At 32.9% G+C, this 72,089-nt stretch overlaps 3 protein-coding genes across 3 annotated transcripts; all 3 read left to right on the top strand.

Annotated features, from left to right (window-relative positions):
- Window positions 1–29,289: 29,289 nt before the first annotated feature.
- Window positions 29,290–33,897, top strand: LOC134723152 (uncharacterized). The gene is made up of 3 exons (XM_063586789.1): window positions 29,290–29,399; window positions 30,642–30,758; window positions 33,703–33,897. Exons 1-3 carry the CDS (start codon window positions 29,295–29,297, stop codon window positions 33,883–33,885), a joined length of 405 nt encoding a protein of 134 aa, XP_063442859.1. The 5' UTR covers window positions 29,290–29,294; the 3' UTR covers window positions 33,886–33,897.
- Window positions 33,898–47,256: 13,359 nt separating this feature from the next.
- Window positions 47,257–49,981, top strand: LOC134723151 (carbohydrate sulfotransferase 11-like). The gene is made up of 2 exons (XM_063586788.1): window positions 47,257–47,338; window positions 48,335–49,981. The coding sequence occupies exons 1-2, from the start codon at window positions 47,264–47,266 to the stop codon at window positions 49,454–49,456; spliced, it is 1,197 nt and encodes a 398-aa protein (XP_063442858.1). The 5' UTR covers window positions 47,257–47,263; the 3' UTR covers window positions 49,457–49,981.
- A 4,552-nt stretch (window positions 49,982–54,533) lies between these two features.
- LOC134722277 (forkhead box protein I2-like) lies at window positions 54,534–69,734 on the top strand. The gene is made up of 2 exons (XM_063585887.1): window positions 54,534–54,556; window positions 68,537–69,734. Exons 1-2 carry the CDS (start codon window positions 54,534–54,536, stop codon window positions 69,717–69,719), a joined length of 1,206 nt encoding a protein of 401 aa, XP_063441957.1. The 3' UTR covers window positions 69,720–69,734.
- Window positions 69,735–72,089: the final 2,355 nt, after the last annotated feature.

The following is a 72,089-nucleotide window of genomic DNA, read 5'->3' as shown; positions in this document are numbered from 1 at the left end:
GTTACATACACGAGCGAATCGTACAAGTTGAGATATATAAACTCTGTAGGATGGTGACAAGGGAGCGTCACCATCTATAAATGGATAATTAACGATAGGAAATAAAAAATCATATCTTTTATCATAAATTTTAGTATTAAGGCAGCAACCATTTGATTTTCTGGGGGGGCTATGGTTTTTTTTGGAGAAAAAAATAATTTGTTTTGAATTCCCCCCCCCCCCCCCCCCCCCAGAAAATCAAATGGTTGCTGCCTAAGCTTTCCGTTAGTGATATAGATATCAAGACCGTGGAAAGGGCAGTGTTCATTGTTAGTATTAGCTTTATTTAAAGTAAGTTCAACAGGATAAATTTCTTTAGTATACATACTGAAGCCGTCATTATTGAAAGCCAAAATGTCATCCAAATATCTAAAAGTATTATTGAATTTGTTTATCAGATGTTGTTTCGATGGGTCTTTGCTGATTTTTGTCATAAATTGTAACTCATAGCAATACAAAAAACAGGTCCGCAATAAGTGGTGTACAGTTAGTCCCCATTGGAATTCCGATAATCTGACGATATACGGAATCTCCAAAGCGAACAAAAATGTTATCTTGTAAAAATTCAAGGGCATATATAGTATCAAAGCATGTCCAATTGACATAGTTTTTTTGTTTATTGCTACTAAAAAATGACCTAAAAGAGTTTGAACATATATATTCATATTCTGACTTTTTAAATGCCCATTAAATTAGGTGGGTGATTTTTTTTTACAGTCTATCAGTCAACATGGTTAGTAAAGCTAGCATTTGTTTCATAAAAGATCGACGACAAATACAAGAGGGACAGTCAAACTTATAGATTGAAAATAAACTGACAACTCTATTGTTAATGATAAAAAGACAAACAGACAAATAATAGTACAGAAGACACAACATAGAAAAACTAAAAACTAAGGAACACGAACCTCACAAAAACTTGGGTTGATCTCAGTTGCTCGCTTCTTATATGCAAGAATGGGCATTATCTCTTTTCCATGGACAAATTCATAATTTACCCTACACAATTTATTGCGAAGGGTTTATATCATCTATAATGTTTTTTTATCTGTCCGTCTGTCTGTCTTCCTGTCTGTCAGTCCGTTTCTTGTATGGCAACTCCTCTGAAACCGCTTAAGGATTATGTACCATTGTGTTGATTTAATGCTAAACATATGGAAATCTTATAGAAAATCCACAGCCTTTATCCTAATACTCTCATATTTGGCAATATGAGAATAAATAAAGTCATATGAAACTTGAAATAAAAAAAATGATGCACATCATTTTATAACTTAATTACTTAATTTTATTATAAAGCATGTAAAACTTATGTTCATATACTTTTTTTTTTGTTCCTTATTTTGAATTGTTTGCTTCCAGTAAACAATTCATCGATATGTTTTCTGTATGCAGTGAACTCATCGTGACCTTACTCGTAAACATCTGGTGAATGCAATACGCATGGATCTGTCTTCTCTGTAATTGTTTACTTATATAGGTGGTAATCGGTAAACTGCAGCTTCAAAACGGGACAATTAATTAGCTGCCATATTTTCAAAACATATCAGCCTGAGAGAAATATTTTTTTTGAAAAATTATACGATATCACTACAAACCAGAAAAAAGTCTGAAATGGCCTACATCTGTACTCGAATGTACTGATTTTTACTCGACTAGTCTGAATTGGTCTGAAATTTACTATAGATAAAACTTTTTTTTTAACCATACTTAACAGTCGTACTTGTAATCGACCTTAACACTTAAGACTTTGAATTTTAAGAAAACTAAGGATTTTTTTTTATTCCAGGCATAGATAACCTTAGCCGTATTTAGCACAACTTTTGGGAATTTTGTATACTCAATACTCAATACTCTTCAACTTTGTAATTGTTTTGCCTTTAACCATATTTTGATATGAGCGTCACTGATGAGTCTTATGTAGGCGAAACGCGCGTCTGGCGTACTAAATTATAAACCTGGTACCTTTTGATAACTATTTACATACAACTTCTTAATTCATAGCCCATGTTATTTCAATGATCGAAGTAAAACTTTTAGTGCAGTAGTAGCCTCCTTCCTACTTTCCACAATATTCATATCTTTATAAGATCTTTACAAAATACAAAGTGAAGGTACAAATTATCTTTTAATGACACATTTTGGTATACGATACTTCTGTATGCATAGGCTTAGCGTGAACTGATAGCTTGGCAAGTGAAAATAAGTAGTATCATATGACCAGCTAAACGTGAAATCTAAATTTAACATGTAACTTCAATTTGTATAGTAAAACACAAAATATGGTAGACATAATTGTCACTTGACTTCTTTTAACATGCTTGACAGACATATAACCTTTCAGACGCAGTAGTAAAACTAACCTGTTTGAGCTAAACTGCTTACTATACCTATGGCTTGCTTTTCTTTGTGCTGACATACAGTAAACTGTTAATAAAATGTTGAAATCGTTCGAACACTTCGGGTTTTCTTTTCAAAGCATTTATTTCTTTGGTCAGATTTGGAACGAAATTTTAGAAATTCATATTTTAAATTCTCAACTTTACAATCATTGTAACTTTTAACTGTTTTTGATTTGAGCACCATTGATGATATTAAAAAAAAGATGTGGTATGATTGTCAATGAAACAACTCTCTACAAGATACCAAATGACACATACATTAACAGCTATAGGTCAATGTGCGGTCATCAAAAATGAGCAAAGCCAATACGGCATAGTCAGCTATAAAAGGCCCCAACATGATAAATGTAAATCAATTCAACCGAGAAAAATAACGGCCTAATATATGTACAAAAATGAACGAAAAACAAATATGTAACACATCAAAAAAGACAACCACTGAAATCACCTTTATACGCTATATGGGGTCACTCTGATTCAAAGAAAACCAACTTCTCTTCTTCTTGTCGACTTGATTCATATAAGGCTGACTTCATACAGGAGTTATTTTAGTTAGAAAGAAAATACATATCATTATAATTTAACTTCACTTTCCGCTATATCGATAATGTTTCTCACTATACTGTTTGCAGTTGGTGACTATGTTGAACGTACTTTGGTTTAAGGATACAACAGAAATAGACAAGTCCCCCTCATAGCTAGAAATTTGCAATGAGGGTCGGTTGAAAACCAAACTCTACGATCAAAGAAATAGTTTTATCTTCCGGATTGTGAAGTTCCAATTTCTATGTAGCAACATTTCAGCAGGACATATTTACGGAGACTTGTATTACAGTTGATACGAATTGTGTTCTACTTGTCGCAATCACGATTCCTTCCCCTTCCTAATTTGACCTACCGAATTAGACCTATTACTGGGGTTTGTACTATCATGGACAACATGACGGGTGTTGCATATAGACAACGATCTGCCTACCCTTCCGGAGCACCCCTGAACTTGTTTAGGGTGTGTTTGCTTTAGGTTTCTATGTTATTTTTTGTGTACTGCAGTTTTTCTTTGTCTTAGCCTTTTTTCTGCAATGGCGTTGTAATTTTAAAAACGTCATTTTCATAAAATTACTGTTTGCAAAAGTATAATTTTATTTGAAAAACTAAGGATTTTCTTATCCCTGGCATATACTACTTTGCCGTATTTGGCACTAGTTTTTCAAATTTGTGGTCCTCAATGCTCTTCAACTTCATACTTGTTTTGCTTTCTAACTATTTTTATCTGAGCGTCAATGATAGGTCTTGTGTAGACTAAACGCGCGTCGAACTTAACAAATTATAAGCCTAGTACTTTTGGTAACTATTTTTATCACTGGGTCGATGCCACTGCTGGTGGACATTTCGTCCCGAGAATAACATCACGTCCAGTAGTCACCACTTCGGTGTTGACATGAATATCACTATTAATTTATGGTCATTTTTATGAATTAACTAAAGGTTTTCGAATCCTAGGCATAGACTACCTTAGCCGTATTTTCACACGTTTTTGAAATTTTAGTTACTCAATGATCTCCAACTTCACACTTGTTTTGCTTTCTTACTACTTTTATCTGAGCATCACTGACGGGTCACGAAAGGCGAGCCTGGCGTATCAAATTACAAGCCTGGTAAATCTGGTAACTCTGATAACTCTTTACACCACTAGGTCGATGCCACTGCTTGGGGGTGTTAAAACCCCAAGGGTATCACCAGCCCAATAGTCGGCACTTCGGTTTTGACATGAATATCCCTTTTATGGTAATTTTTATAAATTAAACTGTTTGCAAAAGTATGATTTTTTTCGAAGTTGGGAGAATTTTCTTATCCCTGGCATAGATTACATAAGCCGTAGTTGGCACAACTTTTTGGGGGATTTTTCGGGTCCTCGATGCGCGATATTTTGATCTGAGCGACTCTGAAAAGTCTTATGTAGACAAAACGCGCATTGGATGTAACAAATTATAAGCCTGGTACCTCTGATTACTATTTACACCACTAGATCGATGCCACAGCTGGTAAACGTTGCCATATGCGAGTTAGGAGTTACGACCAGATAGCTTAGTTGTACTGTTGTTTGTTTCAGATATATGACCTTTTTTTGTTGTTGTTTCAACAATATCAAAAGAATCTGCATGACTCCACTGTCTTAAATTTGAAGAAAAAAAAATGTCTAGTTTCAGCTGGTCTTACGATACTACTTATTTTCGCGCTAATAGCTAACTGATGAGCCCATATGATACAATGTCACATAGAGCATAAGCGGACCTACTTTGAATACTATGAATTTAAATTGTAACTAATTCATTCACATGTTGATGTTATTGAGATTGAATTAAGATTAAAATATTGTTAAACGTTTCTGAATGGAGGAAATATGCTATTACCGCTGAATTAGTTTCGCTTTTACGATCAAATTATCATGTGAATCTAATTCATGTGTAGTGAATAACATTTCAAATAAATAAACCAGATCCCATATTAACTGATGTTTTAAAATGACATATTACATGCAACAAGATATCCTAGATAGATTATATCCAAAGTACAAAACGATATCTTGGAGATTGCATGTACCTTTACGCTAGGTTGTTTTTGTTCTCGTAAACATGAACGATATAACAATTAGGATGTTCAAAATTCGCTCTCAATATGTTCAAGTTTGCCTTGATAGTGAAGTATCATTTTGTTTAAAAGTCCAGAAAATACCATTTCAAAATGTTCGTATTTAACACTGATGGAGATCATTATAGAAATAAAAAAATAAAAAAAACCCACTTCAGATTCGATGGAAATATGTGAACTGCACCTTATATATAAAAAAGAAGATGTGGTATGATTGCCATTGAAACAACTATCCACAAAAGACCAAAATGACACAAACATTAACAAACGACAACCACTGAATTACAGGCTCTTGACTTGGGACAGACACATACATAAATAATATGGCGGGGTTAAACATGTTAGCGGGATCCCAACCCTCCCCAACCCTGGAACAGTGGTATAACAGTACAACATAAGAACGAACAATAAAAATCAGTTGAAAAAGGCTTAACTCATCAGATAGACAAAAATTAAAAGTGGACCTGGCCGGGTACTTATACATCCCGACACAAAAAGACACAATAACAGATCGGAGAGTACTCGCAGTTATCTGACAGCTAGTTCAAAGCCATTAACAACTAATAAAAAAATCACGCCTCTAGGACTAAGCAATCAATCCGTACACATACAACATACAATGGATTTAGTGTAAAGACGTCATAAACAGTCAGAGAAAAACATGACCTTGTGCAATGCCAAGTTACAGGTATCGACAGATTGTAGATCCATGAAAATGTATATGTATATAACATACTAGTAATATTTAGTTAGCTTTTAATCTATTTATAACAAAGTCAATATTTATACCAATAAAAACAATATTCAATGATCTTATCACAGTGTTGAATAGGGAACATTTAAGAATAAGTTTATTCAAGGAGCAACAAGTTTACATGGATCATTTCTTAATTTCCGGGCACGGTTAACAACATTTCCGTAAAAATGAGGATGTGATATCCCGTTTGAAATAATAAGGTACAATCAAACTTCAAAACCAAATCTTTATATCTATGGAAAAATTTAGTAAAGGTTTTAAGTAATTTATGGAAACGATATCCCTGGTTTAATAATTTACCAGTAATACATAGGTTGCGTTCGTTAAAATCAAAAACGTCACAACAGACACGGGCATAGCGAACAAATTGTGAAATATAAACACCGTAAGATGGTGCCAAAGGAACATCACCATCTAAAAATGGAAAATTAACAATAGTGAACGAAAAATCGTCTCTTTTGTCGTGAATTTTAGTGTGTAGTTTCCCGTTTAAAACCGAAATATCTAAATCCAGGAAAGGACAGTTATAACGGAATACTTGTGATTTATTTAAAGTAAGTTCCTTGGGGTAAATTTCAGCAGTATATTGAGAAAATTCTTGATTATTCAACGAAAAAATATCATCAAGATAACGGTAAGTGTTGTTGAATTTATCAATTAAATGCAATTTCGACGGGTCTTTACTGAGTTTAGTAATAAACTGTGATTCGTAACAGTACAAAAACTAGTCTGCTATTAAAGGGCACAGTTAGTGCCCATTGGGAGACCTACAACCTGTTGACTCTGAACTTGAGTTCACTTACCAAATATTATTTTATATGATATTATCTTTTGCTTTCCATGTTACTCTCCTAGAGGTTTTTTTTAATTGTGATGTATGGTTATCTTTATCAATTTTCACTGATGAAGTTGATAAGAGACGAATAAGAATTCATAAAACTTAATTTGCCTCGTTGCTGAAGTCACTTTGTCAGAAAGGTCGATGCTTCAGAATGTTTTGCTTGTTCTTTAAAAAAAATATACAGTTCGGCATGTGAATGAACTGCATACTCTATACATTAACCACAAGTGTAAACTAGTGATAATTTAGAATATAAGACATTTGTTTAAAGGCGTCATGTTAACCTTTCATTGAAGACAATGCATGTCTCTGCTGAACAGTTCTTAGTTTTGGCATGAAGTGACTATACAGTATAAACTTGTTTCCTGTCCTTTATCTGTTTGGCTCTGACAGACAACAAACTTTAAGGTACTTGAGATATCAGTATGTGGCAAGGGGAAGGACCAGACTACTATCCCAGATTACTATTTAAAAATCTCTAGGTTCTTATTTTTCATTAGTTCTGGTTAAATGTGTTCATTAAATGTACTTATCATTTTCCTTTTTATAGATAAAATGTGAGTGCATTTTATAATTTATTTTGTTCGTACAGTCTGGCAAATGTAAAGGTAAACTGTTTATTTTAAAATTCCAGTGCAAAGTATAGATTATAACAGTTTAGGATATTACATCTTTGAAAAGCCTATTATCAGATTGATTTGAAGTTGTGTCTTCAATACATCATGCAAAAAGTTTATGATATTGCCATTATTTACTATATATATCTTGATAGACAAAACGAAAATTATCGCTAGAAACTAAGGAGGCACGTTGCGTTGCTACCGAAATTGACATGAAGTTGACAACGTCGTCATGGGTAAAATAGCGATAAACAGATTATCATTGGTCATCTAAACTCGATTGCTTTTCTCGCTTTCGTCGTCCCGGTGTCCTATAGCCATTCTTCCCCCCATGCCAAAATTTCCGGGGGGGGGGAAAACTGGATCGATCCAATATTTCCCCCCGGAAAAATTGGCATGATCCCACTTTTCCCCCTGAGCATTATAAGCGGAAAACTAGGATCAGACCAATTTTTTTCCCCGTAAGTAGCATGATAAGCTAAATTTTCCGCCTTGTTATATAACGTCGGCGACGTCACGATAAGATTTTTGAAATGATAGTAACTTTTTTCTCAGTTTATATTTACCAAAGCTTCATCGTGTGAATATACATTTGATATGTTTTTCTATGTTGTGATGTTATACTATTGTTTCAGAAAAAGGGAGAAGGTTTGGTACCATTAAAACGTATCATCCCGCTGCAAATGTTTGCACCTGTCCTTAGTAAGGAATCTTATGCATGTAGCAGTTGTCGTTTGTTTATTTATACGTGTTTCTCGTTTCTCGTTTTTTTTATATAACTTAGACAGTTGGTTTTCCCGTTTGAATGGTTTTACACTATTAATTTTAGGGCCCTTTAAAGCTTGCTGCTCGGTGTGAGCCAAGACTCTATGTTAAAGGCCTATTATGGTTTACTTTTATAAATTGTTATTTGGATGGAGAGTTGTCTCATTGTCACCGGATCACATATTCCTATATCTATATACATGTTATATATTTATTCACACGGAGCACATTCTGATGTGGCCAGTGATCACATCCATTCCCTTTCGTGGACCCTGGGTATCACTGACCAAATAAATACAATTACTTTAACCACTTCTTGTCAGTCAGCAGTGTTTTCTTGCATGCGGACATATATAGACAGTTATTTAAAAATGTAAAAAGGCTAGTTGACACATAGACAAACTGATAAACCTGTAGACAGATTTGTGTAAATGTAAATCTGAGACTACTATAACACATAGTTATAGTAGTCTCTGTGTAAATGAACAACACATTTGTATATTTATAAATAAATCAAATTTTAACACTGTTTGGTTTAATTTCCAGACTCTATATAAACATAGTGAAATCTATGATGGGGGAAAGATTGGCATGGGGGAAAAGTTACTATATGTATATGTATTGTCAACTTTCCGCAGGGGAAAAATCACAATGATCCAAAATTTCCCTGGGGGAAAGATTGCCTCATGCCAGTCTTTCCCCCGGGTGAAAAATTGCCTCATGCCAGTCTTTCCCCCGGGGGAAAAACTGGCATGGGGGAAGAATGACTATATAACACCGGCTCAAAAAAGAACACCAATCTCGTTGCGATGATCAACGATAATCTATAAATACGACCTATTCAACCTGTTCTTGTTTCCAATGTTTTCAACGACTTAAACTTATTTCTTAGAAAATAAACATTTTTTACTAGCTAATATTTTAGGTTTGCGAACTATAAATCATTGTGTTTTGTAATAATATTGATATTTTAGTTCATTCTCGAACAAATTCGTTCGCCATCGCTTACGGGTTTCAACAGGTAATGTAAATTTTATTGTGATGATTTGAGGCCTTTGTATAAAAGGGGAAGTTCCCCATTATTCAAATAAAATAATAACATTAATAGTTATCAAAGGTACCAGGATTATACTTTAGTACGCCAGACGCGTGTTTCGTCTACATAAGACTCATCAGTGACGCTCACATCAAAATATTCATAAAACCAAACAAGTACAAAATTGAAGAGCCTTGATGAACTAAAATTTCAAAAAGATGTGCCAAATACGGCTAAGGTAATCTATGCCTGGGATGAGAAAATCCTTAGTTTTTAGAAAAATAAAAAGTTTTGTAAACAGGAAATTTATAAAATTGACCTCATTATTAAGACATTAAACAGCATTTGAAAATGTTTTTTGTTAGATTGCAGTATAAAGACAATAATAGTGCATTGACGTAACATATCAATATAAGGTAAATGGTTCACTACTGACACCTAGATATCCATAGAGGGTTATTAAATCCATAGGAGGTGACATTTTACCCGCGGTGCGATAACGATATAAGGATTCGGTCCGACACGGGGAAAAAGCTCGACAGAGTCTCGCATTTCCCAGTTTCTAAGACTCATCCTTATATCGTTGATATGCCAAGTCAATGCACTATTATTGTATATTTGATTGCCGAATGGTTGCTGGTGATCCGAAAAGATGATTTGCTTAGTCAAAGGTCATAACCTTTAACAGCTCACAGGATGAATTGAAATGTGCTAACTGTTTTTAGAAAATTAGAAAAATAGTGTGAATTATGCAATGTGGGAGGCACTCGAATGGGATTTTCGTTAATCAAAATTAATTTATTAAGAGAAACCGATTCTTACATTGATTATACTAATGTACAGTCACACATGTTTTAAGAGACCACTTAAGGGAGAGAAAAACAGTGGTCTCCTAAGACAGGTGGTCTTTTCATTTATAACAATAATCAAGCCCTTAAAGCTTATACATTATCTTTGAAATAAATTACATCTGACTACTATCTGGAAAAAAAGATGTAGTAGAAACACCAAAAATACATTTAAAACCCGTGCGCCTGTCCCAATTCAGGAGCCTCTTTCCTTTGTTAGTCATGTATGATTTTTAATTATAGTTTTTTGCCTGTCTTACCAACTGCATCTGCGCCAAAAAGTATACGTGTTATACATTCACTATCTTATTTTTCTTTTCGATGTTCAAATTTAACAGAATATAATTTTAACAGTCGTACATATTTTGTAACCACATGAAGATTACTGATTTCATCGGAAAAAAATCGAGAAATATTAATACTTGTTTACATATTTTCTTTCATTTCATCTTTATATAGGTCATGACATCAGTTAAAAGTTGTGTGACGCGTCTAGAATGCCGTGTTTTGTGTCTTTGTGCTTATTACTTGATCTCTCAAGTTATTATGCAGATAGTTAGCTAATTTAAAAAAAAGAGATTTAAAGGAATTTGGGTACACTACTAGTCTTCTATGTTTACGGCGGGCTCTAATTAGTTATCAAAAGTACCAGGATTATAATTTAGTACGCAGGACGCGCTAAGTGCCAGTTTGGTATTCAAAATATATAGTGAAAACATACATTTAAATCACTTCAATGACGGTGAGAAAACCCGCTCGTTCAATGTTCATAAAATTTAAGGAAATTTTAGACTACGTATGTATATATACAGTTGGTATCAAAAGGATTTTTTCGAATAATTTCATCTTCGATATATACCAAGGGCTTTCGTAAAGATAGAAAACAGTACGTGTATTCAAATTCTTTTTAGTCACGTTTGTATCTACATATATTAACTATCTGTCTACATAATACTACAGGGAAGATTTTGGGATCAGAGGGGTCTCACCATTACCCTGTGCTCTTTGTCTTGAATTTTGAAATGTATTAGCTGAAAAGTGACAATCTAAGCCCTCTGTAAATATCGAAGATACGGGGAAATCCTATCGATACCATCTTTATAAATACATAGTCGAAGATTTCGTCGAATTCATGGACATTGAAAGACCAGATTGGTCTTACCTTGTTGCTTCATTTAAGCAGACTCTAGAAGTTGTTCACTAAACATTTTGTTTAGGGGAGGCTTTCCATAAATATTTCTATTTATACATATTTCTTAATGTTTCTATTGTGATTAGTTTTTGTTTTAAGAAATATCATATATAAAATAACATAGTCATAGTCGTTTTATTGATTAAAATATATATTACATAAAGACAAATATGCATTAGGATTTATGTTCGGTTTATATTATGGTTTTCAAATTCATTGGAATATAGAATATCGAATAGCGAGCTAGCCACTAGCTTCACATTCATGTTGGTAATTCCGTTTGAATGGTTTAACACTAGTCATTTGTTAGGGCCCTTTATAGCTTGCTGTTAAGTGTGAGCCAAGGCTCCGTGTTAAAGACCGTACTTTGACCTATAAGTGTTTACTTTAACAAATTATGAATTGGATGGAGAGTTGTTTCATTGGCACTAATACAACAACTTATTATATTATGTCCATTTAAATATAGTTCAAATAGCAAATATATGTATCAAATAAAGTACAAATAAACGAAAAAACAGTAATTCCTGAGCTTCAGTGCTCGGAATACATATGTTCCTAAGTTGCACAAGATTTTTATGCGATTAATGATTGTTAAAGTTTATAAACAGATAGTTTATGCCAAACATATGATTTTATCAGGCAAATCTCAATACAAAGGACATATTCGGTAAAAGGAACAGAATATGTCACGGTACTTATCTATCTCAAATTCATGTATTTGGTTTTGATGTTATATTTGTTATTCTCATAGGATTTTGTCTAATGGTTAGTCCGTTTCTGTGTGTGTCAGATTTTAATGTTGTATCATTGTTTTCTTCTTATATTAAATGCGTTTCCCTCAGTTTTAGTTTGTTACCCCGATTGTGTTTTTTGTAAATGGATTTATGAGTTTTGAACAGCGGTATACAACCGTTGCCTTAATTTATATGTTAAGAATATAGTACTTTGTTTCATTAATGCATAACAGCAAAGACCTGAAACCTTTGTGTTCTTGAAACCAACAAATGAAAAAGGTGTGTGTAGAGTGCTAAACTTAGATTTTGATTCGTATTAGCTTGTTTATTATGTTTTATAACCCAAATTTAGTTAATGACGATGCAATTGACATTCAAAAATTTTAAATTAAGTGAGTACATTTATTTACGATAAAATCTTGTCTGTACCAATTATATAGTGTTCCGACGGATAGCAACTAAAAATGCATTACAAAAGTTAAGTGGGCTTTTTCGTTAATGTTTACTTTTTGTAACAGTTACTCTTAAAGCATATATTAAATATGGTTTGGTTACCATAGCGACTTAAATTATTTTTGCATTAATGTGCTTAAATCATTCAAATCAAGTATTATAACACCAGCTTCTGTAGACGAAAGGTAAATTGTCTATATATATAATTTGATATTTAATTCATTCTGCATTTCAGTCAGTTAAGTATTTTCTTTGTTTGAATTGAAGCTGTATTTAACGTATTGTATATCAACATGGATATTCCACTTAAAATATAAAAGTTAGAGATACCCTTTATTATAATCATTAAAAAGAAAAGAATTAGGATAAACCGTTCTTGAACAAGCACCAAGTTATACTTGTGAAAATAAATCTTAGTAAACCTTTTAAAATATAAAAAGCATAAATCTAATATACAGTAAAAACATATTAAAAACTCTGGAAAGTTTATTGCAAAGTATAAACATTTTTTTCAAATTCAAATTGACTTATTTCATTTCATTTCAACTTACGTGAACGATGGTAATGGTTTGGATATTGTTTTTTTTTTCCATTTGATCGACCTGTCTCTTGTATAGCCACATTCAACTTGAAACATTTGTTATGGCTCTTCATTTGCATTTTTTTTTTTTTCAGGCATATGTTGAATCATTAAGAAATGACTGTAATAATTTTTCTGTCTATGAAGAAATAACATAAAAAATTTGGTGCACACTGAATAACGCGCGTAGCGGGTTATTTACAGTGTGCACCTCATTTTTTATGTTTTTTCGAATAGACAGAAAAAATATTACAGTTATTTCTTATAATTTAATTTAAATTTTATTTTAAACCGTAGAAAACCATGAAAAAACGTTGATGACGTCACGGTCACATGACTTAATTATGTATATGGGCTCATAACAAAATAACGTCAGCTCATCAGAAGACACGTTACATCCAAAATTAAATATTCTGGTTTATCCATGTAGTGCTAAACAAATATTTTGCCCACTAACTCCTTCTTTTGTTTCCGTATTTTGATAACATAAGAGTTTAAAATGTCATCTTTGAAAATCTTATTCTTTTCTTACAGTGTCCCCTCACATTTGAATACCAGTCTCCTCAACAAATCTGGTGGTCTTCTGTAGGACATCCAATGGTCCATATAGCTTCCGTTTGAGTGGTGTTTCAGAGTGCCACATTTCATATCTCAAAGCCTGATGGATCATGCATAACTGTAAGAGGTGTGTCGTATCTTGCAGGCAGTGCTTCTCCACAAGTACGCATTGGAGATGGGACAACTTTCATGAATTTGTGTAGATGTTGGTTGAGTCTGTTTTGTCCTGCCATCAGTCAAAAGATGGTGGTTTGTTCAGATCTTTTTAGCTGATGGTATCTGTCTTGTTGCTGAGGAGTGTTGAACATAAATTTGATAATAGTCTTCCTCTCTGTGTAGCAGACTAGATTCTCTTCCTGTTGTTGTTCTGTACCATTCTTTTAATTTGCTAATTTATCGGCTTGTCAATAACCCCTAACTTTACAATGTGAAGGGATCCACTGTAGTACTGATGTCATATTGTTGATTGTGTATAAAGCTTGTTGGAGTTGACGAAATCTGTCGTTCTTCAAAACTTGTAGCACAGAGAGGGCACCAGTCAGAAATACTACACGAGATGTATCATCGATTTTGTTTTTGATGGAGTGTGCATCATGAGTAATGACTTCAGCTTTGTACAATGTAGGGCTGTTGGTATTGCCTCTGATCTCCGTTGGCGTACTTAATGTATATGCATCCGTTTGGTGTGGCATTTGTGGCTGACTCATCTCTATATACTCTTACCCAGGTTTCTGAAAGGTACTCTTTCTTCAAGGATACTCATTGTCAGGTTTTATTTTGAACATTTCTAGTTTATTCATCTTTGATGTTAAATGGCGGAACTGAGGTCTGGACGGTGACATTACCAAGTTTTCTTCACACAGGGTCTTATTCACTGTGAAAGCTTTGCATTCTATATATTTCGGTAGAGCTTCCTAGTGTTTTCTTTTTAAGGTTCTTGTCTCTAATGTAAAGCTTGATCTTTTGAGTCCGCCTGAGGATATTTGTTTCATTCTGGTATTCATTGGTTGGTCATGTGAACATTGATATTTGGTGGACTGTATCATGGCTTTGTACTCCCTTCTCTTACTTAATCGTGGTATGTTTGTTATATTCTCCAAATTTTTTATTTGTGCTGAATGTGATGATACTTAGTGGCTGATTCCGAACTTCATGTTAGTCTGATGGTGAGCCTTGGCTGCAGTCATAACTTAGACCCGTATTCAAGATGTGTTTGTAAATTTCCTTGGAAGACAGATTTTTTTTCCATTTGCACCCTATCCGTTCCTGCAAGTTTCCTGGTGATGTTCAATTTACTCCTAGCCTTAGCCTCAGCTGATTTTATATGTTACTTCCATGTCATTCTTTTGTCAAAAGTAACCCAAAGGTATGTTTGTTGGTCTTCCATTTTAAGTGGAGTATCATCCACAATCAATTTGACAGATTGCGTTTTTGGGAGAGAGCGTGAATAGTGTTGTTTTTTCTCCGCTGCTTAGCTATTAGCTAAAGCTGTTTGTATTCTATATTTAGCTGTATGTTTATTCTCCTCTGGGCACCAGATAACAATATTGTCTGCATACAGTACTGAGTGTAACCCTTTTGGTAGCTCTGGTACTATGTCGTTCATACAGAGTATAAATAGAGTTGGTGGAAATATTTCTTCTTGTGGGACATCTTGTTTTAAGTGTTCTTTCTGTCCACATTGCCCATCTACCATCTAGTACTCTGGCTCTTCTATTGTACAAGTATAATTTGGTTCATTTTTACATTCTATCATTTAAGCCGTGTCTGAGCATTTTTACTCTGAGTTCATCTTTCCATAACTTATCAAATGCTCTTTGAAGATCTACAGACAGCCAATGTTACTTTCTTGGATTGGAAGGCATCTTCTACTACTACGATACATGTAAAATATGGTCCTCTGTGCTTTTGTATTGTCCGAAACCAGCTTGGTCATGTTCAATGATGTTCTCTGGCATGTGCATGTGCTTGTTTATTACGCGCTCAAACAATTTACAACAGCTACTTGACAGGCTTATGGGGCGATAACATGAGGCTTTTGACTAGCTCTTTCCTTTCTTTAATATTGGCATCAGTATTGCTTCCTTCCAGCATTGTGGGACTTGACCTTATCTCCATTTGAGATTGAAAATGTCCAGGGTAGTATTTTGTTCCCTAGATGTTGAACCATCTCATATGTGATGTTATCTGGACCTGGAGACTTTTCTTCTTTAGCTTTCTTATAGATTGGTTCATCTCACACAGTGTGATTGATGTCAATCTGCACGATCTCATGAGCTTGTGTCTTATAGATTGGTTCATCTAAAACTGTGCGATTGATGTCCGTCTGTATGATCTTATGAGCTTGTGTCTTATAGATTGGTTTATCTTAGACAGTGTGATTGATGTCCGTCTGCACGATATTATGAGCTTGTGTCTTAAAGATTGGTTCATCTCAGACAGTGTGATTGATGTCCGTCTGCACGATCTCATGAGCTTGTGTCTTATAGATTGGTTCATCTCAGACAGTGTGATTGATGTCCGTCTGCACGATCTCATGAGTTTGTGTCTTATAGATTGGTTCATCTCAGACAGTGTGATTGACGTCCGTCTGCATGATCTAATGAGCTTGTGTCTTCAGTCTTTCTCTCATTTCTGTTCTGAAATCTCTTTTACGTAAAGTTGGGATGTTGGTATTGCTTTCTTCTTTCTAACCTTTTGCAAATGCATTTGCAGCAGTTTTTCTGTAGATGTTCTTCCTTCAACTTTTAGAATTATGTGTTGGCCTTTTTATACCTTATCATTACGGGCTTTTGTCAACTTCCACAGGTTTGGTGTATCCTTCTCCATATTCAGAGATGATGTTTTCCCCCTTAATACTCTACTCTGACACTAAAATTTTGTTGTGAGGTGTTTGATGTTATTCTTCTGGATGGGGGTTTAATTCGGTCTCTACTCTTGCCCTTCGGGCACATGGTGTCTTTTTCAAGAGTCAACGCTTATTCATTGTATATATGCTACAGTACAAAATCGAAAAAGTGAGATATATATATATATAAATATAATTTTTGTTTTGATTTTAGTCTATGACTGAAAATGTTGAAGCAGTTCAGCTTTATTTTGATGGTCCTGGCTGGACTCCATTTAGCAAGTAAGATCTAATAAATAATCCATATGCCAATTACCTATTTGATTTTGTTGTTAGAGACCTTTTAAACAAATTACTTCCCTTTGTCAATCTATACCGGACAAAACTGGCGTTTGCCAATGCAAAACATGACCAATTTAATTTGATGTATCGGCGGTTTCACATTTTTTTTTATGAACAACAACTTCTGATGTCAAACGTATGTTTATGTTTATATCGGGATACGTGACCATTGGCATTATTTTGAGGTATATGTTCTGATACAACAGGTGCCCCCTTATCACCAGGCATGACAAATATAAAAAAAAACATGACTCATACAGATCATCGTACCAGTGACCATTGCAATATTTCACATACTCAGCCCTTTCCAATTCTCCTCAAAGATATTTCAGATTTTGATGACTGAACAGCCCTGTAGCATTTTGAAATGTCACGTCAAAGGCTGCAAAACTTGTGAAATTTTAATAACAGATGCTCAATTCACTAGTAATGTAACTAAGAAGTCTTATTTTACCAGAAGTTACAATGATATACATTGTTAATCTATAGATGTCGTCTTCGATTTAGAATTCAACCTTTCGGATTGGTATTTGACGGTGGAACGAAATTAATTTTAAACAAACGTATGTGCTGCCATAGATCAAACATTAAACTCAACTCAAACGACATTATTTACCAGCATTTTAATCAGCCTGATCATTTCATCGCATTATCGAAAAAATATACTACAGTACTAACAATCCTCATCTTGCAACGCCTCTCCGTAGACAAAGAGAGGACTACTGGATTCGACCATTAGGAACTGCGACATCATATGGTTGCAATGAAAAGACTGATGGTATATGTATTTTTTCTAGTCATTCGTGTACCTCGCTGAATGTGATGAATATTTTCAACTCTCTCAACGAAGATACAGTCATGGTCATCGTCATTATATATCACCTACTCTGCATGATGTTTATATTAATGACTTGCTGACATTTATACTGAAGCCGTTATGTATTCATCACATTTGCACGAAACTGTCTTCATTACCATTTTCAAAACTTCATTTATGTTTGGAAACCACTGTTACAAACCTTTATTCAAAACCAATACAAACTTACACTTATCATTTCATTGCAGAACAAAGACGTTTCAAGCCAGTTCGCATTGAAAAAGATGTTTTCCTAAACTTTCCATTGCCAACAAAGGTCTAGATGGCGTCAACTTATGCAATACCCTTCATACTAAACTGGTTCAGTCGAAAATACCTCAGTCTGTACCAATTATTTCTTCTACCTATACCAAACTAATTGCCGCTATAATTTTCAATTACAAACTCGTTTTGCAGGATCTCAATATTGACGACTTCAAGGTTAAACATCCGGATTACACTTGTGCTAGTTCCCAATTTGCATTTAATCTGGCTAGCTACGATTTTACCGGTGACCTCAACATTTTCAATAATACATCATTGCGCAATGTGTTATTTTAAGGTCAGAACTGTCGTAAGCATAAATCCATCAATTTGGAAGTAAAATTTTAAAATGCTGATGAATTTAGCGGAAGATTATGCCACACAATAGTCTAAGCGCGAGAAGGAAGACGTAGATATTCTTTCAGAATGGATAATGGCAGTGAGATCGTAGATGTAAATCCGAATTAAGAAAAGCAATGGTCGACCAATACCCATGCTACGTCAATCTTTTGAAAAATGTAACAAAACACCTGTCCAACCTCAATTTTTTTCGACAAACGACAGGAGATCAGCTTCCTATTGTGAACTTTCCATTTTTTTTTCAGCAGCGCCTCATTATGGAGTATATATCTCCCAATTGATACAATATTCCTGCGCTGGTATGTCCTATAATGATTTCCTTGATAGAGATTGCTAGTCACAAAGAAGCTTTTAAACCAAGAATTCCAAATAATGAAGTTGAAATCATCCCTTCGTAAATATTACGATAGCGAATTGGTTGACCGTTATGGATTATCCGTTATGGATTATTCGTTATGGATTATCCGTTTCACATTTGATATCGATTATGTTTCTTACTTCGTAACCACAATCTCTTTCCCTTTTCATGAATGTGACCTACCGAATTAGACTATTTACCGGGTTTGTTATAACAAGAGCAACACGACGGGTGCCATAGCTGGAACATATCTGCTTACTCTTACGGAGCACCTGAAATCACCCAAAGTTTTAATGTGGTTCGTGTTGTTCAGTCTTTAGTGTTTCTATGTTGTTTCTGTGTACTATTATTTGTCTGTTTGTCTTTTTCTTTTTTAGCCATGGCTTTGTCAGTTTATTTTTGATTCATGAGTTTGACTGTTCCTCTCGATATTTAACTATTATCGCTGGCGTGTAGAATAAAATACACTGGGATCGCAAAAGCATGAAAAGGTCAAGTTTTTCTCTGGCTGCTAATAACGTCATTTTTCAAAACCTAATGGATTGATGAGTACTAAAAGATGCATGATAGTGTTATCAATTGTATTGATCAGAAGTGTTGAGCCCTTTTCAGATGATTTTAATAGTTTATTCTTAGGTTGTTCTTCCAAACTATTTTAACCTCGTCACTCTCTGGTTGTACCTGTCCACCGTCTGAAATCTGTCATGGTGGCTGTGGTTTGTTGCTGTATATATCATATTTGTTTTTCAATCATTGTTTATTTTTTACCTAAATCAGATCTTTACATTGCTCGTTTGAATTGATTAGCATTTGTAGGTTTTACAGCTGACTATGCAATATGTAATTTAATCATGGCTGACGACCGAACGATGGCCTATAGTTCTTAACTTTTTTTTCATTGAGTCTCGGGTAGAGAGTTGGCTCATTGGCAATCATATCACATCTTTTTATTTAAAAACTGAATTTAATAAAAAAAAAAAAAAAAAAACGTTTATGCAAATATCGGATAGCTGATGGTCAAATAGAGAAACCTAATGGGATTGAATTTCTGCCACGATAAATCTGGAAAAGTTTCTTGTTAGCTTGTCCGTAAGACCAACAACGTTACACCCAAATCTCAGCTTTACAATTTTTATGACAACATCAGTGTTTATTGGCGGAGGAAGTAGGGGTCCCCGGAGAAAACCACCGACCTTCGATCGGAAAACTGACAATCCTAGTCAAATTAAGATTAGAGTGGACTGTTCACCCGCAAGAGCAGGTTTAGAACTCACGACATCAGTTTTGGCTGGCTAGTGATCACAGAAGTAGAACTACTTAGAACCAACGTGCATTAAGGACCCTCAGATAGTGAAAAGATTACAAGTAAACAGAAATGATATTAGATGTGACAGTTTTCAAAATACATTAAGATGGGACACGCTGCAACAACTAAATTTTTTGTCCCACGGATCAACGATGGTTTCTGGTTGGATCAGTGCTATTGGGTTGTAATCGTATTGACATTAGTCTCACGTATAAGCCAGTATTTATTTATAAGTGTATGTTTTGTGTTTTCATTGTGTCGATGCTTAATTGTTGTTTTTTTGTATATTCTTTGACAAACAGATGGACTTGCATTACTAATCCGTTTCATTATGTATTATATAGAAGCTGACGGTTGTTCAGAAGATGAACTAAGTTGCTCTTCACATTCAGAACAATGCTACCTAGAGAAGCACAGATGTGATGGGCATATAAACTGTGATGATGGTTCTGGTGAATTTGGATGTGACGGTTCGTGAAACACATTTTTTACGGTTATTTATTTATCATTTTCTCTAGTTTCCATTCTATTTCCACATTTCCTGACCGGTGTGAGAACAATATTTATAATCTCTAGTGAAAAAATTGTTCTCAATAAATGATTGGTCGAGATTTTATTGTGACGTTAAATTTTCTTTGTTTCTTCTGAATTTTTCTATATTATGACGTCATGAAAAGGCGACCATGCCTTGTGATGTCACATAAAAAGTACACAACTTTCTTCAAATCTTTAAACAAGAAGGATAAAATCATTAGAGAAACAGATTCCACCAATATAACTTGTGTGTTATGATATTTCTCTACTCTCGACAGTTAAAATTTAACTATTTGAAAAGCTCGGCAAAGCCTCACGCTTGTTAGAAATATTAAAATTTAATTGTCTCGAGTGGAGACATATCGTAACAAACTTGTGGAATATATATTAGACTAGTTATTTGAAGCTGTCATGTTTCTTCTGTCATTTATTTCTACAAACGAGCACTACTGAAAATAGAGGATATGGACAATGTTTCTCACAAAATGAGACAAATATTTGTTTTGCAAAATATATTTTACATATTATTGTTTATCAAATGTGTGCATTTTCTTCTTCCTAACAAAAAATGTTATCGAAAAAAGTTCGTTAATTTCTGTGTAGCAACATCCCAGCGGCACAAGCAAATGGAGAATATGTGTCTCAATTGATACATTACTTTAGAGCTAGCTCAAAGAAAGTTGACTTTGTTGAACGAGGAATACTGATTTCTCAAAAGTTGCTAAGACAGGGCTTTGAATCAATCAAATTAAGGTCATCACTCAAGAAATTTACGGTCGCCATCATAAGCTGATTGGCCATTATGACAAAAGTGTGTCAGAAATCATATCTGATATTCTTCCTCGGACATAATAACCTTCCATTATTACCAAACTGAACTAAGAAATATCACTACGGGTGTGGTATACGGTGCAGGAAATGCTTACCCTTCCGGAGCACTTGATTTCACTCACGGTTTGTAGTGAAGTTGTTTCTATTAATTATTTATAACTGTTGGTTTTTTTTAGTCTTTGTTTACTCCTGGGTTTTGATTGTTATTGTCTTGTTCGTTACATCCTCATGAATTTTGGCTAATTTGGATAGGAACGAAGTGATGAAATGTTATATAACATTTACCAAATAGATTTACCTTAATTTCTTAACTCATAAACTGTTTAAAACTGTATAACCCTAAAATCTTTTAATTTAAAGCCGCTTGGTCCGAAATTAGAAAATGAGGTCAAGGTCAAGTTCTCAATTATAACTCTTCCTTATTTTGGCATGTTCTCCAACTCTTTAAATTAACAAGTGCAAAATATTTGCTTCATTGTAATAAAATATATTGCATTTGGTCTGAAACAATCTAATGGCATTATATAGGAGTAAGTGCCCCTAAAATGTTTTTTTATAAGGTAAATTCATTACTTCAATTTGTTTCATTATCAGCCTTTTACAAAAGGTTGGGTGACATATGATCTTGCAAAATGACAACGAGAAGTAACCCTGAGAAAACTGGAATTTTTCATGGAAAAGTACTCGGAATCCATATTTTTTGTAACCTAAATACATTCACGTTCTCACTAAAGACTAAAAGGGACTTTCGATAAACCGGAAATGGCCAATTATCTCCCTTATTTCACTTAAAAGTATATAGACACAACTTGTTTATCGCATCAGCATGAAGTATCTTTTGATTGAATGACATTTTTAACTTTGAGTTACTAGCTATTATCAATTGCTTTGATATTTCAATTGTTCTGTTTTTATTAATTTTGTTTTCGTTCTGGTTCCAAGTCTTCATCTCTATGTTGCTTCTCATAGAGACATAACTTGGAAATGCTACCAGTAAATATACATATGCATATATATTTTGACCTTTGAGGGAAAAAATGGAAGTGTCTCCGAACTGTCCTATGTTACAAAATGCAAACCTAAATAACGGGGGTTGATATGAAGAAGCGATATCGAATTTTCACAAGTTGTAAAACTATTTCTCTTATGGTCAACACTCTCAGTGTAAATACAAATTCCTCGAAATGTTGATTTAGTCGTTTGCAAATTACAGTATGACGGTCATATGCCCGTTTCCGGTGATAAACTGTTACATCAGACATTTTAAGACTTTTCTACGCCTTCGGCTCTTGAGCTGATATCAAACCTTGGACTGATAACACATCTGATATGAAAAATGTAATTTAACTTATAGCACTTATCAACAACTTCAATGAGCATAATAAATGAACTCGAAGGATACCTTCTACTTCATGTTACGAATTAAATACAAGTTATATGGAATCCCTGCAAGAGAATAACTCTTCAACTGTAAATTCTAGTATTAATTTAACGTTCTAACGCATTTCTATATTTGTATCGCTATCTTGTAAATGCATTTTAAAAGTCATTTATATACGTTAAAATCTGATTTTATTCTACATTCACATTTCGCAGAATGTAACAATGGTAGTTTCCAGTGTACAGCAGATAATAAATGTGTTAGGTCGAACTGCGTATGCGACGCATGGCCGGACTGCAGTGATGGTCAAGATGAAATAGGATGTCCAAGTAGGTTTGATATTCCTCTTTTGATAGATATCTATTTCTACTGAAATCTTTGTAATTATATTTTCAATTCTGCTTATTTTCATATTTTCCTGTGATTAATGAGAGAAATGTACTTCAAAGTATTACAAATAAAATTTTCAGGTTAAAGGAATTTGACATATGCAATTTAGTTTTAGATGTAACGCGTCTTTGATTGGCTGACGTAATTTTTGTTATGAGCCCATAGACATAATTTAGTCATGTGACCGTGACGTCATCAATGTTTTTTGCATGGTTTTCTACGGCTAAAAATGGAATTTAAAATTAAATCATAGGAAATAACTGTTATATTTTTTCTGTCTATTCGAAATAACATGAAAAATTTGGTGCAAACTGTTTAAATAACCAGCTACGTGCGTTATTCAGTTTGCACCAATTTTTTTATGTTATTTTTTCATAGACAGAAAAAATATAAGAGTCATTACTTAAATATTTTCTTTTACGTGCATTTCATCGTTTGTTTTTTTTTTTTTTTTTTTATAATTACACCTTATGTAAGAATCCTGGGTTTTGATTGGTTTTTAGCCAGTGTATTTTTCCCCAATTCACTGTTATTAAATGAAAACGTTCATTGTTTAACGCCGCCTGGGATATGCCTTTTTTTACCATCTCTGCCATGGTATTTGCCAAAAATACTCTATTCGACTGGACGCTTGTAACGTCACGATCAATGCGTTTTTGAACATCAACATTCGGTGTAATTTTAAAAACAGACATATCATGCTCTTGAGAGGTATTTGCGAAAAATACCAGTCTTGAGAATGAATTTCCCTCGCCTTACGGCTCGTGAAATTTAACGTTCTCTCGACTGGTATTTTTCGCATATACCCCTCCTTAACATGATATCCTATATTTTGTCCAGTGTCAACTATAAGTATACACCATTAAAAAACTTTAAATGATTTCAAAATTGATTTTGCAAAATAAACTGCAATAAATGTCGCACGCAGTTGACACAATGTTGAAACTGAAATATGATTTTAAGGGAAGATTATCATATTTTGTTAAATGTCACTTTAAAGAATTTCAACCCATTACACATTTGAACCTCTTATATCTATATATATATATATATATAGTTGAATAAATCAATTTCATCCCTGACCATCAAATTTGAGGCTTAAAAATGGCAAAATTGTCCGCTGTTTATGTTCTCCTCGATTTTTCACCATTCATTTCATTGATGTGTACAATATACATGTTCCTCTTTATATAAAATTTGATTTATGTTTTCTCTTTCAGATGGTTGTGATGATGATGAATTTAAATGTTTCTACCAACCCAATGAATATCATCCGAAATGTGTTCCTGCGGAAAAAATAAACGATGGCTATGATAATTGTGGAGACTGCTCTGACGAGGCGTATGCTGATTCTTGTATCAAAGGGGGTATGTTGAATCATGTGTCTTTGGGAGTATGTTGAATCATGTGTCCTTGTGAGTATGTTGAATCATGTGTCTTTGGGAGAATGTTGAATCTTGTGTGTTTGGGAGTATGTTGAATCTTGTGTCTCTTGGAAGATGTTGAATCTTGTGTTTGGGAGTATGTTGAATCTTGTGTCCTTGAGGTATGTAAAATCTGGTGTCCTTGGGGTATGTTGATAATCACTATGCATCCATATATTTGTGTTTATTTTGTCAATATAACAGAATTATAAACAAAATCATACGATTAGCAGAATTGACTAGCAATGAAACCAAGCTTAATCCTTCATTTTCTTCTGTAGATAGCGTGGACAACAACTGTTTTGTTTAGGGAACAGGGTTGCAATTTGTTTATTGGCATATATTTCTCATAACTGCATATTGTCTTGGAATCCCATCAATAATAATTAAAGAAAGGAAAAACTAATTTGAAATGAAATGATTACATTTGGATTAATTTTGCCATATTTTTTGGCACCATGTCACTGTGTAGTATTCAAACTACAAAATGTACGTCTAAATGTCAAATGCCAATCGTTTGTATTCGCACTATGCAAAATTGAACGTCAATTAAGCTTAATGTTGTCTTTTCTGAAATAAAGTCTCTTATTGATTTCCCTACGTTCTGTTTTATTCCTACAAAAATACAAGAATGCAATTGTGCAAATCATATAGTTTATTATGAGCCGTTTAGACATCAATACACATAAATCTTATAAGAACTTGCAATATGAATATCAAAACATAATTTGAACTTCATGAATTTTTTATGTTTTGTACATAAAAACTAGGGACAGCAACGAGTACTCGGGTACTCCCTCTTAAGGCCGAGTACTCGAGTTCAGTTTTAGAACTCGGATACTCGTTTGCGTGTTATACATCTTGAGACATGTTTTCTTCACATTCCCATTCACATTTTAGTTTCGTTTAAATATCCCCTACGTGATACTAAATAAAATCAATTAAAAATAAAAATGTTATTCCTAAGGATACTATTTTTTTTTTATAGTAGTACCAGCAACGTCCGATAGAAGGTTTTATATGCACAACTTGTGACAAAAATAAAAAGTCAAATAGTGTTTCGTCTGGAATTGTCATCCAGATTTCTAAACAAGAACAAAATCAAATTGACATGAGGTGAACTCTGAGCAACTGATTAGGGACATTTTAAAGGTGTTTATACACGGATCAAAATTTCATGGATTAATAATCAACTCGTCACAAGCCGTAAAATCTCTCCTTCGTTTTTTACTCAAGATTTCTATTAAACGTGATTGGTATGAGATGTACATTCGAATTAATCTAATTACTCTGTATTTAAATATAAACTATAATAATATATTTAGCTTACAATTTAAAGATAGGCGAAAGTACGAGGGCGACGTCAAACTCGAAAAGTCGAAAATAAACTGCCAACGCCATGGCTAAAAAAATATAATCAGACAAACAATAGTGCTAAAATACAAAGCACAGAACAGTAAGACTACGCATTTCGAAAAGGCACAAGTAATTTGAAATCCCATATTTGTTGTTGACAAATTAATGGACGATTCGTGTTATTAAAAGTGCCAACTCCTCAGGAACAGATGATACATGTATTGTCTACTTTGTCAGACTATATATGCAAATATTTTTTTTGATTTTATTGGAATTTTGTTTATAAACACGTTTACAAACAGTAATTGCTAATATGATATTTGTATAAAGGCAGTTGGTTATTCATTGTTTAATTGACACAAAAACAGAGGTGCAATATATGTTTGAAGTATGTTTGTCTTTCGTGGATATTTTTTTGAAAGGCAGTCACAAAAACACTGCATCCCACCTAAAACTTTAACTTTTCAATAGAAGTTTAATATTTATTCATCCGAGTTCTAGCAAGTACCCGAGTATCATAACCGAGTATCCTTGTATTAAATTTCAGATCTTTTGACATCCCTAATAAAAGATATGCGTACAGATAAATTTTGCATTTGTTTTTCACATATTCACTGTTAAACTTATAAAACCAAAATATAAGTTAATAGTTAATCATGTCAAAAAGCAAACATTTTTGCAATTAGATGTGATTGAGCATAATGAAAGGAAATGTGTCAATGTTACATCAACCCAACAACAAATTGACCAAAACACATGTAGAAAAATATGACTCTTGAATAGGAAAAAAGACACTCAAATGTTATAACTACATTCTAAAAGGTCAAATCACAAAATTACTGTACTCCGATGAAAATTCAATCATAACGTGCCTATTCAAATGGCAAAATCAAATGACAAATCATATCTAACGAATGGACAACAACTGTCATATTCCTGACCTGGTACATACTTTTTCAAATGTAGAAAATGGTGGATTGAACCTGGTTTTGTAGCGCTTAACCTCTGACTTATATGACAGTCGCATCAAATTACATTATATTTACAACGATGCGTGACCAAAACAGACATAATAAATTAAAGTCAAAAATATTGGTACAGCAGTCATCACTGTGTTACAATCTCAAAACATACAATCATTTACAAAAATGCTTAAAAGTATTTATCAAATTAAAAAAAAACATGCATTTCTTCGTGTGTCTGACGTCAGAAAATTGTAAACGTAACATAGGAAGAAATTTTGTCGCTCAATGTTACACATGTACATATCTGTTGATGTAGATGGTCATTCATGGCAATATTGCTAACATAAATACATATCAAAGGAGATATTCGGTATATACAAAAGAGATAACAGTCCCAAAACCAAAACAAGAAAAGTTATTAATAGATTTTGACTAAACCATGCTTACAGAGCCGAAATTAGCTATGTCAAATAAAAAAATATATATTAAGACTGATGTTCCATAAAAAAAAGGATATACCCCAACAGTTATTTTCAGTATATTTGAAAGCCATTTTTCAGTCTTCTACAGACTAAGACTGTCGTACAATTCTCGTAATCGTATAATTGTTGAATGCGTTGTGTTATGAAGTGAGAAAATGACGTCTATATAAATGACTAAATTAATGCTGGAATACAATGACGTTTTCACATAGAAATCATGACGTTACATATACTAATAGACAGCGCTAACGCGTAAAAGTACATGAATAATTTCCGCAGTATTGTGATAGTCCCTTTTTATCCTGGACACAAGTATTGTGATAGTCCCTTTTTATCCTGGACACAATGACTGTTACTGGTATGGACAGTTGTTTTTTTGTCTTGTAGTGTATAACATCATATGTCCTTTTCTGGTATTAAATATACCTGAAGGTAACCCAGGTGCTAGGAATCAGAAAGCTGGTCATACTCTCCTGATAAAGCGTATAAAACATGGCAAAATTCGTATCACATGCCGTATCACCCTCGACCAATATCATCCCTTCGGCATAAAGGCCCTCTAGCTAAAATTGGTATATCGGGATGATACGACATATGATACGAATTTTGCCATGTATTATTCTCTATATAATGTTATAGCATGGCATTCCGGTGATACTCGGGAAACTCCCGAAAACACGTTTTAGTGGAAAACAGTTTAATCAAAGTAGTGTACAAAACAATTATCACGATACATTGAAATATCTTACATAAAATGCAAACACAAAAAGACTAAATTTAAAAATAGATCAATTAATGCCTTTTCTAAAGTTTCCATCCTAATAAGAAAGTTACTTGTTTACTTGAATAGTGTATATTATGTTGATATTTTTATCGTCAATACAAAAATATATCTTGCTATCGTTTTTCTCCTCTATTGATCAGGCACATGATAGGAGGAGTTCATATCAGATTTTCTACATTTGGCGTCCGACGTCCGTAAACTTTTTAACTTTAAACATTCCACTTGTGGATCAATATATCAAACTGTTTTTTGATCTCCATAATTATTGAAGAATACGATAAAAAGATCAGCCATCGGCTCTTGGTCTGATATTGAACCTTGGGTTGATGATACATCTGCTATAAAAATGTCATGTAATAATCTAATAATAGCATACACTTGAAGAAAATAATGGTATAATTGTACCCCATGATAAAACTAATTTGTACATATATTTATTCATTAATAGAATTGATAAATTGCTTCAGCCGTGTGATATGACTTTTGTTATCACCTGCTTTGGGTTTATATCACCTGCTTCTGGTTTATATTAACTGCTTCCGTTTTATATCAACTGCTTCCGGTTATTATTGCATGCTTCTATGTAAAATTATCGCACGTTATTTAGACGTCATTCGGCAAATTCCGGGGAAAAAAACCCACCGATATAGTACGTACCTAGGCTGTGTAAAACAAAACAGTCTGATACGAAATAAGAATCAGGAAAATATTGTTAAAAATGCAAAGTTTTGAATAGGTTTTGTTTGTTTGTCTGCTGCTGAAGTATATGATATAAAGAACACAACATGTCATTTTTCATATGAGACCCCTTATTAGCCCATGGTCAAAATCATCTCTCTAGTCTGTCGGCTCTCAGGCTGATATCATGACCTAGTGGTCTGATATAAAAAAAAATTGCCATGTTATAATCTATATTTATCTAACACTAAAATTATTTCAATCAGTATTAACAAGTTCAATGAGTAAAAATAAATTAATGTGCAGAAAACTTTCTACATTTAATGCATGTTAAGAGTTTAATAAATACCAGTTATACGTGTATTCGTGTTGAAGACCGTATGTTGACCTAAAATGATTTACTTTTATGAACCGTAACTTTGAGGGAGAGTTGTCTCGTTGTCACTCTTGCTAGATCTTCCTATATCTATACACATGTATTTATTCTCTGCTAGAGGAAGAGATCTTTATCTTTTAATCCTTGTATCTAATTTAACGTTCTTTAATACATTTGTCTATATTTGTACTGCTACCTTGTATATTTGAGTTTTAAGTATATGATATAGCTGGAACGTTGAAATCTAATTTTGTTTCTTTATATACTCCACAGATTGTATCAATGATGCATTCAGGTGTACAGCAGATCCCAAATGTATTCCGTGGCATTGAGTATGCGACACTATTCCGAATTGCATTGATGGTGCAGATGAAATGCACTGTCATGGTAAGTTTATATTCCCCTCTTGATATATTTCGGTTTCTACGTCTGAATCTTTGCAATTTTAAGTTCTATGCTTCTTAAATATCTTCATATTTCCCTATGACCATAAGAGAAATGTGTTATTCACCTTTTTTTCTTTAAAATATTGAACATTTGTAATATTCTTATAATTTATTTTACGTGGTATTTCATCATTTGTTTTTATTTATTTTTTTATTTATAAAAAAAATGCGTACAGATAGAGTTTTTGCATTTCTTTCACATACTAGTATTCAGAATCACTGTTAAATATATAACGCAAATTTATTAGTAAAAAGGTAATCATGTAAAAAGGCAAACAATCTGCAATTAGATATGCATGAGCATAATAAAACAAAATGTGGAATATATACACATATCAATATTACATCAAACCTATACAAAAGTAACCAAAACATACATAGAAAATATATGACTCTTAAATATGAAAAAAGACACACAAATGATACACAAGTAACATATCTTTCGATGTCGTTGGCCAATCATGCCAAAATCAAACACATGAATGCATAACAAAGAAGATGTTGGGTATATGCAAAAGAGATAACAATCGCAAAACCAGTGAAAATCACAAAATCACAAATGATTTCTACTAAACAATGCTTAACATAACGGGGCACAATCTAGCGATCACAAATAAATAATTTGATATTATAAAATAACTGACAAAGTTCAAATCAAAATAAATATGTATCTTGGTTTATATTCATGAATTGTATCGTGTGTATATCTTGAAAACATTATCATGACCTAGGGCTGATAAGGGGTCTGATATAAAAAAAAAGATAATGCCATGTTATAATCTATATTTATCTAACAACACTAATATCATTTCAATCATTATCAACAAGTTCAATAAGTAAAAATATATGAATGTGAAGAAAACTTCCTAGATTTAAAGCATGTTAAGAGTTTAATAAATACCAGTTATACATGTATTCGTGTTGAAGACCGCACGTTGACCTATAATGATTTACTTTTATGAAGGGAGAGTTGTTTCATTTGCACTCTTGCTACATCTTCCTATATCTGTATACATGTATTTTATTTCTGTAAAAGGAAGAGCTCTTTAACTTTAAATCCTTGTATCTAGTTTAAAGTTCTTACATTTGTCTATATTTGTATAGCTACCTTGTGTATGGTTTTTATCTATTTGATATAGTTGGTACGTTGAAATCTAATTTTGTTTCTTTTTATACTCCACAGATTGTAAAAATAATGCATTCATGTGTTCAGGAGATGCCAAATGTATTCCGTGGTTTTTGGTATGCGACTCACATCCGGACTGCAGTGATGGTGAAGATGAAATCGGATGTCCGAATGGTAGGTTTGATACCACCACAGAAAGATTGATTTAGAAAACAGAATATGCCCTCTATGTAAATTTGAAGCTGAGGATGAATTACACTTCACCATAAAATGTACCAAACTCAATGAGTTGAGAATTAAATTTTTTCAGAATATTTTAGATAATTTACCATCTTTCAATAATCTTTCAGACATAGAAAAATTTCACCTCATATTTCGAAGTAATGATTATGATGTCAGTAAATGTTGCATAAAAGGTATTAGTGAGATGTACAAGTTCAGACGTTCACTAACTTAATTTTACGTTATTTAGTATATAAATTGTATAACTATGATGTAAAACTGTACCTCCTCAGTCAAGTAGATAGATAAGAAAGAAAAGATATATTAACATTTTATGTACATATAATTGATTGTAATAATTACTGTTTGTTTGTTCTTTGTGTATGTGTTGATGACAATACAGATTTTGGATTTTTATATCAATAAAATCTTAAAATCTTAAATCTTAAAAAAAAAATCTTACCACCCTTTCGATAGATATCGGTTTCTAAGTCTGACTTTTTGAAATTATAAGTTCTAGAATCTTCAAATCTCCCAATGATCAATGAAGGGAATATATATTTCCCTCTATTTTAGCTAGCAAACCTTTTAGAATTTGAGTCCTCAATGTTTTTCAACTTTGTACTTGTTTGGCTTTTGAAGTATTTCCATCTGAGCGTCATTTATGAGTATTTTATATAGACGAAACGCGCGTCTGGCGTATTATATTACAAGCCTGATACCTTTGATAACTATTAACCCTTTATTTTCTTATATAGACATCGTAGACAGCAACTGTTTTGTTTAGGAAACAGGGTACAGTTTGGTCATTGGCCCAAATACGGCTGATATTTCCTAATAACTACATCTTGTCTTGGCATTTATACATTATCAATAATCATGTAGGAAATTTTAAAACCTTTCCACTTTTATTTCTAGTTTTGCAATTCAATTTCAATTCAATATTTTATTTAAGTCTCATCTCTCAATAATATATAATACATAGAGAATAATACATGGCAAAATCCGTATCATATGTCGTATCATCCCGAGACATCAATATCAGCCCAAGGGCTTTAGGCCCGAGGGATGATATTGGTCGAGGGTGATACGGCATGTGATACGGATTTTGCCATGTATTATACGCTTTATCATATATTTCAACAGAAGAGTATTATAGTATATGAACTGTTTTCTGATCCATAGCACTAGGTAACCTTCAGTTCTGCTTTTGTCTTGTTTCAAAGCTTTAAAATAACTGCTCAATTATTTATACGAAGCACCTAGGTTACCTTACAATTTGATGTTTTGAAAATATTTTGTTTATTATTGTATATATTTAAGGGTTTTGTATTTTTTATAGTTGCATTGAGTGTGCCAAAAAATATGTTGTAAAAACTTGATGTTCGTGACGTCACATACAATATGAAAACTTGATGTACGTGACGTTACATACCAAACAATGACGTCATTCCAAAAAATTACCTATTTTTAGAAAAAAAAAATCTTAAGCAAAAAAAAAACCTAAAAAACTGACTTTAGTTAAAAAAAAAAAAAAAAAAAGTATGCGATACGGGTTTTACCATGCGATACGGGGTATGCGATACGGGTTTAGCCATGCGATACAGGGTAGGTGATACAGACTGGAAAAAAAGAACCTTTATTAGATATACAAAATAGCTGTATTTTGTACTAAATATATGATAAAACATTACATTAAATGTAAAAATATATAAATATAAAAAGAGAGCCATTCTGTACAGAATTACAAGATAACATTACAAATTATATAAAGAATGCATCTATTATAAAACATATTGACATTAACATTAATTACAGTATAAAACATTTCTACGTCTATTTAAAATAAGATTACAGGCTTTGGCACAGCTACGAATCATATTATTATCTGTAAATAAAAACACTAATTTCTGTTTATCATCATAAGACATAAAATCACTATTAAAATGTGTTGCTTCATCAAATAATGTTTTTTCTAAAATCATCATACAAAGGACAAGATAAAATAACATGGGCTTCATCTTCTAAAACATTCGTACAATTATCACATACTCGATCTTTTAAAATTATTTTTTCAAATCTCCCCGTTTCTATTTGCATTATTACTTTTCGCACAAATTTCACTGTTATAAGTATTCAAACTACGACCTACGGTCAAGTGAATATCGTTTGTATTAACACTTATGAAATATTGAATGTCAAAAATTAAAATCACAAAAAATACTGAACTCCGAGGGTCCTTAATCAAAGAGGGACCAAAGATACCAAAGGGACAGTCAAACTCGTAAATCTAAAATAAACTGACAACGCCATGGTTTTAAATGAAAAAGACAAACAGAAAAACAATAGTACACATGACACAACATAGAAAACTAAAGAATAAACAACACGAACCCCACCAAAATCTAGGGGTGATCTCAAATGTCAATTAAGCTAAAGATTGCCTTTTCTAAAAAAAAAAAAGTCTCTTAGTTATCTACCTACGTACAGTTTTAATACTTATGTTTATGTTCAAGAATGAAAGAGTGCAATATGTTCAAGAATGAAAGAGTGCAATATGTTCAAGAATGAAAGAGTGCAATATGTTCAAGAATGAAAGAGTGCAATATGTTCAAGAATGGAAGAGTGCAATATGTTCAAGAATGAAAGAATGCAATATGTTCAGCTCACAAGGTGTATCATGAGTGTTTTATATATCCATATAGATACATCTCATGAGAAGAATTTTTAATCGAGGAATTGCGATTATAAGAATTAGATTCCAGGACGATATTTCATTCGTTGTTTTGTTATTGTTTTTACGTCTGTTTTATTCGGAGGAGTCGAGTGTTGGTGATTGATTAGGTATGCTACTGTCATATATGTGTGGTGATTCTATAAAACTTCTTTATTTTAGGACCACTTCTACAAAAAAAAAGCCCTTGAACAAAGGATGAAGAAAGATAAGGGTACAGTGCACACAGAAGCCCGCGACAATAAAGGTATTGGTGCAAATAGGCAATTTCTGAGACGAGGCAAATCTCATTTCAATGACAACTTGAGGAATTATCTTTTACGCAGTAAGACTGATGACAGATAAACGAACATAATACAAAGAGAAAAAGAGAAAAAGAAGAAAGAACATTTTTTGAAGAAGTCAAAATATTTTTTCTTATCTATACATTTATTCCATTGCTTCACATACGGCCCTATTTTTCGTTGTTTTTTTTTATTATTATAACATTATTCCGAAGATAACATCGATTTGTTTATATTTTATTTAGGAATATAGAAACCCCACTTCTTTATTTTTGAAGACAGACAATGATCCTACTTATACATGTATATCTGTTTTATCGTTAGACACATGTATTAGAGATAGATGTATATCTGTTCTATCACTAGAGAAACGTGTAAATCTGCTCTATCGCTAAAGAAACATGTAAATCTGTTGTATCGCTAGAGATAATTGTCTTACTGCTTTATCGTTATAGATACATGTTTATCATCGCTAAATATACATGTACATCAATGTATAGTTGTTTTATCGCTAGAGATACATGTATATCTGTTCTATCGTTAGAGATACATTTATATCTATTCTATCGTTAGAGATACATGTATACCTGTTCTATCGTTAGAGATACATGTATATCTGTTATATCGCTAGAGATACATGTATATCTGTTCTATCGTTAGAGATACATGTATATCTGTACTATCGTTAGAGATACATGTATATCTGTTCTATCACTAGAGAAACATGTAAATCTTTTCTATCACTAGAGAAACATGTAAAACTTTTCTATCACTCGAGATACATGTATAACTGTTTTGTCGCTAGAGATACATGTATTTATGTGTTATCGTTATAGATACATGTTTATCATCGCTAAATAAACATGTATATCTTTTTTATTGCTAGAGATACGTGTATATCTGTTCTATCGCTTAAGTTACATGTATAAAAAAAATGAGAATGGAAATGGGGACTGTATCAAAGAGACAACAACCCGACCATAGAAAAAACAACAGCGGAAGGTCACCAACAGGTCTTCAATGTAACGAGAAATTCCCGCACCCGGAGGTGTCCTTCGGCTGAACCCTAATCTGATATATACTAGTTCAGTGATAATGAACGCCATACTAATTTCCAAATTGTACACCAGAAACTAAAATTAAAGTAATACAAGACTAGCAAAGACCAGAGGCTCCTGACTTGGGACAGGCGCAAAAATGCGGCGGGGTTAAACATGTTTATGAGATCTCAACCCTCCCCCTATACCTCTAGTCAATGTAGAAAAAGTAAACGCATAACAATACGTACATTTAAAATTCAATTGAAGAGAAGTCCGAGTCTGATGTCAGAAGATGTAAACTAAGAAAATAAACAAAATGACAATTATACATAAATAACAACAGACTACTAGCAGTTAACTGACATGCCAGCTCCAGACTTCAATTAAACTAATTGAAAGATTATAATTTCATCATATGAATATCAGGCACAATCCTTCCCGTTAGGGGTTTAGTATCATACCATCATACCATATATGAGAAGAACATAACCCGGTTCATGCCAACAACTGTTATTTTTTAATAAATGTGTTTAGTTCCGATGCAAAGACCCTATAAGTGAATCAATATTAACGCCAACGTATGCAATCTTTAAAGTCCTGACAACAGTATCGTAACTATATCCCTTCTTAATAAGTCTATTTAAAGGTTTTGTTAGTTTCTGCGGTGAATACTGACATTTGTGTGCTTTATAAAGAATATTTCCATAAAAAATTGGATGTGAAATACCTAAACGTATAAGAAGTCTGCATGTTGAGCTATATTTACGAATGATGTCCGTATACCTTATATCTGTTCCATCGTTAGAGATATATGTACATTTTTTCTATCGCTAGAGATACATGTACATTTTTTCTATCGTTAGAGATATATGTACATTTTTTCTATCGCTAGAGATACATGTATATTTGCAAGTCTTTAAAAAAAAGGTTATATTTTAACAAGTGCCAGTGGTCTTCCAATTTTATTTGTTGTCATATAGTGGAACACCTCTGCTCTGTGTCTAATTTTGTGTCCTATGTATTATATAGCTCTTGATTAAGAATTCATTACTTCCTATAATGTACCATTGTAATGTGTATAACATGTTTCAACTTAAAGCAATAAATTACTTATGCACAGCAATTAGTTTGATGTTCAGGTTAATAATTATCAATACACTTATGAATGTGTATATTTAATTTGATAGATGAAGTCTAATCTTAACAACCAAGTATGCCATTGAATGTCGTCTACAACAGGAGAACTGCTTAGTAACTCTCTATAAAGTAATAAAAAAGTAAAGTAAGTCAATCAACTTAAAACGTACGACACATGTTCCATATAATATAATCTTGATGCCAAATTATATGTTGACCCCAATTTCAATGGAAATCGGGATCGTTTTCACTGATTACCTGAAATTGGGATCCAATTATAATTTGGCATTTTTTAAAGATCATATTATAGGGAATATGTGTATTAGGTTTCAATTTGATTGATCTTCAACTTCATCAAACACTACCCTATTCATTGAAATGAATCCGGGTCCGTCCGTTCACGGGTCGAATAAACATAGTAAATGAAAGTGCGAGTAGAGCATCCTTGCATTATGGACACATTCTTGTTTAAACATCAATTACTCTGACAAATCTTTGTGGAATTTTACAAAATTTCGATAGAAGCTTTTTTTTTTTTTTTATCTAATAACTTTATCAAAAGCACAATTTGGAAAATATTTGGTTACATTTTTGCGTATTTTACTGATAAAATGACAAGTGGTTTTACAGTAAACATTTAGATACAGTCTAAGATTAATGTTTCAGTCATTACATGTTATGTCAAACCTTAGTATAATTTTACCTGTGTTGATAGAAGTAGTTGGACAGTTTTTCAGTTTTGTATGAGAACAAAACAATGAAAAAAATATTGTGTTCTCAATACGTGTTTAGCTGTTAACCCGGACCTAGTTATTTGCAGTCAGTGCGCGAATATGTAGTCTAGAGTGAAAGATTGTTACATTTCAATGAATACTTAATCAAACATTCATAACATTTTCTGAAACTTTGGCAGAAGCTTTTTTATGATTAAGGAGGTTCGCAGGTATAAACATTTAAGAAAAAAAATAAACTTTTTTGTTTTCATTTCAAATTTTATTTATTACTCTATTAGTTGTTACTTTATCATATGGAACAAAAATCATTCATAAAATTCCTTTTGTTTGGCCAAAGATGACTTTCAAAATATACATATCATTAAAAAAGCTCCAAATTATCTCCCTTTGGTGCAAAAAATGCATTTTTTGGCATTACAATTGAAATATCTTTTTTTAAGCCATCGGTGACCTATGTTTTTTTCTTTACATTTTCAAATAAGCTGTTCTTAAAACTTAACTATTGTAAAATTTGGGTGATTTGTGTAATCTAGTTCTTTTTTTATTGCGACATTAGCTTTATTTCTTCTATTATTCAACAGAAAAAAGTAATTTTACAAAAATGTATGCTACTTTCGAAGGCAGATTGTGAGCTTAATGAACGGTGACCCTATTTTTTTATTTTATTTTTCTATTAAGAAAAAGATAAAGTTCATTTATTGAAAAATATAGGGAAATCCTATATTAGAAAAGAAATGATTTATACCCGCGAGCCCCGTTAAAAGAGGGACGAAAGATACCAAAGGGACAGTCAAACTCATAAATCTAAAACAAACTGACAACGCCATGGCTAAAAATGAAAAAGACAAACAGAAAAACAATAGTACACGTGACACAACATAGAAAACTAAAGAATATACAACACGAACCCCACCAAAAACAAGGGTGATCTCAGGTGCTCCGGAAGGGTAAGCAGATCCTGCTCCACATGCGGCACCCGTCGTGTTGCTTATGTGATTACAAATCCGGTAAATAGTCTTATTCGGTAAGTCAAATTCATGAAAGGGAAGGGGATTGTAGTTACGACGTAAGGAACATATCCGATATCATTTGTGAAACGGTTATTCCATGACGGTCAACCAACTCGTGATGGCGTCCGTAAAATTTACGAAGGGATGATTTCAACTTCACCATTTGGAACTCTTGGTTTAATAGCTTCCTTGTGAGCAGTAACCCTCTATCAAGAAAATCATGATAGGAAATGCAAGCACGGGAATATCGTATCAATTGGGAGATATATACCCCGTATGCAGGTGCTGCTGGAATGTTGCTACTTAGAAATGGAAAGTTCACAATTGGAAAGCTGAAATCATCTCTTTTGTCGTAAAGTTTTGTCTTCGACGTACCCTCATTGTCAATTTCTAGATGTAAGTCAAGATATGAAGCCGACTTTATCTGTAGTATCCTTTATCTCCAATTCGATGGGATGGATGCGATCCACATACTCACCAAATTTTGAATTGTTTAGTGAAAGAACGTCATCTATATAGCGGAAAGTAGAGTTAAAGGATATTGCTAACTTCTTATCTTTCTTCCTAAGAAGTTCCTGCATGAATTCAGCCTCATAGTAATAAAGAAACAAGTCAGCAAGTAGAAGGGCACAGTCTGTTGAAAAACACGTCCTCCGAACGTAACAAATATGTTGTCAATCAAGAAATCAAGCATCTTGATAATATCGGTTTCAGAGCATTTTTTGTTTGAATCAGAGTGATACTTTACAAAGTAGGATTTATCCCTCCCTTAGACAAGATACTAGTATCTACGTTGGCCATTCTTTTTTATGAAGCAAAGTAATACCAACTCTTTTAATTTGTCTTTTAGTTTGGAATGTGGAATACTTGTGTAAAGAGTAGAAAAGTCAAATGTTTTAAAACTGTTACAAGATGAAAGAGAGTTAGATTGTATGTACTCTAAAAGATCTTTGGAATTTTTAAGTATCCACATCTGATTCACGCCACCTCTAGAATAGGCAGTTTCACAATAACTTTGAAGCCCGTCTTTGATTGCTGATAAAATAAATGTTAATAATTTAGAAAGAGGTTTCTTGGAGCACTTGGAAGACCCAGCAATATACCGTTGTTTGTAAGGACACTTATGTAGTTTAGGTATCCAATACAGTGATGGAAGATCCAGTTCTTCATCTTTGGTTGAAATACCAAAGGAACAAAGAACAGACCTATGATTATCCAGAATGTCCTCTTTGGTAAGTGTCGTGAGGGTATATGTTGAGTTTCCAAGTGAATTGTCTATACCTAATTCGTTTATCAAGCAATTAATGTAATGACTTTTACAGACAAAAACGATGTTATTTAGGGCTTTGTCTGCGGGGACAACAACATATTTATCATTGAGGTCGGATAGGTATTTAGCAACATTTGGGTCTTTGAAGATTGACGTAGCATGGGCATTGATGGACCCATTCAGTTTCTTAATTCTGATTTGTATTAACGACCTCACTGCCTTAATCCATTCGGATAGAGTGTCTATGTCTTCCTTCTCGCGCTTAGCCCATTGCCTGGCATAATCCTCGACTGAATCCATCAAATTTTAAAGTTGTATTTCCAATTGATGGATTTAGGCTCACGATATTTCGGACCTTTCGATAACACGTTTCGTAGAGAAGTGTTATTATCAATGTTAAGGTCACCGGTAATAACGTGGCCAGCATTATTATATGTGAATTGGGAACTAGCACAAGTGCAATCAGAAGGTTTAGACTTGAAGTCGTCAATATCGAGATCCTGCAAAACGCGTTTGTAATTGAAAATTTTAGTTGCAATAGGTTTGGTATAGGTATAAGAAATTATTGGTACAGACTGGTCTTTGAAATAAGGAGGTATTTTCGATTGAACTAATTTATGATGAAGGATATTGCCTAGTTGACGCCATCGAGACCTTTGTTGGCAAAGGAAAGATTTAGAAAATATCTTTTCTCTTTTTCATCTTTTCCAATACGAACTTGCTTGAAAAGTCTGTGACTTGCAATATCCGAAATAATAGCTTGTAGTTTGCATTGGTTTGAATGAGGGTTTGTAACAGTGGATTCCAAACATAAATTGAACAGAGAATGAAGTTTTGAAAGGGGTAATGAGTAAAGTTTCGTGCGAATGTGATGAATACCTAACGGTTTTTGTATGCATGGCAGCAAGTCATTAATAGAGACATCATGCAGAGAGGGTGATGTATAATGACGATGACCATGACTACGTCTACGTCGAGGAGTCGAGTTAAAAATATTCATCACATTCACCGAGTTACACGAAGGACTAGATAAAATACCTTTACCATCAATTTTGTCATTGCAGCCATACGGTGTTGCAGTTCCCATTTGTCTCCTTCAGTAGTCTTCTTTTTGTCTACGGAGAGTCGTTGAAAGATTAGGATTGTTAGAGTTATGGTATATCTTTTCGATAATTCGAACTGTCATAGAAACGATGGAATGACCGGGCTGATTGAAATGCTGGTAAAGAATGTCGTTAGCATTGAGGTCAATGTCTGATCTATGACCACACATACGTTTGTTTAGCCTTCCTTTCGTTTCACCGACGTATACCAATCCGCAAAGGTTGCACTCTAATCCGTAGACGACATTTATCTATTTACAATTCAAATCATCGTAACTTCTGGTAAAATATGACTTCTTGGTCAAATTGCTAGTGAATTCAGCATCTGTAATTAAAATAGCACAAGTTTTGCAGCCTTTGGTCTCACATTTTGAAATGCAACAGTGTTGTACTGTGTCATCAAAAACCAAAATGTCTTTAAGGAGAACTGAACAAGGCTGTATATGTGTAATATTGCTGTGTCACTAGGACGATGATCTGAATGAGTCGTGTTAGGGATATTTGTCATGTCTGGTGATGGGGGGACTCCTGCCGTATCAGACGACACCGTGTCCATGGTGACTTCTGTTTCGGAACTTTTTATACTGGGCGACGTCCGAGCCAGTTTCCTGTTAGTTCTTCGTGAGTTCATGCAATTGTAGTTTTGCTACTGGGCGGATGATGTCCTCGAGGACAAAATGTCCACCAGCAGAGACATCGACCCAGTGGTAATAAAAGAGGGACGAAAGATACCAAAGGGACAGTCAAACTCATAAATCTAAAACAAACTGACAACACCATGGCTAAAAATTAAAAAGACAAACAGAAAAACAATAGTACACGTGACACAACATAGAAAACTAAAGAATACACAACACGAACCCCACCAAAAACAAGGGTGATCTCAGGTGCTCCGGAAGGGTAAGCAGATCCTGCTCCACATGCGGCACCCGTCGTGTTGCTTATGTGATTACAAATCCGGTAAATAGTCTTATTCGGTAAGTCAAATTCATGAAAGGGAAGGGGATTGTAGTTACGACGTAAGGAACATATCCGATATCATTTGTGAAACGGTTATTCCATAACGGTCAACCAACTCGTGATGGCGTCCGTAAAATTTACGAAGGGATGATTTCAACTTCACCATTTGGAACTCTTGGTTTAATAGCTTCCTTGTGAGCAGTAACCCTCTATCAAGAAAATCATGATAGGAAATGCAAGCACGGGAATATCGTATCAATTGGGAGATATATACTCCGTATGCAGGTGCTGCTGGAATGTTGCTACTTAGAAATGGAAAGTTCAAAATTGGAAAGCTGAAATCATCTCTTTTGTCGTAAAGTTTTGTCTTCAACCGACCCTCATTGTCAATTCCTAGATGTAAGTCAAGATATGAAGCCGACTTAACTGTACCTGTAGTATCCTTTATCTCCAATTCGAAGAGATAATGTTTTAACTACATTTAAAAAAACGCGTTTTTCTTTTTTATTCTGTATTTTACTGACATAATTTTTTTATACCTCAATGTATTGTTATGAAACTTTGACATACGCTTATCCCCAAGAGAAAGACAAACTATGAAAGGGAAAACAATAGATTAATTCAATTTTTATTAGATAAATGGATTCGTTTTAATAGTTATCACTACACTTTTACATTGACAGCAGCATTAACAGTCACGACACAGGGTTCCTAGGAACAATTTACAACTATTTATTATTGAAAATATCAAAGGTAAGCCATCAACACCAAATTGATGAGGTGTATAACCACTAAAACTATTTTTAAAGGGGAAATTCGCAAAAAAATAAAATATGATATCTTGTTCATTCTTTTCTAAATAAGCATATTCCCAAAATATTAAATACCAGACCAAGTAATCGAAGAGGCCTACATAGTTTCCCGCATCCAGTAAAAAAGAAAGAATTGAACCAGACTTGGATCACCAACTTATATTACAAGAAACAAACTTTACTCTAGTTATCTGTAACCTGTCTGGTAGGTTCGCCCTCTTACAGGATCACTTCCAATGGGATTTGTTTAGATTAATCAAATGTAAATTGTATACAGTTGTACTTTATGGAAATTCGTATAGTCATGTAAATATTTCAGAAAGAATTACCAACACTTATATATACAAATCAGGAGGGAAATGTCCGGGGTTCATTTGGGAATTAAGGTGAAAGGCGAACTTTCAAATGAATTGGTTTAATTTAATATTATTTTGACCACGAATATTTTAAGATTCCGAATCGTATACTAATATATGATATTAAGATCATACATACCCAAAATCAATACAGTTTTTTAAACGTAAATGCATTCTAAAATATTATGTTATAAAAAGGAGGGCAATTTTTATATAACATATCGCAAAATTATGACCCATATTTTTGGCACATCCCCGTACTCCTCCCCCGGGCTTTACACACACTCTGTTGTCTTTGAAATTGAATAATTTATACAGACCTTTTTCAATTTCCAAGTTACAGTCCCTTACGGATTTTTGTTAAAAGTTTACGACTTTTAAAAATATGTGTAGGTCACGTATGTCTTTCGACACGTTATATAATTCATTTATTTGTGATTCTTTATCGGGAAAAATGAAATTTATGCATTAAACATCAATCTTAAACATAATATTGAAAAATAATACAGCACCCCTCAACTCGATTGCTTTTCTCACTTTCGCCGTACCGGCTCATGTCAAGCGACCAACGATGATCTATAACAATCAATATCATACAAACTACCGGTTGAATCATTTTACTTTCATTACAATGTTATGCCTTACATTTGTCAGTCTGTGTTACATGCATACAAATGCGAAATTCTGTCTCTTAAGCTGCGAGAAGTTCACATGACTTGACAATAAAATTACAACAAACTAGTGAGAGGAGAAGTGTGAATAAAGGAATCAGATACTTGTATTGTACGTTTATGTGCCAATCCAGATCCTTGTAATATACGTAACGGACAAAAAGCAACGGACAAAAAGCAAAAGTTTCGGACAAAAAGCAAAATAATCAGACAAAAGGCAAAACGGACAAAAAGCAACGGACAAAAAGCAAAAGTTTCGGACAAAAAGCAAAATTATCGGACAAAAAGCAAAAGCGGACAAAAAGCGAATTGCGGACAAAAAGCACCGTATCATACGTCTCTGTGCCAATCCAGATACTTGTATATACGTCTCTGTGCCAATCAAGACGCATACATGTACTTTACGTTTCTGTTTCAATACAGATACTTGTATTGTACGTTTATGTGCCAATCTAGACGCTTGTATTATACGTCTTTGTGCGAATCTAGACGCTTGTATTATACGTCTTTGTGCGAATCTAGACGCTCGTACTATAGGTCTCTGTGACAATCTAGTGCAAACTAATACTAATATATTAATTGACATTTCAATTGATTATAATATCCCAATTGACATTTCTAAGTATTTAATTCTTTAATAGATTTACAGTAAATTACAGCGACATCATTTGAAAAATCTAAGGTAACACCAGATAGTTTTTCGTTACAAAACTTATTGTTCGTTGTCATGATGTATTATAATAAAGTTTTGTTTATATTGCTATAAATAAGTATCCCGGATCAATATGAAACATTATCTTAACCTCAAATCAGTTTCAATAATCTTATGAATCAAAATTAAAAAGTTTCTATTCATCTAAAAATGAAGTTGTGGATGAATGATAATAAGAGAAAATGCATAGAACATTACCTACATGGGGGACTCGTTGAGTAGTGACAAACACGGCGCTGCAATAAAGAGCATAGAAAAAGGGGGGATTAGCCAAAGAAATAAAAAAAATGTAAATAACTGGACAATACCATTTAAAACAGGTGTTCCCCGTTACGGCAGATAGTATAATATTAAACAAAAAAATACCATTATTGACTATTTTTCATCATCTGTCGTTATAAATGTGTGGTCGTTAACATGTACATATAGAACATTACGAAATCCTACTGTTTATATTTGTATACTAGTATGTGAATGTCATGCTGCCCATCTAGAGCCCTCCGTTGTCTTACTCTTATTATATATTGCTGCTGACCTTCGGGAAGTTTTACAATAGTGATTGAAGTCATAAAAAAATCGAAAAGACTTAATACAAAGAGGATTAAGTGATTTGTAGGAATAAAATTTTACAAGTAATTGTAACAGATGTTAAATTGGAAACGATTTGGAAGAATTTGAAATTAATGCACCAAACGATGACGTTTTTAAACAACAAAACTGGTTGTATGTTGTCTGTGATTTGTATAATCTGTATGGTGGTCATGTTATTTCTCGTTAATTTAACAGGTAAGATTTGTATAATCTGTATGGTGGTCATGTTATTTCTCGTTAATTTAACAGGTAAGATTTGTATAATCTGTATGGTGGTCATGTTATTTCTCGTTAATTTAACAGGTAAGCAATACTGAATACAATATGTTATGGTTAGTTTGTTTTATAATTTAATCCAATGTCCAAGATTATTCTTCTTTTTTAATATTGAAGATTCGTACCCATAGACATACTAGTGAAAAAAAGTAAAAAAGAATATCTGGTAGATTGCTTAAAGTTTATTCATCGTTTTAGATAATTATATTTTAATTAATTTGCCCTTCAAAGGTCACCTTGATTAGTTAATAAAATTATCTGTATCTGTATTTTTAAAGTTGCTACGAAAATGTGTTTATATTCTCCATTTGACCGCTATCGTAATAACTATCTAAATATACACGCTATTGTTAATTTTTTTACCAATGTGTCGTAGTGTTGCTGTCAAAATTAACGTAACACCAAATCAATTTATAATATTTCTATGAAAGCTACGAATAAACCTTTTAAATGCATTTAAAACAGTTGGTATATTTACTGTCGACGAATCATTCAAAGAGCCTTTGAAACAATAGTATACTGCAAAATTATATACAGTAGTGTCTAATATATTCGCAAATGTATTATTTATTGGAGCGATTTATGTTCAGTATAATTGTACTCCGTAAATTCGAACTACAACATGTATCTCCCAATAAAACCCGTCATACTACTGAGTTACTTAATAGTATATATCACCAGTTTTCCTCGCAATGCAATACATTGTACAATAATCTTAGTTATTTTTTTCACTGTGAAAGAGAAGGTCGCAGCGACATAATAATGTTAAATGCATTTATTTTTTTCTCATATGATAATGGCCTAAAATTTGAGTACAGTTATTTCTTAGTGTTATATCTCAAATAATTTTTTAATCTCTCACAGGTTGAACATATAAAAGTTAGTAAATCCTTTTTGAAATAGAAAAAAAAGGTTGGCATGAGAAACTTAAAATATTGTATCAAATATTTGCAGATTTCCATGAAACAAATCTCATTATACTCAAAGATATATTTGGTACGAGAATGCAGGTTGGCTTTTGAATAGGACGTTGCTCACATATTGTATCAAATTTCATTATTTTCTATCCGAAAGTCAATTTATCTATTTAAGGATTGTACTCAATATAAATAACAAAGTTGACTTCAATTTTGCTAAGGGTTGTTTATTTAATTGTCAAATGAAATAGAACCATACGGTATCATTTAGTTGATTATTTATCCATGTCAGTTGTTATCTATTGTATAAAAAAGGAGATGTGGTATGATTGCCATTGAGACAACTATCCACAAAAGACCAAAATGACACAGACATTAACAACTATAGGTCACCATACGGCCCTCAACAATGAGCAAAGCCCATACCGCATAGTCAGCTTTAAAAGGCCCCGATAAGACAATGTAAAACAATTCAAACGAGAAAACTAACGGCCTTATTCATGTAAAAAGTTGAACGAAAAACAAATATGTAACACATACACAAACGATATAGTTGTCTTATTGGCAATCATATAGCACATTTAATTATTTTATTTATGGCCGTAAAGTCATCATTTTTTTTTTTTTAATTTTAAGATTTATATTAAATCAAAGTAGTTTGAAAGGACTCTATTTGTCGTATTCGCACGATGCATACTAAATAAGAGACAAACATTCATCAAACACTAAATTGTAGGGTACTTGCAGATACTAAAAGCTACTTCAAAGCCAATTACAAGTAATAAAAACATGGGTAGACTAAAATATCAATCAGAACACATCCAGCGGATTTAGTACACAAACGTGTCGTTAATATCGTAAATAATGGCGTTGCGCGCATTGCTAAAACATTTGCGCGAAAAAAATCTGCGCGCAGCTTTTTATAACATTGGCGAGCATTCATTTTACAGGTAAAATCAGGTAAACATAGATAATACAAAGGTAAAATATACTTATTTATGTATCTATTTATAGTTCTATCCTGCATTTGCATGTACCTCTAATGAAAGATTTTTGATTTTTTTTAAATACTTAAGGGGGCTCCTGGGTATAAATGAAATTTTTTTCCAATATAGGATTTCGCTATATTTTTTCATTAATGAACTTTATCATATACTTAAAATAAAAATGAAATAAAAAAATGGGGTCACCGTTCATTTAAGCTAAAATTTGCCTCTAGAAGAAGCATACATTTTTGTTAATGTCCCTTTTTTCTGTTGAACTAATAGGAGAAAAAGAGGAAATATCGAAATAAAAAAATAACCTCATATAAGAAATCGCTTAAATTTTACAATTATTTAGTTTATGTACAGCTTATTTGAAAACAATAATAAAAAATATAGGTCACCAAAGAGTTAAAAAAAAGATATTTCAAATTTAAGGCCAAAAAATGGCATTTTTGCTCCAAAGAGAGATAATTTGGAGCTTTTTCAATTATTAAAGTCATCTGGGGCCAAACCAAATCATTTTTTTGGGGTTGTTTTTTGTACCATATCATAAAGTAACAACTAATAGTGTAAAAAATAAAATTTGTAATGAAAAAATAAAGGTTTAATTTTTTGCTAAAATTTTTGTACCCACGAGCCACCTTAAGTGTTCTTTTCAGTCTGTTCAAGCAATTCATGTAAAAGATTTGAACTGAGTTGGTCATCAAAGACGCCCAAATTCCAGCTTTTCAAACTTTAAAAAAAATATTTCAGGGCCAAATAGGGGTCTTACTGGATCTACTCCAACATCCTGAGATGTGCGATAGAGCACGCAATGTATTGTAAACGTTGATAACATTATGTTTTATCTCTTTTTCAGACCGTATGTATATACCATACGAAAAAATTAAAGACAATTTATTCAAACTACATCCAGATGTACTTACAGAATCATCCTTAGTAAGTTTAACCAACTTGTGTCTTTTTTTTAAGTATGCACGACGAGTGTTTTGGAGAAGATCGAAGCGTGTTTATATCTTAATCAATTTTTCCTTGTCTTTTGATTATTTATGTCATGGTTTTCTTTTCCTCACTTCGCTTTTTTATTACTAGTAATCAAAACTAACGAAAGTGTTCATTGTTAAAAGTACTGAAAGAGTTGCCAATCCGAAAGCTTAAACAAGTGACTTGTCGGACTTATTAAACATTGAGTTAAGTCTGCCAATTGATATTTTATCGTGTGTTTTTCTATGTTGTGATGTTATGCTATTGTTTCAGAAAAAGGGAGAAGGTTTGGATCCATTAAAACGTTTAATCCCGCTGCAAATGTTTGCACCTGTCCTAAGTTAGGAATCTGATGTACAGTAGTCGTCGTTTGTTTATGTAATATATATGTGTTTCTCGTTTCTCGTTTTCTTATATAGATTAAACCGTTGGTTTCCCGTTTGAATGGTTTTACACTAGTAATTTTGGTCTCTTTATAGCTTGTTGTTCGGTATGAGCCAAGGCTCCGTGTTGAAGGCCATACATTGACCTATAATGGTTTACTTTTTTTTAAATTGTTATTTGGATGGAGAGTTGTCTCATTGGCACTCACACCACATCTTCCTATATCTAATTATTAATAATGTTTTTCACACTTTTAGAGATTTTGAGCTTGATATATTGTATAGACATGTGCCTGTTGTTGAAGTCTGTATGTTGAAGTTGCCTTCTATATCTCTCTCTTATTTTTGTTCACTGTCGGGTTGTTGTCTTATTGTCGTGTATCTCACATCTAATGTTTTTATCGTCAGATCATCTGTCATACAAAAATCATTTTCATTGAATGGGTAGAGCAATAATTGTGAAAAAGGCTTATTCAATTTTGTCCTTTGCACTATGGTGCGTGCATAATACTTTCCAAATTATGAATTTCAATAGTGTAATAGAAAATTTGTTACTTTCTTTTTTTAGAAATACCAGTCTCTGGTAAACGAGATATATGCAGAGCGAGTACTACATTTACGAGAGACATGTCGGATCAATTCAGATGAGTTTCTTGGCGATTCTAAAGATAATGATGTGAAACATAATATACACGTCGAACAAAATCATAACTTAGTGTACTGTCAGATTCAGAAAGTTGGATCGACATTTTTACGGAAATTATTAAGTAAAGTTTTCATGAGTAGTAATATAAAGAAATCAAAACGAGGCTTTATAAGATTGACACAACATAAAGACATTGGTTTTGCAGAGCTGCATTCCGTTATACAAAAATCTGACAAATTTATGTTTGTTCGGGAACCATTTTCCCGTGTTCTATCTGGATATGTTGATAAACTATTTTGTACTAATACACTTTACTGGAAAATAACGGGAAAATATATAGTCTCACAAATGCGTAAGGATGCTAGCAGTGCCTCTTTGAGATGTGGGCACGATGTTACATTCCCAGAATTCGTCAAATATATCATTCAATCTGAAAACCAAAGCAAACATAAAGACCGACATTTTACACCGATGTACGAACACTGTCGGCCATGTCAAATTCCGTACGATTTCATCGGCAAATTGGAATCTTTTAAAGAAGATGTCTTGTTTTTGATAAATGTATGGAACAATGCTTATGGAACTAATATTACTTTCAATGACTTCGACACAGAGACATCAGAATCAAGAGTGTTAGGACAGGCTACACGGATATTTGGGATGAGGAAACAATTAGAACGGTGTATGTCATTCTACAACGCTAGTGTAAGGTCCTGGAGAGATTTACAAATAAGAGGAGTACTACCGATACAGGAACCGTACCCATTCAGTCCAGAGTTCACACGTGATCACATGACCAAAATGGATTTCTTCGAGGCAGCCAAACAGGCTATTGCTTCTGTGTCTGATATCAGAGCTGTCAAGGCTCAACGTAATGAGGCTTTCATTGAAGCATTTAGTTTAATACCAATGGAGGATTTATATCAATTGCAAAATATTTTAAAACCGGATTGTGATTTATTTAACTACGATTGTAAACCGCCAAAAATATTTGCTAGGAATAAGAACAGCGATAAACTATTAAAATATTTTGACCTATTGTGAGAACTTAATTTAAACAAAAGTTATCTCTTATTGACTTTTTTCCATATTATTGTGTATAGACGATACAATATGGAAATAGCTGGGAAAAGATTATAAAGGTTATAGCATTTATCGAATAACATATCACATGGTAACTGCACTATATTAATGTCGAGTGATCATAAGGTACATTTAGGGGGCAATCTAGGACATTTTTTTTTAAAATTTAGATACATTTGTTTCAACATTCAATTGAAGCATGATGGCCATCATTTGTGTGCGGGTCGATATTTTTTTCATTAGAAAACGACTTTTAATGTGTTTTTTTTGTTTGTTATTGTTTATCATGTTCATGTTTTCCTCATAATTCCAAGTACATTTGTATTTGCATACTGAGGACAATTGAAAAAAATGCATGACTGAATTAATTTTAGAGAGCAATTATTTTTAAAGATTAAAGTGACTGTGTGTGGAAGAATCGTTGCTCTTGGTAATCATATATACCTTGTTGTGTGTTACTGGTGTTCATTTTATTATTAAAATTAACATAAAATTATTGGGTATTCATACATACAAATGGAAATAGTGCCTTATTACTATCCTATCAAAACTAATAATTGTGTACTTGTGAGTCCTCTCTTGTAAGTAATAAAATATTTACTAAAACTCGAGGTTATTCTAGCCTGTAACCTCGGTCAGTCTTTCTTCTAATAAGGTATACGATGGGCCAGGAGAGAGCATAATAAGTCTACATTTAAAAATTTTGAACCCTGGATAGACCGCTTCAGAATGATATTAAAATTGCAAAAAAAATACAGAAAGGGCTTCCAATCTATAACAAATTAAACACGTATATACAAGAATACAACAAATAAACAAATATATTTTCTGCAATCACATACGTATTAAGAACATATCTGACATGGGTTCTTTGTCCTCAGTCCTAAACATTGTTTGATATGACAGTTGTTATCCATTCGTTTGATGTGTTTGGACTTTTGATTTTGCCTTTTGATTTTTGATTTTCCTTTTTGAATTTTCCTCGGAGTTCAGTATTTTTGTGTTTTTACCAAGTTTTTTTTTATAAAGGCACCAATAGGACATACAAGTCCAAGGTCGGGGGTTAAGTAGCAGTATACTTATTTATTCTAAGGATCAAGATCTAGACCTGATGGCATGAAGTTTTTTAGATGAGAACAAAATATGCGGAATGACAAGTTGATGTCACAATAAAAGGTGAAATGATATTTATCACCTAGGACACACAATTCTTACTATTTTTTGTATACTCTTGTGAAGTATAACTACCGTTGTCTTTAGTTTTAAGCTATGATCCATGATTTAAAGATGGGGATTACAATTTTATTTCAAAGAAATACTTTTTGTTTTATTTTATGAAACATTTGTTATTAAAAAAGTTATCAAACCAAATTAGCTGTGGGTAATTGCTAAATAGAAACAAGACACATCTGGAAGTAAAATGCAAGTAAAAGCGGTAAATTGCATTCACATGAAAATGCAGATATTTTGGTAACCCAAGCCATTAAACCTTTTTGTGTACCGCATTGAAAAGGGTCAAAGAAATTAAAAGTCATATAATTTGATAAAATTTTTACTCATTGTTTATTGTTGTTCAAGCACATGTTAATAATTGCTTAATTGATTGACAATTAACTGATGTTCTGTCATTATAGCAATTACTCAAGAAAAGACTATATACAAATGACTGTAACAACACAAGCTTAACTTGTCACAAAAGCAATTTTTTGCATTTCCTTATGTTATTTGCATAAAAATTGTTTTTCTATAAAGAGCCATCCGAACAAAGTGAAACGTTGTAATATATAAGAACAGAGCCGTTCGAAGATTAAAGCCATGTAAGTTAAATTCATCATATTTAATTTTAGAATATTTTGATTTATAAGTATGCTTCTTTAGCTGACTATGCGGTATGGGTTTTGTTCATTGTTGATGGTCGTATGGTGACCTAAAGTTGTTAATGTCTTTGTCATTTTGGTCTTTTGTGGATAGTTGTCTCATTGGCAATCATACCAAATCTTCTTTTATATATTATAAAGAACATTACAGTTTTCATTATTGGAATTTGTTCAATTCAACGTCCTAAAATTCTGCGGGTTTTTTGAAAGAGCGGATTTCAATACATCCCAAAATATTTAAATATAAGGCAGTGCTAACAAAATTTAGAAAAAAAGATATATTCTTTTTGACCGATTCTGATTAAAATATCTTAATTCCATCATTCCAATCAGCAAACTAGTGAATTATAGAAATGTCTATTTTTTACCGGAACCGGTTTTATACTTGAATTTGTTGTTGGCGCTGGAAAAAGCAATATGCTTTTTTTCCAGCTCTTAGTTGACCGAAACTTTTTCTATTTGCCTACATAACTACTTTTGCATAGGTAATATTTCTGTACTAAAAATATATAGTACTGGAAATTTACTTTTAATAATCAGTACTATTGTGTTACTTTAAAATTATCGTAATAATTAGATTTTCAAACATTGAATATTGTATTTTTTCTGTATAAACATATTTAGTACAATTCAAGTACTGTAAAATACAAGTACCTACATATTACAACAATTTTAAAGTAAAGAAAAAGTACTAAATATTAAAAGTAAATTTCCAGTACTGGTTATTTTTAGTACAGAAATAGTACATATGCAAAAATATCAGATTTTGAAACCAACACCAGAACATTCCGTTTACGCCATCTTTAGGCTTTATAATGTGATTCCCTGTTCGAAAATGAAGTAAAATGTTGTTAAATCATTAATCAGTCATATGAATTTATAACACTCTTATTTTATAAAATTGAAGCGCTTTTAGAAAGTTACCTACACTTTATTGCACTTTACAAGTAGAGCTGTGTTAAATATGAAGATTACTTTGAAATTAACACTGATTAGTTGAATATGTCACAAGGAGAATACTTTAACGATTGATGTAAGTAGCAGTTATAAGATGGACATCAACTTCATGTACGCTAATAAGATAGTTTGTAGAAAAAAAATGTTACATATAATATAAAAGAAGCTGCGATTTTTCCTTAGAGGTATTATTACCATTATAAAAAAAGTCACTTTTGAGATATATCAAGGCAATCAGAGAATATTTGAAATAAGTTACCTTGACTAAGTCTGCGCATAAATAACGGACTTATATAAGTAGTCTTATCACAATATAGCTAAATCATGTTTATTTATTTTTTGTTCGGCTCATAAATTCTACTAACTTTCATTCAAACACTTTCAAATGCATTATCTATAAGAAATACATTTTTTTTAGAAAGGTATTTAAAATTTCTTTGAAAAACTACCTAGTATATAGCTATATTCTGTATCCTATATATCGGATTGTTTAACTGATGTTTAACTGATGAATTTTTATTTCGTTTTTATACACATATGTTTCCCGTTAGTGTCATAAAATTTTAAATTGTGCCCATAAATGTGAAATAAAGTTTTAGACAATATAATTTTAATATCAAAATTTACTGTAGTACTATAGATATCACAACATCAATTTCACAATGATGTTGGTTATTGGGCACAATGGCGCAACAACGGGGTCGGGATTGGAACTCACCCTTTTTGTTGACGATCAATGCATTTGAAAGGGGACATATAGTTGTGGCACCGCTCCTTTATCCTAGTGATTTTGTAATATCGATATTCACCCAATTTCACAGAGAATGCAGTAGCATTTCGAGTAAATTTACTAAATTTAAGAAAATAATTGCACACTCTATTATTCCGATGTCTTTGGTATGAAATTTTTCTTCATTTTAAAGGTCGTAGTACGGTACGATATTATGAAGTTTTCTCATCTTCTTGATATTCCGTCTTATGGGGAATCATAACACGGCTCCCTCCTTCTTATTTGTACGAAGCAATGGAGAAAACAAACAGCATCAACATTAGAAAACGCTAGCCTTTCATATTTTGAATGTTTGAAAACCTTCTTGTATTTTGAAAACAATAAATCAGGTCAATAGTCGTACACACTTGAGAGCGAAAATATTAAATAAACATTTGAGCGAAACAAAAATTAGTACAGAACAAGAAATAAAATTAATAGAAAAAAACACAGAACATTTGAGCAAGCATAAACATAATAAGAGAACATTGAAGTAGAACCTCATTTTGGTTCTACAGATATACTAATTTGTTAACCCATGTCACTATTGCCTTTGGGAAGTGTTAATAGGTTTTCGAAAAGTATAAAGTTAAATAGAACCTGAAGTTTATAGCCTATAAAGTTATATCTGTTGATTATTTCTTGTCCTTTTAGTGTCGTCTAGTCATACATGTACATTGGTTACATATTGTTATGTGTTTACTTTTCTACATTGGTTAGAGGTATAGGGGGAGGGTTGAGATCTCACAAACATGTTTAACCCCGCCGCATTTTTGCGCCTGTCCCAAGTCAGGAGCCTCTGGCCTTTGTTAGTCTTGTATTATTTTAATTTTAGTTTCTTTTGTACAATTTGGAAATTAGTATGGCGTTCATTATCACTGAACTAGTGTATATCTGTTTAGGGGCCAGCTGAAGGACGCCTCCGGGTGCGGGAATTTCTCGCTACATTGAAGATCTGTTGGTGACCTTCTGCAGTCGTTTTTTTATTTGGTTGTTGTCTCTTTGACACATTCCCCATTTCCATTCTCAATTTTACATGTATTGAAAACTATTTATAGGAACTTAGGACCATTAACTAGCCATTGTCAAATTACTAGGGTGTTACTGTAAATATAATATTTTAAAATCTTTCTCTATTGTCTGACTTTGCAAAAAAATAATTTCGTAATTCATATAATGAAAAGAATTGCAGGAAATTGCGCTCACAAATAAAAAAAAATGAAGTTGTGGTATGATTACCAATGAGACAACTCTCCACAAGAGACCAAAATGACACAGAAATTTACAACTATAGGTCACCGTACGGCCTAATCAATGAACAAAGCCCATGTCGCATAGTCAGCTATGGAAGGCCCCTCAATGACAATGTAATACAATTCAAACAATTCAAAATGTTCAAGGTATGGTGAATATTCCGTGGCTAAAATGTTCCATGATGACGGCTCTCAAATGTCCATGGTATGGTTCATATTCCGGGGCTAAAATGTCCCATGATGACGGCGCTCAAATGTCCAATGTATGGTTAATATTCCGGGGCTAAAATGTCCCATGATGACGGCGCTCAAATGTCCAATGCTGCCGGGTTGCCCAGTCGTAGATTGCAAGTATATCTATGGATAACTATCAAGAAAATTTGAAATGAATTATAGGCCACTGTACGGACTTCAACAATGTGAATACCAATATTGTCTAATCGGCTAAAAAAAGTCCTAACATGAAAAAAGAGAAACAATTTAAACGAGAAAACCAACGGCCTTCTTTATAAAAACTAAAATTACGAAAAACAAATATGGCAGACATGATCGATTACAACAGCCGAACTACAGGCTCTTGACCTGGGCCAGGTGTGCATTACGCCAAAATAATAGCAAACGCTATCAACAGGAAATTGGACAATGACCTCTCATAAATGAAAATAAAAAGCATAATAATTTAGTCATGTTTGATTTCTTTTAAAACAAATTATAAATCTTAGTACAAATTACACAATACTACTGTGTTAGATTGATAACATTTTAAGAATAAGTTTATCACTTTTTTAATGGAATCAATCTCAATGTACGGGCTTTATAAACAACATTGACGAAAAAAATAAGTATGTTTGTCTAGATGACTTTGATAAGCAATAATTCTACTCAAAGTCAACAGCCACTGTCCATATTGTTGAATCTATAAAGGAATTTGTAAAAGATTATATTTGATTTGTGGTAACAAAATCCTGGACTTAATAATTTATCAGTTATACAAAAATTACTTTTTTTAAATCTTAAACGAGTCCAAAGAAACGTTAGGAAGTTTTGGCTCGGAAATGGTAAAATCATCAACAACTACGTTAGAATTAGAACTTGTGTACCTCTGAGCATAAACAACCATATATATTGGACTGTAAGTGGGTATAAAATCCTTCATATCAGCTATGAATGCAAAAGCTGTGGATTTGGATGGATCACTGTGAATAAAAGACATATGTATGTTTTAGAAAATAGCTAAAAACATACGTTAGTAAAAAAATACGATAACCGTTTGATTTTAAACGGTCCCTTTGGAGTGAGGTAGTCGTAAATGTTGATAAATCAATTTTTAGAATTTCTCATTGTTGGCTTTCTGTTGTTTCCTGCTCTTTTGTCGAGTTGTTGTCTTTGTGGCACGACCCCCATTCCCCATCTCTGTGTTATCTTGTGAGAAACGTAGCCGTAGGAAGGAATGTTCGTTGAATGTCCGTTTAGTTGGGAGTATTGTAGTTATTTGGATTGCAGTGATTCTTATTGAAGGATTCAATGATTATGTTAACATACATCTCAGCATACGACCTTTATCAATGTTGGGAGGAGGTGGACATAATAAAACTATGTGTTTTCTTAATAAATCATAATCTCAACTTCAGTGTAAAGTCAAACGTGTTTTAAGATCATTGATTTTAGATCCAAATGTAGTGCATTTCATATAGTTTAAGTTGTATTAAAAGCCCACCTGTCTTAAGAAACCATATTGCTCTCCCTCCTTCAGTGGTATCTTAAAATAGATTTCACTGTATGTGCCTAATTTTTAGATAAAATTTAAAGAAAAATTTGATGTGTATATTAGCTACAGGAACTATGATATTCCGAGTTTTGTATAAAATCTTGAAAGAATTTTATCACCAGAAAACAATAATGGCGGTTTACGTGCAAATCAATCACAACATGTTGTTGCTTAAAAATAAAATTATTACCTAAATCTGCCTTTTAACTTTTTCATCAAAAAGAAGTTTATATGTATTAACCACAGTGTGTTATTGATTTCGGAAAAGGAATGTTATATAATACAGGATCTTGTTTATTTAACATTTTTATTATTAGTCATTTAATTTTTGAAATAGTAAAGTAGGTTTCGGGTTTTTTATAAATAAATATAATTCTCTTAATTTTTTATTTTTTATTCAAAACACTCTTAACCCACTAAAAAAGCTATTAATTTATGTCTGGAAGTATTTTCTGGCTCAAATTTGTCAACAAATTTGAAAAATTGTAACACAATTAATCTATTACAAATATTGAAGAATATGTGTTTTGGCTAGTTTAATTCTAACAGTATAATATTCTATACTGTATAAGTATTTTTATTTCGGAGCTTATGTTATATTTGTTGTTTTTTTGTTTTTTTTTATTGTCATTTTTAGGACTATCCTAAGACACATGTATATTTTAACTTTATGACAAAAATATTAAAGGACATATCTGTTAAATTAGTATTTATTTGGCCAAACTTGTATGTACGACGTGTCTTAAGACCATCCTAAGACACATCTTAGTCCTATAGAAAAGCTTCGTTGACACGCTCCCTGATAAATTGAGTTTTTTGTTTTATTATGGATTATAAAAAAATTAAAATTAAATGTTTAAGTCGGATTGATTATTATCCTTCTTGACTTTGTAAATACATTTAATGGCAGATCGATAGTTTTTTATGAAGACTTTGTTGGATAAAAATCTTTCATTTCTACAAGAACGTTTATATATATTAGCTATTTTGAAAACAACAAAAAAATCTCCCAGAAAAGAAGCGGATATGTTAAACTGAAATGTATTTTTTATCAGTCCGATATTCACTGATTTTCTTTCTAAACAAAACTCAGTGAAGGCTCAATATTAAAATGTTGTACTAAATTTATTTTGGACGTGACTCAAGATCTTATTTTACAGTCAATATCTTTGTCCTGGGAAATATTCATTGCAAACTATCTACCGAGGCATAGGTGGATCCAGCATCCCCTTTTTTTGCGGTAAACAAATATAACATAGGTGGATCCAGCACCCCCCTCTTTTTGTGGTTAACAAATATAACATAGGTGGATCCAGCACCCCTCCTTTTTGTGGTTAACAGATATAACATAGGGAACTACTGAAGCAGGACTGAAGGATGACTGGAGCGGTCCCACCTAGGGTCAGTCAGCAACCCCCTCTTTTTGTGTTTAACAAATATAACATAGGTGGATTCAGCACCCCTCGCCTTTTTTGTGGTAAACAAATATAACATAGGTGGATCCAGCAACCCCTTTTTGTGGTTAGCAAATATAAGATAGGGAATCACTGAAGCAGGACTGTAGCGGTCCCACCTAGGCTCAATCAGCACCCCCTCTTTTTGTGGTTAACAAATATAACATAGGTGGATCCAACACCCACCCCACTCTTATTGTGGTCAACAAATAATATAACATAGGGAAGATCAAGCACCCCTCTCTTATTGTGGTCAACAGATATAACATGGAGAATCACTGAAGTAGGACTGGACCCCCCCCCCCCCCCACCTAAGATCAATCAGTACCCCCTTCATTTTTACAAAAAGTTCTTGATCCGCCACTGCAATATATGAGTTTATAGCAGCTTGATTTAAAGTCGAACAGTCAATAGTTTACGGAAAATGAGAATATTTGAATCGGGTTTTTTTCTTTTCCAAAAAAAATGAGTTGGGGTCTTAAATCAAGTTTAACCTTGCAACAAGGTCATGTTTGTTTGGTCTTCCAAAATCATTAACCTTGTGAAGCTTTGTGGAATGTAAATATATTTGTTATGCAATTTACATTCGTCACTTGAAGCTTTTATATTTTTAAAGTAATAGGCAAATTTTGAACGATGACCGCAAAAAGACCCAACAATTAATTAACAGAACCTGAGCTAGAAACACAAAGTGCTCTCATAAGATTGATATTTTTTAGTAAATAATTTCAGATATTTTTTTAACTTTCTTCTTAATTGTCGAATCATGCTATTGTTTTCATTGCCTAGGCAGTGGTTGTGCAACCGATTGATAGGTCATGAATTGGGTTTCCCCGATGTCTGTTATTTTGTTAACAGACAAACTTTATCCAAATCGGTATCTTATGACACTATATACACGGCAACAAAACGTTCGAACACCAAAAATAGTAGAATTTAAGATTTCTTTTACGGAATACCATGCTTCCTTAGATAATGCAATTGACATTTGAGAATCTGTACAGGCATCCAAATGAACCCATTATCTGTCATTTTGTGATATTTGCGGCCTTATATAATTAAATGAGATTTTTCAACTCCTCAGACATTTGATATTAATTAAAATGGAATTGAGAATGAAAATTGGGAACGTGTCAAAGAAACAACAACCCGACCAAAAAACAGAAACAGGTCCATTTTGTCATATAGCTGTTCAAGTGTTTCGGTTCTTATCAATCTTTGACCTAGAAATATTCGGCTTTGAGCTTTCCTGACCTTGCTAACCAAGAAATGCGTTTCGGACGGATACAACAGTTATTTACTATTCACAACCTTGTTTTCTCGGTCAAAATATATTTACTCGTGTCAGAAATATATTTCGTTAAAGCCTGAGACAACGCAATAGAATAAATGACTTCCGGGAATAGAAAAGTCTACATACGTAATGCCGTTAGTTTTCTCGATTGAATTGTTTTACATGGTCATTGAGGGGCCTTTTATATCTGACCCTGTGGTATTATGGCTTTGCTTGATATATTGTTGAAGGCCGTGCGGTATTCTATAGGTGTTACTTTCTGTGCCATTTTGGTCTCTTGTGGAGAGTTGTCTCATCGGCTATCATACCACATCTTCTTTTTTATAATTAGTAACTCAAAGTTTTGTAAACAGTCAATTTCTATATATGATACGGAAGCCGATAAGGGCCATTCAAAAAAAAAAATTATGTCGTAATTACGACATAGCATGTCGTAATTTCGACATAACATGTCGTTATTACGACATCGCTATGTCGTAATTTCGACAAAACATGTCGTTATAACGACATCGCTATGTCGTAATTTCGACATATCATGTCGTAATTTCGACGTCAAAGAGGGTCTTTGACTTCGATTAATTTTTGCAAGTTTTATTCGTTTTTTTATATTGTTGGTTGATTCTGGTTCTGTTCGTTTTCACGGTGATGTCATTTTATCAAAAAATTACCTCGAGTTGTGGAAATCGATATAATAATGTTTACCCTTTAAGTTATTTCAACTTAAAATGCAGTACTGTCGCAAGTAATGTAGGAAGGAAGGATGGGACGGAAGTACATGTATACGGTTTTCATTTTTTTTTTATCATAGGATGTTTAACTTTCAAGTTGCATATAATCTGTCATTGTAAAATTTCTATATCTTAATTCATCCTCAATACAAATATATCTCACACTGACACATAAGTTGTCGAAATACACCCCTTCAATTACTTGAACCTTGGCTTTAGAATTATTTCCAAAGTCATCTTCAGATATATACATTTTAAAATATATTAAACTACTCCTGGGTCGTCCGCGAAAACGGCAAACAAAAATATAATCCCGTTTTTTTTTATTTCGATGAAACGGTTTTCGTTGCTGTTTGGGATTCGTCTTTCAATTATCTCCAATTTATGCACAAGTTTATATTGACGAAAAGTTCCGGCTTCGCTAGTACAGGAATTACTTTCATCACGAAATAGCAGGACAAATCGCGAGGTAAAACATTCCGTGAACTGGTATTAAGTGTTTTGATATTGGTGATTGCACCTAACTGAAGTGACGACTTTAAATGATCTATTTCGGAGTACTTACGTAACATGAATTTCAATTTATTTTACAAAATGGGATTCCCCCCCCCCCCCCCCCCCCATTTCCAAATTCTATTAAATAAATCGTTAAAAGCTATACAATTAATAAAAATTACAAAATTTAACCTGTGTCGAACCTATTTCCCCGGGCGGAGTCTTTAGCAACATGCACTATTTTTTCGGCAGCAATCATTAACATCTTTCTCCAAATTTCATAACACGATTTGTTTTAATTATCATAAACATTTAATTGAAACTTTAGCACATTTAACGTCTGAAATTAGCGTCTTTAGGATTTTAGACGTTTTCAGACATTTGGAAAAATTGCTACCGTTTTGTAATATATGGAAGCATTTTATTCCTTTTAAGACCCAAATTTGTAGTTAATAAGGAAAGAATCTTGGCATTTTTTACTCTTCGTATATCTAACTTTTGTTTTGATCAATTATAAAAAAAAATACGCCTTAAAACTGCTTTGAAAAATGAAAAATCGACTTGGACAAAATGGCTACCATTTGAAAAATGTGTAGAGAAGATTTTATTGAATCAGCAATATTTGAACTCACATGAGGCAAATATTTGTACTTTTGTTAGATATTATTATTGTCTTACTATTTTTATTCATTTTCTACTATAATATGCAGTCGAGTCAAATGAAATTTGGTAAAATAACGGCTTTAACGCCACAAAGAACCGACACATGTCGTTGTTCCTGTCAAGAATCAAGAAGATCAGAGAATAAGAAATAGGATATATAAGAGTTAAAACAGTTTTTCATAAATGTAACGTTGGATGGGGACATCCGTTTTTTTCACATAGCTTTCTTTTTTTAATCCTCAAATATACTAGATATTACTTAGGAGATGATCAAGAGCTGTAAAAACATAATTCAAAACATATATTGAATTTGTTTTAATATTGGTTCGTGTTTTCTAACATTTTTATTTTGTTTTGCGGATGAAATTTCGAAGATTCTGTTTTAAATCCTGGGGGTTGTAGGAACATCGCGTACGGAAGCGTATTAGGGACATAGAAAAAATAAAATTGGCAGTGAACTTTTTTTTTCAAAGTCGATATTTTGACATTTCAAATCTCAAAATTTCGACTTTAACTCGAAATTTTAACTTTTCTTATCTTGAAATTTTGACTTTCTAAAATCTTGAAATTTCGACCTTTTTTAAAACTTGAAATTTCGACTTTTTCTAAACTCGAAATTTTGACTTCTTTTAAACTCAAAATTTCGACTTCTTTAAAACTTGAAATTTCGACTTTTTCTAAACTCGAAATTTTGACTTCTTTTAAACTCAAAATTTCGACTTCTTTTAAACTCAAAATTTCGATTTTTTTTTAAACTCGAAATTTCGACTTTTTCTAAACTCGAAATTTCGACCTTTTCTAAACTCGAAATTTCGACTTCATTTAAACTCAAAATTTCGACTTGTTTTAAACTCAAAATTTCGACTTTTTTAAAACTTAAAATTTCGACTTTTCCTCAGTATTTATACGTTTGCGATTACCACATTCACAGTCATTTATATCAACGAGGCGGAGAGTCATTTACATCATAAACTTCATAATATAAAAAAGAAGGTGTGGTATGATTGCCAATGAGACAACTATCTACAAAAGATTCATAAGCATATTTTAATAAACTAAAACATTTTAAAGAGGTTATTTTAGATAGAAAATATTGTCCTTGCCAAAGAATAAATAAAATATGTTTCACGTTCAAATAAATATTTCAAGTCTGGACTTCAGATATGTGTATCAAGTAACCCCGCTATTCCGACACACCTATATTACGACATACTTTTATTCAACAGTCTAATATATAAAGACAAGGGTTAATAGTTGTGTTATAAGAATGCAAACTTCCAAAACTAGAAAACTGGGGCAGCTCATTGGTCGTTCTGAATATGCATGGCATTTTGGGCTACTTGATTTACCATTGTTTAAACAAGGCAAAGTCAGTGACTTGCTATTGGTATACCAAACAGGCCTTTGCAACTGTGATGCTAAATGTCCTCAGGTCTGACGATCCTATGACAGTGTCGTGGAAACTAAAACATGGAATATGCGGGGAGGGGGGGGGGGATTTTGTCAACATGCATGTTCTTTACGAATGGTTTCTTTAATATTAAATGCTAATCCATATCTTAAGAACAAAACCAGTTTCTGAATATAAATTGCCAAAATAAGTAATGGACTTTTTAATAATTTGCGTCCATGTCTACTCCTTCTAAAATTGTAATAACTGTTTGAATACTAACATCAAAGTTTTAAGAGTACTTAGAAAAAGTAAAAAATTTCGAGATTTCAACAGTCGAAATTTTGAGATCAAAATCGAAATTTCGATTTAAAAAAAAAAGTCGAAATTTTGTGTTTATTAAAATAAGTTGAAATTTCGAGTTTAAAATAAGTCGACATTTCGAGTTTTAAAAAAAGTCGAAATTTTGTGTTTAAAATAAGTTGAAATTTCGAGTTTAAAATAAGTCGAAATTTCGAGTTTTAAAAAAAGTCGAAATTTTGAGTTTAAAATAAGTTGATATTTCAAGTTTAGAATAAGTCGAAATTTCGAGTTTTAAAAAAGTCGAAATTTTGAGTTTAAAATAAGTTGAAATTTCGAGTTTTAGAAAAGTCGAAATTTCGAGTTTAAAGATAGGTTGACATTTCGAGTTTAAAGTGGAAATTTTGACTTTTTATAAGTTGAAATTTCGAGTTTGAAAAAAGGCAAAATTTCGACTTTTTTAAAAGTCGAAATTTCAAGATTTTAGGAAGTCAAAATTTCAAGTTTAAGTCAAAATTTCGGGATTTGAAAAGTCAAAATTTCAAGTTTAAGTCAAAATTTCGGGATTTGAAAAGTCAAAATTTCAAGTTTAAGTCAAAATTTCGAGATTTGAAAAGTCAAAATTTCGACTTTGAAAAAAAAGTTCACTGCCAATTTGATTTTTTCTATGTCCCTAATACGCTTCCGTAATCGCGCGTGCCCAACGTTTGAAAGGAGAAATAGAGCTATCAATACTTCAATACACCCTCATACCAAGAAGCCATTTAGTTTGCCCTTATTTAAAGGGAGACGGAAAGCTTGGCTTGACTTGTTTGTACAATTTCAGTCCTCTAATAATTCCACATTTCATTCTTCCAACATGTGTGACTGTAAAGCTATACTACGGCCGGTCACTTGTTAATCTAAACGACTTTGTCTGTCTGTTCAGCCCTAGCACTATCTATAACATATATAACTTTCTCACTGAAGGTATCCAAAGAAGGTAACCAAAGATCTTGCGACGATGCAAATATTAAACTTTACAATATAAATAAATATCTTTAACCAATGAATTCAAATAGCAAAAGCTATGCAATTAACAAATAGATACTTATTTAGCTTTATGTAAATTATTTAACAATAGAATACATTAAATATGAAATTTGGAGTTTTACCAAGGGAGCTTATCTATACTATTAAACGAGAAGACCTCATTTTTGGTGTCGCTTCTCTTCCTTCCACAATAAATCAATCATCATGCCTCTGGGTCCTATAGGTAACATGCATAGTCGCATTTTTCATCCATTCTTATGATTATTCAGATTGAGTTATTTTGGGAGAAAAACGACAAAAAGGAGTCCGGATTTGATTCCGCCATCGGACTAACTTTTAGTCATATATTAGATTTCCGGTTTGAAAGATGCACAAATACAACCAATCGTATGATAGATAACTAAATATGAAAAATGAATAAGCCAATCAGAGCGTTCTCCATAGAGTTGAGATCACATGAACCACAACTATTATACCTCCTTATAGAGGACAATAATTATTTTTCGCGTTTATCTATATGTAAACTACGATTATGATAGTTACTTGGAATATATAGAGACTCTCTGTATTCTGTCTACTGTTTTCTTTGAAATGTTTACTTTTTAAGGGGTCATACCAGTTGAATATATATATTTGACACAAGTAACAGGGGCGGATCCAGGATTTTGGAAAGGGGGGGGGGCGAAGATTTAAAATTTTGCCGAGCGGAGCGAGTCGAAAATTTTTTTGGCCCTTTTTTGGTCGAAAAAACATAAAATAAGGGTAATATACACTATTTAAACGGTTCCTGGCTTGGGGTATAAATATTTTATAGTTGCTGTAAGTGTAAGGGTTGGAAATTTTTATGCTGTATTCTCCCTATTAACTGTCTATCATAAAATGATAGTATTGATCCAAAGCTTTGTACTGATATATTTGATGTAGGATGTTAGTAAGAAATAGACATGGAAATTAGATGAAATTTACAATACGACCGACACGAGTTAAAAAAGTCAAAAAAGCTGTTTTTATCAAAATGTGTGATTGATATGTTTCGCCCAACATAACTAAAGGAACTGAAGTGAGGGGTTCCAAATCAACCTAGACTACGAATGTGTATAAAATGCCAACGAATTTATGAATGACAGTCGACATAAAGGTCACACCAAGCAGGCAGATTACAGTCTGGTTTTGAAAAAAGTATTCAATATATATAAGGCCGACGAAACAGACATTCGGGTTGGACATGCAAACCCCGGCCACAAAAAAATACGCCCGATTGTATTCATCATGTTCATTTAATGCTAAATAATTTTGTTGGAAATGTTCGTTTTTAATAGCAAAAAAGTGGACAAGACTTTTGTTTTCAATCCAGACACAGCCAGAATTTTTGTTTTAGGCAAGAAATAGAGTCATTTTTTTTCTCTCAAATATCTCAGACTGCCTCCTCAAATCAAATGGTTCGTACCTGAGAATTGAAATCTTTCTAGAGTAGAGCTTATACTGACTGGGGATCATTATTCAACTTTGTTATTTATAAAATAGGCTGGAGCATTTTGGGTTAAACATGTTTTCGTAGGTAAATAATATTGTGGAACTTTTTTTACCTGAGAGTGTGATAGTCTATGGAGTATTTACTTTTACTTTCTGTTTGGTGGAATAGTGTAATAGAAGTCAATACATTCTTGCTCAATTCTATGTCGCTTTTAAGGTTTCCTGATTGTCATGACATCCTCAGCCTAAGCAATGTGTATTACTGTAATTTGAATTTCAAAATGACCGAGTGCCGTTTTTTTCAACGCACTGGTCAACTCCACCATAGCAAATCACACGACTTTGACAATCAGTAAATACCAGCGAAAAATATCTTTATAAGTAAAGAATTGTCATATAAAAATTAAATACTAGGGAAATGGCAAAGTTCACGAAGTCTAGTCTGATGAATCATTTTACCAAAAAAAAAAAAAAAAAAAAAATCCGAGCAAAGGGGGGGGGGGGGCGTACGCCCTCTACGCCCCCTCTGAATCCGCCACTGAGTAAAGCCAATCGTATGATGGATAACAAAAATGGAGGGAAAAAAATAAGCCATTCAGAGCGTTCTCCATATCATGGTGTTTATATCGCAAGAATCACAACTATTATACCTCCTAAGAGAGGTCAATTATTTTTCGCGTTTCATATCATGGTGTTTAGATCGCAAGAACCACAACTATTATACCTCCTTAGAGAAGACAATTATTTTTCGCGTTTATCTACATGTAAACTACGATTATACTACTTTAATATATGGAGACTATAAATATTCTGTCAGGGACTTTCTATGTTAGTATAGAAAGTCGGCCCTGATTCTGTCTACTGTTTTCTTTGAAATGTTTACTGCTTAAGGGATCATACCACTTGCATAAATTATATTAAAATAAGTAAAACAGATTAATTTCATCTAAAACTACCTCGACCAAAAACTTTCACCTGAAGCGGGACAGACCCGGACGGAAGGACGAACGAGCGAACGGACGGACAGACTAGCCTGAAAACATAATGCCCATAAATGGGGCATACAATTTATTGTTGAAAGGGAAAATAGTGATTTGGCAAAAATGAAAGTAAGTTTGAGATTAAAAGTAGGCGAGCATTTTTTGGGGCGTAGGGATCGAGTGTTTTTAAGCTCGGGATTTGGGAATTGATCCTTACTGGATCCGGGAATATATTTTTCGATTTCATGATTTCGGGATATGTATTTCTTTTAATTCTGCATCTCTGGATTTCATGGTTTTAAGCGCGGGATTTAGGGATCAGGACCCCTCCGACCACCCATCAAATTAGCCTTAGTCATTTATACATGATTCATATCCTACCATTGACTTCTTAATAAGGCTCTCAAAAGAAAAAAAAACACTGACGGATTGTCCTAGAAGCATATTTTATTAGACTAATAATGGTCTATATATAAGCAGTTGGATTTATTTCATGTTTGAAATGGTTCAAATTGTTAATTTTATTTGACTTTTACCAAAAGCAGCATTGTAGCAAAGGAGAAGAAAAATTGCGGTCTGAGGCCAGACACACGAAAATATTAGAATTTAACAGAAAGGAAACAAATATCGGACTTTAGAACAAGGGAGAAAGCTTTTGATACCTTTTATGAAATTTCCCATATATACTATCTTTTACAAAAAATCATCCTTCAACAGTCCACAAGCTCTATATGCCCGCGATTTCGCGGTTGTGTTCTAGTAATTGAATAATAACACTGTCTGCCACACAGCATTTCGGGGACTCTCCCTCTGGTAGCTTTCTTCCCTCTTTTAAAGCTGACCATGCGGGGGCTTTTATAATTATCGGGAACATTATGATGACGTATAATTGTTAATTTCTTTGTCATTTAGTCTCTTGCCAATCATAATACATATTCTTTTAAATATAGCGATGTCGTTATTACGACATAGCTATCTCGTTAAAACGACTTAGTGATGTCGTTATTACGACATGATATGTCGAAATTACGACATAGCGATGTCGTTATAACGACATGTTATGTCGAAATTACGACATGCTATGTCGTAATAACGACATACATTTTTTTTAATGGCCCTTATCGGCTTCCGTAATATGACAATATCAATAACAATTCATGTCTTATAAGCTGGTAATTATCCTCTACCCGTAGAACTGTTGATATGTATGAAACAAATATACAATGTATCGTGTTACGAAGATGTCAGTTGAGTTGGCTTTTTTTTCATCTAAGTCAAAACATATTCATTATATATCATTGTATATCATTTTTGATTTATGATACATTATAACATCTAACAACTTCACCCCTCCCCCAAAATCCTTCAATTGCAGTAACGTGCACATCACGTCAAGATAAAATGATATTTTTAAGGATTAAAAGAAACCAATTATGTATGATCATATACAACCTCTGTACTGATAACACGTCGTTATAATTGTATATTCTGAATGATTTTTAATATTGCAACTTTTTCAGAAGGTTACTACGAGTACATTTTATTGTTTAACATTGCTCATTATTTTAGTTCAGTAGAGATTTATGCAGAATCATTCAATTGGTATCTTATATTGGGTTTATGATTTACCTCGTTATTGTAGCCATTTAGTATGACAATCGTTATTCTAAAACAACAATACACCATAAAAGTATGGATTTTTTTGCCCCACCTACGATAGTAGAGGGGCATTATGTTTTCTGGTCCGTCCCTCTGTCCGTCCGTTCGTTCGTTCAGGTTAAAGTTTTTGGTCAAGGTAGTTTTTGGTGAAGTTGAAGTCCAATCAACTTCAAACTTAGTACACCTATGATATGATCCCTATGATATGATCTTTCTAATTTGCCAAATTAGACTTTTTACCCCAATTTCACGTTCCACTGAACATAGAAAATGATAGTGCAAGTTTCAGGTTAAAGTTTTTGGTCAAGGTAGTTTTTGATTTGGTTGAAGTCCATTCAACTTTAAACTTTGTACACACGTTCCTTAGGTTATGATCTTTCTAATTTAGATGCCAAATTATATTTTTTATCCCAATTTCTTGTTCAACTGAACATAGAAAATAATAATGGGAGTACTATGTACTATATTGACACATTCTTTTTTTTTTTTTTTAGATTTGTACGAGTTAAATTTTTTTTACAAAAAGCAACAAAATATTAGAATTTGATAGGATTTTTAACACATGTTGTTAAATCTCTATAAGTGTGACTTTTTTTTTTTTATAACAACATGTGTTGAAAAATAAACAATCAAACAAGGCTGTTCATTAAATGTGCGTCAAGTAGTTCTAGTATACACACTTAATATTGCGATAACATCGTAGGATGGGTACTTACAATAAGCATTTTCTTTTTAATCTAATAAGGGTAAACGTGACACAGTAGAATCAAAAACTGCCTTCGAAAATTATGAAAAGAAGTGGGTTAAAAAGATGCAACCCCAAATCACTTAGAATCATTGTTCGGTCTTTATCCTTACTTGTGTCAAATATTATTTCATTTAAATAAATTAACCAATTTAAGAAAAACCATCAGACTTGTTTTATTTATAATGTTGTTTATTTTTACAGGTCGCTCAGCATTTCTCAACAAAAGCGTAAACGCATTCCATCGCCATGTTTAGACAACAAAAGACAGAAGCAAGAAAGATTACCAAAGCCACCATATTCATACACTGGTATGATAGTCCTTGCCATAGACAACCAACCAGACAAGACAATCACTACATCCGTATTGTTTGATTTCCTCCGCACTCTATTTCCATTCTTCTGTACTGCTTACATTGGTTGGAAACATACTGTTCGGAAGACACTCAGCATCAACAGATGTTTTGAATGTATTGACCGCAAACATCCTGGAGGAAAAGTATGGACCGTAGTCTTCGCCAAAGTACAACGTGACGTCTTCCTGTTGCAAAAGAACAATATAGTTGACTCAGGTATATGGGCACCTACACTTTATCAACACGTCAAGTTACAAGAGATAGCTATACCCATGAATAGTGATTGTACTGAAGCTATTCCACTTAGTTCCACGTACGAATGTCCGTTTTCTTCAATCACAACATCGTCTGCAATTGTTACTGAACCGTCATCCCATTCCGTCACTCCTGATTTTAACTTTAGTATAGACAACATGTTTACCAATATTAACCAATCACAAATTGTACAGGAAGAAATCGACGACTTCAGACGTGCAGATTGTTTCGATAGCTCACCTTTAAATGTGTTCTCCATACCACCACCTCAATTACACAAAAACAGACGAACAAAACCCAGCAAGATAACTAAAACCAAAAAGTACAAAGAGTTAGAACAGATGATAAACAACCATGCTTCAAATTTGTTCGTCAGCCCAGATATAGCCGTTAGCAATCTTCGTATGTTGTGTGACTCAGTTACGTCAATCTTCCAAGAGGACCATCAAGTCATTCCAGAACAACCCAATGCTGCTTCCTTTGACGTGTCTCCATTATTTGTCTGTCCACCAGCTGATGCATCAGTGCTGACATCTACTTCTGTTTACAGCCAAGTGCACGAGAGTATAGTTCTACCTGTAGTACCAGATCCAATCAACAACCGAGCTATGTTTTCTTTAAAAACTTTTCCTACAGTGGAATCGCCAGTGTCCGAAACTAGTTGTACCTCTTACTCACCACAGATTATCTTACCGCAGGAATCATCTTCCGGTTTCAACGGCCATGCTACTGTAGCAGATATTCCAAGTCTTGTTACCATATCGTTACTTTCTTGAATATTGAGACTTTACAAAAAACCGGGAAAGTTAATGAGAAACAATCATATCCTGGTCAGTTTATTCAATGCATGCATTTTCTAGTATTGTATTGTTCACAAGTACGAATGTTCCATATTAATAAGTGTGCGAAGTTTGCATTTAATTATATCACTAACAATTTCATATTGAAATATGTGTACATTTTTTTCTACTTTAGCTTCTGTTCATCTATTTTTTTTTATTCTATAGATTGACAAGAATTAATCAGTTGCATTATTCTAGGTTCTGAACCTTTTGTGAATCTTCTACGTTTTATTGATAATTGAAAAAAAAAATATTTTATTTAAATCTGAATTGACATATATACTGCAAATACTTCTAATTCAAGACCGGTCAAATATTAAGTGGTAGTGTAGAAATATGAATTGATTTTTTCGAATTGTCACCAACTTCAATGATGCATGGCAAAATAAAATCATTTATGGGTTTGTTGAAAATGTTGATATGCTTTATTTTATACTCCTCAAGTTTCTATGACATTTTTACGGCCATCTAGTGCTTCAAGATTTGTATATATTCACTGTACATATGCTCATGTTTGTATCATAATTATTTATTTTTGAATAATGTATCTTTATTCCTATTGTATAATTGTACTTACGCATTAAATCAAATAAATGCTTAAACAAATATAGTTTTTTTTTATTAAGTTCAATTATCCAACATTTCGTCATTTCATTTAGTGAGATAAACATCAATGAGACGCAAACTTATCAAACGACACAAATGTCTAAATAGGTACAGTCGGCGCCTTCAGACTAAATTTTAATTTAACCGCGCAACATTATGGTGTGTCTGTCCCAAGTCAGGAGCCTATAATTCAGTAGCTGTCGAGTGTTTCTGTATAACATTATTTAGTTCATTCTTTTGCACACATCCAGCCGTTATACAGCTGTACCATTTGTAATGGTCTTCAACAATTGAAATCATTTTGAGTAATACAGGGCACATATAATCAGCTAAAAAATACAACAAAAAAAACAAACAACAACCTGAAAATAGCATTGCAAAAAAACGAACAACAGTGTACAAAACATAACATAAAAAACTAAATACTGAGTAACAAATTTCTTCTTATATCACCAGATAGCTGATCACTTAAAAACATTAGGAGATGCACCTGTCAGCCTATGGTGTAGAGAATGTAAAAGCTAAAATACTTGTTAAGCGCTGAAAAAATAACAACAACATGAATTGATGAATCATTTAAAATGATGCAATCATTCCAAATACAACAGACAAACCAAAACAATTACGAAAAACAAACAATAGCAAAACATGCATTGAAAACTTAAAATTTAGCATCACGAGCACAACCAAATTTAGGTGGACTTAAGTTCTCTGAAAGCAGTTCTTGCTTCACTATAACGCCACTCATGGTAAGTAAAATATAGTGATACATCACCTTCGATAATGTCTTAATCGAGGAAATCATGACTCGATTATGGTTTCGATATAAAGTATATAAGGAATAGTATTTCCATTTTGAACAGATCTTGTACATTAAACTGCAATTGGAATTCTTATTTTCTTAAAAGTGCAAAGCATAATATGTGAATAAATCAATTTACAAATATTGTCCAGTTTAATTGAACAGATGTTTCATATGTAGGTCTTTCAACGTGCGTATGTATGTGTTCTTTTAAGTGTAATAAGGTACAACCCATCAATTCACTAAATTTATAGATCAGAATACTATTCTAGATATTATCTGAACATCTGAAACCTTAAAACTATCAAGTGTACATGTATTTTTTGTATATGAGTCGCGATGTATCATTCTACCAATAAGCGGGAGTGACCACATGAATTGTGTAAATTCGATTCTGTTATTCCTGTCTCGTGACCCTGGTGGAGCAATGTTGCGTCAGTTACCACCCCTGTAATGAAGTTGTTATAATTTGAACATGCACATAGATTTACATATGTAAAATGTGGAACAACTTTGCTAAGGTGGTAAGCCTCTTTAATTGTTTTATATTATATCTGGAAAGAAATGAAAGGAATTTAAAAATTATCAATGTTTTCCCCATTGTACCAGATTAAATGGAATAGACCGGATCTTATATCGAGCTCACAGTCGATAAAAAGTATTACTAGTAATCATATGTGTCCTGTGTCTTTTTTTATTCCCTACTTAAAAAATATGATTAATCTGATCAATAAAATGGCATACATCTATCTAACGAATTTCAAAAACAGGATAACTCAACTTTATAAATTATAGTAAGATTTTTAATATAGTGAGAAAAAAATTTTTTTTTTTTTTTTTATGTCAAGTAAATGAAGTAAATGTATTATTACTATACTATATATAAAAATAATAAT

The sequence above is a fragment of the Mytilus trossulus genome, chromosome 6, assembly GCF_036588685.1.
Source record: "Mytilus trossulus isolate FHL-02 chromosome 6, PNRI_Mtr1.1.1.hap1, whole genome shotgun sequence".
In the NCBI taxonomy this organism is placed as follows: domain Eukaryota; kingdom Metazoa; phylum Mollusca; class Bivalvia; order Mytilida; family Mytilidae; genus Mytilus; species Mytilus trossulus.
Note: the sequence above shows the minus strand (reverse complement) of the source record. Positions and strands in the feature narration are given on the sequence as shown.

Excerpts from the sequence above, each read along its gene's own strand:
- LOC134723152 (XM_063586789.1), top strand. The coding sequence starts at position 29,295 with ATGATGCATTCAGGTGTACAGCAGATCCCAAATGTATTCCGTGGCATT. Across the intron at positions 29,400-30,641 it reads AGATGAAATGCACTGTCATG|ATTGTAAAAATAATGCATTC; the intron begins GTAAGTTTATAT and ends TATACTCCACAG. Across the intron at positions 30,759-33,702 it reads TGAAATCGGATGTCCGAATG|GACCACTTCTACAAAAAAAA; the intron begins GTAGGTTTGATA and ends TCTTTATTTTAG.
- LOC134723151 (XM_063586788.1), top strand. The coding sequence starts at position 47,264 with ATGTATATACCATACGAAAAAATTAAAGACAATTTATTCAAACTACAT. Across the intron at positions 47,339-48,334 it reads TACTTACAGAATCATCCTTA|AAATACCAGTCTCTGGTAAA; the intron begins GTAAGTTTAACC and ends TTCTTTTTTTAG.
- LOC134722277 (XM_063585887.1), top strand. The coding sequence starts at position 54,534 with ATGACGGCTCTCAAATGTCCATG. Across the intron at positions 54,557-68,536 it reads ACGGCTCTCAAATGTCCATG|GTCGCTCAGCATTTCTCAAC; the intron begins GTATGGTTCATA and ends TTATTTTTACAG.